At 41.0% G+C, this 72,089-nt stretch overlaps 1 protein-coding gene across 2 annotated transcripts; it reads right to left on the reverse strand.

The window, feature by feature from the left end:
* Positions 1-16,330: 16,330 nt before the first annotated feature.
* On the reverse strand, positions 16,331-41,753 carry tekt3 (tektin 3). 2 transcript variants are annotated; one of them, XM_062970688.1, is made up of 9 exons: positions 41,600-41,741; positions 41,031-41,130; positions 33,829-34,480; positions 32,695-32,778; positions 23,775-23,845; positions 21,792-21,935; positions 20,087-20,309; positions 18,008-18,162; positions 16,331-16,704 (listed from the first exon to the last, which is right to left on the reverse strand). In XM_062970688.1, exons 3-9 carry the CDS (start codon positions 34,405-34,407, stop codon positions 16,488-16,490), a joined length of 1,473 nt encoding a protein of 490 aa, XP_062826758.1. In that variant the 5' UTR covers positions 34,408-34,480; positions 41,031-41,130; positions 41,600-41,741; the 3' UTR covers positions 16,331-16,487. The 2 variants fall into 2 exon arrangements, with proteins under 2 accessions (XP_062826758.1, XP_016846786.2); XM_016991297.2 differs by lacking the exon at positions 41,031-41,130 and having other exon boundaries at positions 41,600-41,753.
* Between the last annotated feature and the right edge of the window lie 30,336 nt (positions 41,754-72,089).

The raw sequence follows: 72,089 nt of genomic DNA on the forward strand, positions 1-72,089 counted from the left end.
CCAACTGTTTCTTTGTTATTGCCACTTGGCACACAAAGTTGGCGAAGTGCATTAAAGCACTGAGCTGGAGACCAAAAGGTCCCAGGTTCAATCCCCGGGAGCGGTGTGAGCAGCCGCTGTTAGCTCCAGCTCCTGCCAACCTAGCAGTTTGAAAACATGCCAATGTGTGTAGATCAATAGGTACCGCTCCGGCGGGAAGGTAATGGCGCTCCATGCAGTCATGCTGGTCACATGACCTTGGAGGTGTCTACAGACAACGCCGGCTCTTCGGCTTAGAAATGGAGATGAGCACCAACCCCCAGAGTCAGACATGACTGGACTTAACGTCAGGGGAAAATCTTTACCTTTACCTTTTACACAAAGGTACTAATCACCCTGGCATGCAATTCACAAGTGATAGGATGACCATGCCCTGTTCTCCCCAAAGGACGTTTTTCCATTTTCCCATCCCAGCTTCATGAACAATAAAAGTCCAAAATAATAAACAATACTTTCTGCCGTGGACTACAAGGACTTCAGTGCCCTGGGCACAAGATTATATCAAGGGGACCGTCTGAGTCACAATAAAGGTTCCTGGGAAACATCAAGCCCTTTTGTTTTTTTCAAGACATGGATATTTAATCCCATCAGAACTGTAATTCAGCACTCTATGTTCAGCGGAAAACCACTGTTCAGTGATTGGACAGAGGCTCAAAAGCTTCTGAGGTGAGCAGCGCTCTCCCATTGGATAGAGCATGCCGGGCTCCCACCTCCACAGCAAGCCTAGTGTGACATCATTGGAGCCTGGCCAATTACAGCCATGCCAGGCCCAGCTGGGGGTGGTGGTAAGTTTGAATTGGTACTGTATAAAAATGTTTGTTTTTCTGTGCAATGTATTTCAGCTTACACGGGCGAATTACTGCAAGCTGTGGTCACTTTCAGTTGAAATCTAATAAACACCTCGGTGGCTTCTTCTTCAACTTGGTGAGCTTTCATTTCGTCAGATCGGGCCTTCCTCGCCCGCCAAGTGGGCAGACTTTCAAGCCGGCTGGGTTCTGGGATTTTCCTCCACCTAATGGGGCTGACTCCATGACCCTGGGTTCTGGCTGTCCATGGCTCGGATCTCACTATCCAACGCAGCCTCAAATTGCTCAGTTTTAATGTCACATCAGATGAATGCATATGAAGCTCAGTTGCAAACCAAATAAAGATGGAACTGTTTGTGCATATATTGTTGTTATAAAATAATGGCTTATGCTAACTAATGTAAGAGCTACAAGCTCAGAAAGAATGTGGAATGCTCTAAGGAATATGGGAATTTTATATGGCCTGCGACATCTGCTGTAGAAAAGAGACAGGAAATATTTGATGGAAAGTGTATGAGAGGAATACAAAAGGAGTGAGAGTGATTCTGAGAGCCATACAATACAGAAATGTTTAAACAGGTGTAGAAAAACAAGCACTACTATTTTGAAAACTTTGAACAGGCTGACAATTTAATCTCAGAACAGCTGGAACATTTCAGTCCTGGTAGAAGTGCCAAGAGATTTGAAGGATATGTTTCTCACTCACTCATCTCAGAGAAAATGGACAGATATCTATCAAATTTGTATCCTGACACATATTAAAAGGAGTACAAAACAATCAAAAGTACAATTTAATTATGTTAGTAAGCAAAATCATGCCTTGATATCTAGAGTAACCAGCAACTTCTGGTAGTGCAGTTTAAGGCTGTGTTTCACTAAATAGGCTCCTGGCATTGTGTAATGGCAGCTGAGCTGGTTTGGACCCCTGCACCTTAAAGTGCCAGTGAATATGCACCCTAAAACAGCATATGTCTCCAAAGAGGAAACTAGTTTAGCAAATCTTTGGCCTGGGAGCCACCACTGAGCAGTCCACCTCTTGCATCCACGTCATATATGCCTTTGATGGGACTATTTAAGAGGAGTGTCCCACAGAGATCCCCAAAGCTCAAAAAAATCCAATACAGGGGAAATACAGTGTGTAAAACAGATAACTACAATTCTTTATTTGAGTTTACAATGTAAAAAACTAGTTTATATTAGTAAACTGCCTGATACTGAGTCAGTTTATTGCACAGTTTAGTTTAGCATTGTCTCTAAAGAGATGGGTTCTGACTTTTTAGAGTTACTCAGAGAATTATTTTTAAGCTCACATGAACCACAGCTTATACTGACCACTTAGACATTCAAATAATTTGGCCTTACTGTGGATTAAACTAGCTGGGGTGGGTCTTGAAGCAGGATTTCTCCCTCAAGTTAGGCTCTGTCCAGAGCTGCAACCATTCCTAAGTGGAACCAGCTGCTGTTATTTTGACAGTCTTTATGAACTCTCTAGTCTCGAGATGCTCCGGGCCATGGGATGGCTGTCCCCTAGAATCATAGAGTCATAGAATCATAGAGTTGGAAGAGACCTCATGGGCCATCCAGTCCAACCCCCTTCCAAGAAGCAGGAAAATTGCATTCAAAGCACCCCTGACAGATGACCATCCAGTCTCTGCTTAAAAGCCTCCAAAGGAGGAGCCCTCCCACCCCTATCCCCATAGCCAGCAGGGAGACAACCATCTCCCTTATGCTTTGGGGTCTTCCTTCCTTCTATTGAATTGCATGACTCACAGAGGAGCCTGGGAGGGAGGAGAGTGAGGCTTACCCTCCTCCAGCCTTCTTTTCACATCACTGAACCCAGAAGATGGAAGGAGGGCTCCCAAGGGTAAGATAGGTGGCTGTCTTGCTGATGGGGGAAGGGGTAGAAGTTGACAAATCATATTCAGTGCAGTGGGGCAGTGTGAACTCCTTAGCAGTGTTGAGGTGACTCTGGATGTCCACTTTGGGTCACCAAGCAGACTCAAACCAGCATCTGAAACATCAGTTTGAGACTGCTTTAGTAAAATCACCCACAAATATACCAAGATTTTTGTCCAGGGGCTTTCTACAGGTAATGTCTGCCCATCACTGAAGTATGAGGCCCCTTCAGTAGGATACATTTATCAGGGACTAGCATCTCATCTTTCCTTTAGAATGGAAGGAAAGATAATATGTAAAATACAGTGTTTTATTCTTCCTTCATTGTATTGGTGAATTTTTAGAGTGAAGATCATTTGAAAATTTAGTACAGGCAGTCCCTAAATTATGAACAAGATAGGCTCTGGAGGTTTGTTCTTAAGTTGAATTTGTTTGTAAGATGAAACAGGTACATTTTAAAGTGTAACTCCAGTGAAAAGTATATCTTTGGATAGCACAGGGAAAGGTTAGCACCCTTGTGGTGTTTATTTTGCTGTCTGTCCCCCTGTTCAGAATATTTCACTTATTTATTTATTTATTTATTACATGCATTTATACCCCGCCCTTCTCCCCGAGGGGACTCAGAGCGGCTTACATTCTGCCACGAGGGCCAGCAACAAATATACTATAAAACAAAACAATTAAAACATGATAAAAACGTGATAAAAACTTAACTTTCTGTCCCTGGAATAATTGGATTTTGAAAATTTTGGCTTGTTGTGGAAACAAGGATTGGTGAGAAAGCTTTAGTTGACACACCTTTTCCCCAGGATAACTCTTCCAGGAGTGAATTTCCCTTCCGAGGAGTAGGTTTCTCTCACTTCCTGTTGTCTCGCTTCATTCTTAACTATGAGTAGTTTGTAACTTGGATGTTTGTAACTCGGGGACTCCCTGTATTTGGTTGAGTTATTGATTAAACTATGTAACATGATTTTTGTTCCTAGGTTATAAATGTCATTTGGTTCTATCATAAAAACATGGAAAAAAGTTTATTAAACTGCAAAAACCTTGTTTTTGCAAGACAGAATACAGTACATTTTGCTATAGTTTTTCAATGAATATCTCATCGAGTCTCAATCAATTCAACATAGTTTGTGGCAGCCACAAAAACAAAGTTTCTGGAGTATAACAAATAATTTCAAAATAAGTACTACACTATTAAACAGGAATAACACATTATTATTATTATTATTATTATTATTATTATTATTATTATTATTATTACTATTATTATTATTATTATTTTATTATGACACAGCAAACAGGATAGACATGCTGGATTTCATATCACAAAATCACAAGTCGAACACTTCCCAAGTGTCTAGGACTGTGTGATGTATTTTCGGATGATGTACGCAGATCCCAGAAGGGTGGTCTTTTGCAGTTGGCAGATCGTAATTTTGTCAATGTCTATTGTTTCCAAATGCCGGCTGAGATCTTTTGGCACGGCACCCAATGTGCCCATCACCACCGGGACCACCCGCACTGGTTTCTGCCAGAGTCTTTGAAGTTCGATCTTGAGGTCCTGATAGCGGCTGAGTTTTTCCTGTTGTTTTTCGTCAATGCGACTGTCACCTGGGATGGCGACATCAATGATCCAAACCTTTTTCTTTTCCATAACTGTGATGTCTGGTGTGTTGTGTTCCAGAACTTTGTCAGTCTGGATTCGGAAGTCCCACGGTATCTTTGCGTGCTCATTTTCCAATACTTTTGCAGGTTTGTGATCCCACCAGTTCTTTATTATTATTATTATTATTATTATTATTATTATTATTATTAATCTATATTCTGCTTTATCTCCCCTAAAGGGGACTCAAAACGGCTTAACATAACAGCACCAGCATAACCATTTAAAATATACAAATATACGAACATTAAAATAGGATTAAATATAAACAGTATTTAAACATTCCCAGTTAAAAACCATTAAGACAAATTCAAAGTTAAAAGCGACAGCTCTACCTGAATTGGATCTTAAGAACCTTCACTTTCATACCAGGAACAGAAGAATTTTCAAATTTTGTACATAATGTTATTGTTTACATTTTAAATAAGTATATGGTGCTGTTAGAAAAGGAAAATAGAAATCAACAGCATTTCTAAACCAATTTCCTCAAATAAACTCTATGAATCCTCTGAACTGAACACTAAGGTTGCAATTTGTACATGTTCCCAGCATTTCAGCCGGACTAGACCACTGTTTTCAGCATACACACACTTCCATAAGTTCTCCAACTTGTGACACTTAGAGATGTTCTCTACATTTCAGTTATTAAGCATTTCCCAAAGAAATGAAATAGTGCTTTCTTAACTCTGTCCACATTACATGCTTTCCCCTTTCTTTTAGAACAGAAAACTATAGTGATGATCCCACACGAAAAACATCCTAGCCTCAGAAGCAAGACCAAGATAACTTTTTTTCTCCCTGAGGTGGTGAAGCACAATCTTTAACCTGTGCAGTCAGCATGCAGAATAGTCAAATCCAGATATGTTATTGGCATATGCAGCAGAAAATCTTACATTTTCTCTCCTCCTTGGCAGTAAAAACAACATGTCCATGCATTAAATAATAACCACTTGTCATTCTTTCATGATACCCAAAATCTGTTACTTGTGTTGGTTGCCTCACTTGGCCCGCTAAATTTGGCAGCCTACATTCCAAAGCAGTAACAAACTCTGAAATTCCTGAGATATGGAAACTTCATTCAAAATAGCCTCTCCTAAAAGAAACAAACACCAGTCTTGGCACATAAAGCTAAGCTACCAAAGAAGTTAAAAGTTTACATGAGTTCAGCATATCTTTCTATTTATTTCTAGAAGGTAGGGTATTTTAGAAGGTAGTGGGTGTGGGGAACCACAAACAGAAACAGGACCTAAAGAAGCACCAGCGCTTTGGAACAGACAAGCTGCTGTTTTCTTGTTCCCAAAGTTTCGTACCTTCTTAAAGAGAATCTGCTTCAGAACACGCTATCTCCACAGCCACATATAAAATAGCAGTAGCCTATTTTTAGTCTCCAGGAGTCCCAACTGCTGGTGCAAAAGGTCGTTAAGAATAATGACTTCCTGTTTGGACTCGCCGTCCTGATGGGATCTTCTGCCAAGATGCAAAGTTTGTGGGACAGGAGGATCTTGCCAAGAATAATGCTCCACGTCTTGTCAGAGGAACAACAAGAAACAATAAACAACTGAAGCCTCCTTATAGGCTAGACAACTAAATAAACATTTGTGGCAGCTGCTACTCCCATTGAAAGAACACTACCTGAGATTTTAGCCAATGCAGAAGTGGGATAACAGAAGCTTCTGTATGGGAATATGTTTATTCAGTGGACATAAACTGGTGAAATCATGGGCTCAAGTGCATTCTGTGTATTTAGTCATGCAGGTGAGGTTCATAAATAGAGCCCAATACATGTAGGCTTGAAAATGTAGGCTTGTACAAGCCTTTCCGTGCACACAATTTGGCTGGATAAGGCTATCTTCTTCCCTTCACATGGATGTGTGCATTATCTAATGTATGTGACTATAAGATGAATCTCTCGTAGAGCTTTCCTTGTAATATTTGTTTACTGTGTGCATTTCCATGGTAAAAAAAAAGAATTCAGATTCTGGTCTTCCAGAGTCCTAGGTCAGCACCTACATATGTACACTGTGCTGGTCTGTATATGTAGGTGCTACATATATATTACATCTAGTATGCAGATATAGGAAGAGGTAAATTTTGCTATGTCAAGGTGGGACTAACGGTTGCATATAGACCAGGCATATGCAAACTTTGGCCCTCCAAGCATTTTGGACTTCAACCCCCACAATTTTTAATAGCAATAGGCTGTTAGGAATTGTGGGAGTTGAAGTCCAAAACACTTGGAGGGCCAAGGTTTCCCCATGCCCGATATAAACTATTTTTCTCTCACTCCATCACCCTCCCACTCCCATGGATAACAACTCCTCAAACCATACAGCCATGATGTAGTACTCCAAACTCCCATTTAAAAGGGGTCAAAGGAATTGGGAAGGGTCCAAATACCCTAAAGGATTCCATCTGATCATAGAAACCAAGAATGTTCACCCTTAGATAGTACTTGGATGGGAAACTACCATCAAATACAAATGGTGTACTTATATTTCAGAGGAAGGAGCTGGCAAACCCATTCGTTGTCTCAGAAATCACAACCAAATTTTTGACATTGCTTTAATTTGACAGTAATTGTGTCTGTAAGTTTTTGCAGTGATTGCAGTACAAATTCTTCAAATAGAAGTATGGGACCCCAGGTTCAGGACAAAGGAGAGTAACAAATCAATACATGTATTCTTTCTAATACAGATGAGCATCATATAGTCCTCCATATGTTTCTGAACTACAGTTCCCATCAGCACTAGAAAGCATAGGCAATAATGACAGATGATAGAAGTTGCAATGTAACAATATCTGGAGGGCCACAAGTTGCCTCTGCTTTAATAGGGATGTGCTGCTTTTGCCTTAACCTAACTGTACTGTCCTACACTTCTAGAAGTCCAAGTCAGGACACACAAACTGACCTACCCCGTTTCCCCGAAAAGACATCCCCAAAAAATAAGACCTAGTAGAAGTTTTGCTGAATTGCTAAATATAAGGCCTCCCCCGAAAGTAAGACCTAGCAAAGTTTTTGTTTGGAAGCATGCTCGGCGCCCACCAAACAAAACACCAGAGCATGCAGGATTGGTAAATGTACATACGAGTTGTACATGGAAATAATGGTAATAACAAGAAATTCTTGACAGGAGTCACAGTTTGTCTGGTTTGGTTATGTTGATTTGTGATGAAAACTACTGTACTGTATATAACAAATGTTCAATTTTTTTGTTCAACAATAAATGTGAATTCTTCTTCATGGAAAAATAAGACATCCCCTGAAAATAAGACCTAGCACATCTTTGGGAGCAAAAAATAATATAAGACACTGTCTTATTTTCGGGGAAATACAGTATGTAAAGATGGAGGGCCGATGTGGGAATACTGCAGAATACCAATACTTGGTTTCCAGATGGGTAAACTCGTGCCCTTTAGGTTGATTTTTTAAGGCAGCTGCTGGCATGTGTAGTTCTTATGCTGGGTGCAAATTCAGAGTGAGCAAATTAGCATAGCGGGAGGGGGAATCACACCGGATCTTTTTTTTTTTTTTTTACTACAGACTACTCACCTCAATTCCTTTCCCCACACACATTATCCTTTCAATTCCAACTGTTGCGGCTTCCCAGTGTGTAATCTTTAACCGCAGGAGGAGATGCAAGGAGAATATCTTGGCTTAATATAGATGGCTGGTAGAGATAATTTGGGCTGTTCCATATACAACACAGTTTCCAATTACCAATCTTGCAGTTTCCAAGTTCCTAGATTCTAATTTTTTCTTCTTCCACAACCTTCAATATAACAAGGCAATTTCCTTCTGATAATAGTGGTTTGGATAATAAATTGCAGTTTTCCTGCCAAATTGCAGTTGACGTACAGTAGTTTTAGGATTAAAAATCCACTTTGCTGGGGTATTCACAGATATCCAGTTTAGGACAGGGAGAATTGATGGATCTTACTATAGGATTTCTATGAATAACAATAATGGGAGCATGCCAGAGATAACTTTTCCAAGTTTGAAATAATTTAGAAGGGGAAGCGTCTTCATTTTGTTTTTGCTGGCAATTCTGTTGGGGCTGGAGTTTTGTGATGACAGAGAAAACAGTGGAGGCAGATGATCTGGCTCAGAAAAAGGAAGCAATGTTAATACACACAGCATGGGCATCAACATAAAGGGCAAACATGTGTAGCCTTAAAGCGTCTCCCTTTCTTCTTTTTAAAAAATAAACACCAAGCAGGCGCATGGTGCAGCAATTCAACCATGTTAACTGTCTTCTTTTCAACAGAATGTCTCTGGAACTTCTTCATAGCACTCTTGGAAAATAAAGACGGATAGAAGCCTTGCTAGGATGTGGTTTGTCATACATTGCCATCCATCTTAATGTTAAAAGATGGGAGGGGGCACTTTTTCCAGCTGCCATTGAGTAAGCAGTGAATTCAGATGTTTTGTTGTTTGAGCCCATTCACTTACCCAGATTCAGGTGTAATATCCAAAACTTGCCAAGTTGCCTGCCATAAATGTGGATGAAACGTCAGGAGAGAATGCTTCTGGAACATGGCCATACAGCTCGGAAAACTCACAGCAACCCACTTGCCAAGTTATTTTGACTCCTGTGGCTGACAACTGCACACACTTCTCTCACCATGCTTGACCATAACAATAACATATAAAACATGCTGAGAGTGATAGGAGAACATAAAGAGTAAACTGGGAATCGGAGGATAGGGAGAGAATAACAATTCCTGGGGAAGGGAGGAAGCTGCTGCAAAACAATCAGTGTGGAATGGGAGACCTTCGGGGTTGAGAAGTGTGGTTTATAAATACCGCAAATAAAACCCATTGGTGTGGGGTGCAGAGACCACAAAGAAGAAATTAAGGTTTTTTTTCTTGGAGGACAAAGAAACCAATCCTGTATCCACTCTTTAAAGACTGATGCTAATAATGGATAAACCAATATTATTTATTAGAGAAAGGTAGGGATAAAAGCAAGATACCATTATTATTGAAAAATGACTGGTAGTCTTATGCAGTCATATAAGCCTGTTAACTCAAATCATGAGCCTTCAGAAGAGGGAAATACTGTGTCATTTGGAGATAAGTTTGGATTTATGGGCAGGACAGTGTGTTTAGAAGATTATTAATTCCACGTGTGGGAAAATTAGGCAGAGTGAAATGGACTTTAGGAAAGATTGCCTTCCTCACTACCTCACCCCATGCACTTAGAGCTGCTACTACTTCTAATAGAATATGCTTGAGACTTGCTCGTAAAACCTCACTGTTGACTGTGATTTAGATTCTTTGTTAGGGACATTCTGTGGGGAATGGGCATACCTAATGTGTATTCAAACTATTCCCTATGATTTAAAAAAAGTGAAGCAAAGTGACCAAGGGAATGCAACCACAATAAATATATTGTAAGAGTTCAGTGTCTGAGTTACAGTATTTCCAATTTCTCACTTTCGAGAATACTAGAAATCTGAGGTCTGAAAGAAAATTTCATAGGCACATCATAACACTTCTGTGGAGTGGAATTTTTTCTGCAAAGACATTACTTTATTCTTTCAGACTCCCATTTACTGTTTTTTTTCCCCCCCTGGAGATAACCAAATGCTTTTTTTTTTCAGAATAATTTTGATTTTCAGTATTTTTTTCTTTGCCCTTCATTAGTTCTTCTTTGTTCACGATCCTGATACTGTTGCTCTGATCTTTTCTGACTTATTGATTTATCTGGGGGGGGGGGGGTTGGACATTGATTCTATTATTTTTGTCTGTTTGTATATGTGCCTTCAAGTTGCCAATTAGCTTGTGGTGATCCCATTAATTCTACAGGGAATTCTTAGGCAAGGAATATTCAGAAGTGGCTTTGCCAGTTCCTTCCTCTGAAATATAACCCACAGACCTGATACCGTATTTCCTCAAAAATAAGACATCCCCTGAAAATAAGACCTAGAAGAGGTTTTGCTGAATTTCTAAAAATAAGGCCTCACTCAAAAGTAAGACCTAGCAAAGTTTTTGTTTGGAAGCATGCCCACCAAACAGAACACCAAGCATGAGGATTGGTAAATGTACATACCATGGATTGTTGTACATGGAAATAATAGTAGTTACAAAAAGTTCTTGATAGGATTTGCATTTTGTTTGGTTATGCTGGTTTGTGATGACACCTCTGTACAGTATATGATAAAAGTTCTCTTTTTTTTGTTCAACAATAAATGTGAATTTTTCTTCATGGGAAAATAAGACATCCCCTGAAAATAAGACCTAGCCCATCTTTGGGAGCAAAAATTAATATAAGACACTGTCTTATTTTCAGGGAAACAGGGTATTTGTTAATGGTTTCTTATCCGGCTGTTAATGAGGTCTAGCTCTATTTAGCTTCCAAGATCAGATGGATCTGGTCCCTTTGACCACTATTAAATGTAAATTATAGCAGCCTTTTAAATATGCAAATACCTTTTAATAAACAAAAACAAACTAAAATATCCAGTGCAATGTCAAAAAGTCTATAAAGTTTTTGCATTAATTTATATGGCGCCAAGAAATGATCTCTTTAGATCTTAACTGTGCTCATGACACCACTTTTCAGATATGGAGAGCAATACGCCTAATAATTTATTTATTTATTTATTACAATATTTATATCCCGCCCTTCTCACCCAACAGGGGACTCAGGGCGGCTTACAATAAAACAGACATATAAAAACAGTACAATACACTATAAATCAGTTAAAAAATTAACTTACATATAACATTCATAAAATGCATTTATAAAATATAGGTAGGCGTGTACAAGTTTAAAAGACTGGGTCTGTCAATTGAGTTCCAGTATACATAATAGTAATTAATGCTGCTGATTCTTATTCGAAAGCCTGGCCCCACAACCAAGTTTTTACCTTCCTACGGAAGGATAGGAGGGAGGGAGCCTGCCTGACTTCAATGGGGAGGGCGTTCCATAGGCGGGGAGCCACTACTGAAAAGGCCCTGTCTCTCGTCCCCGCCAGCCGCACCTGTGAGGCTGACGGGACCGCGAGCAGGGCCTCATCCGACGATCTTAAGCTTCGAGGTGGGTCATAGCGGGAGACACGTTTGGATAGATAAGCTGGGCCGGAACCGTTTAGAGCTTTATAGGCTAAAGCCAGCACCTTGAATTGTGCTCGGTAGCTAATCAGCAGCCAGTGGAGCTGACGTAACAGAGGAGTAGTACGCTCCCTGAACGCCGCTCCAGTTATTAACCTGGCAGCTTCCCGTTGGACTAATTGAAGCTTCCGAACAGTCTTCAAAGGCAGCCCCACGTAGAGTGCGTTGCAGTAGTCTAAACGGGATGTAACAAGGGCGTGGACCACCGTGGCCAAGTCCGGCTTCCCAAGGTACGGTCGCAGCTGGCGCACAAGTTTTAATTGTGCGAAGGCTCCCCTAGCCACCGCTGAGACCTGGGGCTCCAGGCTCAACGATGAGTCCAGGATCACCCCCAGACTGCGCACCTGCGCCTTCAGGGGGAGTGTGACCCCATCCAGCACAGGCTGTAACCCTATACCCTGTTCGGCCTTCCGACTGACCAGGAGGACCTCTGTCTTGTCTGGATTCAATTTCAATTTGTTGGCCCTCATCCAGTCCGACACAGCGGCCAAGCACCGGTTCAGGACCTGAACAGCCTCCTTAGTGACAGGTGGGAAGGAGTGACAGAGCTGGACATCATCTGCGTACAGATGACACCGGACCCCGAAACTCCTGATGATCTCTCCCAGCGGCTTCATGTAGATGTTAAACAACATGGGAGACAGTACAGAACCCTGCGGGACCCCACAAGTCAACGGTTGTGGGGCCGAGCAGGCGTCCCCCAATGACACCATCTGGGACCGACCCTCCAGGAAGGACCGGAGCCACTGCAGGACAGTACCTCCAAGTCCCATTCCTGCGAGGCGTCCCAGAAGGATACCGTGATCGACGGTATCGAAGGCCGCTGAGAGATCCAGCAGAACCAGCAGGGACACACTCCCCCTGTCCAGTTCCCGGCGAAGATCATCGACTAAGGCGACCAAGGCTGTCTCGGTACCATGCCCCGGCCTGAAGCCAGACTGTGCCGGATCCAGAAAATCAGTGTCCACCAAGAATCCCTGGAGCTGCGAGGCAACCACATGTTCCAAGACCTTGCCCAAATAGGGGAGATTGGAAATAGGCCGAAAGTTTCCGAATTGAGTGGGATCCAATGATGGCTTTTTCAACAGCGGCTTGATCACAGCCATTTTTAGGCTCGCTGGAAACTTGCCCTCCCGAAGGGAGGCATTCACCACCACCTTCACCCACTCGGCCAAACCCCCTCTGGCTTCTCTCACCAGCCAGGATGGGCAGGGGTCTAGGATGCATGTGGTCGGTCTCGCCTCTCCAAGGATCTTGTCCACATCCTCGAGCTCAACCAATTGAAATGAATCCAACAAAACTGGACAAGCAGGTGCACTCCTTACATCCTCAGAGACTGCCGTTAATATGGTGTCAAAGTCGGAACGGATCAGAGCGACTTTGTCTGCAAAGAACCGAGCAAATGCTTCACAGCGGGCTGCCGAGTTATCAGGGCTCCCACCTTGATTGGTGGGAGTTAACAACCCTCTGATAACACGGAACAGCGCCGCCGGACGGTTCTGTGCGGACGCAATGTTGGCCGCAAGGTGGACTCTCCTTGCAGCTTTGATTGCCGCGGCATATCCCCTAAGATAGGAGCCGAGCCGTGTTCGGTCTGACTCGTTATACTCTGATCGCCACACGCACTCTAGTTCCCTCTTCTTTCGCTTCATCGCTGCCAGCTCCTCAGTAAACCAAGGTGCTGGTTTAGCTCGGTTACTCGAGAGGGGACGCTCCGGAGCGATCGTGTCTATTGCCCTAGTCATCTCTCCATTCCAGAGAGAGACCAGAGCATCAACAGGATCACCTGCCGAGGAGGCGGGAAATTCCCCAAGAGCCGTCAGGAATCCTTCTGGATCCATAAGTCTCCTGGGGCGGACCATTTTAGGTCCACCACCCCTGCAGAGGTTGGGGGGCGCAGTAAGTCTAAACCTGATCAGGTGATGGTCGGTCCATGGCAACGGAGCGATGGTGAGCTCCTCCACACCGCCACCTTCCTCCCATCCCTGACAGAAGACCAAGTCCAGTGTGTGTCCCGCACTGTGGGTGGGGCCTGCTACTAATTGGGACAGCCCCATGGTTGCCATGAAGTCCTGAGCTGCACCTGAGAGGTTGGTCTCGGCATGGACATTGAAGTCCCCCAGCACTATGAGCCGCCGGGACTCCAACGCCAGGCCCGAGACCACCTCAGCTAGCTCAGGCAGGGAGACTGTAGTGCAGCGGGGTGGTCGGTACACTAACAGAATCCCTAATCTGTCCCGGTCTCCCACCCTCAGGTGGACACATTCAAACATGGTCGACTGTGGGACGGGGCACCTGGTCAGGGGGATGGAATCCTTATAGACCACCGCGACCCCACCTCCCCTCCCTCCAGTTCTCGGCTGGTGCTGTACGGAATAACCTGGCGGGCAGAGCTGGGTGAGATTAACTCCTCCCATCTCGTCCAGCCAGGTCTCCGTAATACATGCCAGGTCTACATGCTCATCCAAGATGAGATCTTGGATGAAAGATGTTTTTCCGTTCACTGACCTGGTATTAAACAGCACCACCTTTAACCTGGAGGGACCGCCATCCTGGCTACCCAGATTAGCTATGTCAGGAGACCGTTTTGGAACTATTAATGTCCTACCAAAAACCCTAGGCCGAATTAAATGATTTGGTCTCCCTTTCCCGTATCTCCCCCTCCCAGACACCACCTCTATAGGGGCTCCCCACCCATCAGAACACCCTCCTCCCCTATCACACTGTCCTTTCCCTTTCTCTTCCCCTGGTCCAAACGATGTTATTTGGTTTACTAGTTTTCTGTTATAGATTGGCATCCTTTCACACCCATTCCCTTCCCCCACCCTGCAGTCCCCATAACCCTCCAGCCTCCCCCACCCCCCTCCAACAATACAAAGTGCAAATGCAGTTGTAAAGTGCAGAGGGTGCATGAGCAGCATAGGTATAGGGGTCTGAGCTGACTAAAGTGCAAGGCAGGCAGTGGGGATTATGATGGTGAACTAATTCAATATGGTGCAATATGGTATTATAAGGTGCCAATAATAGATGAATTCAGGAATCTTGGTGATTTGTTGGCAATTATAAGGCTTTCTAATTACAGAGGGTGGTTTTGTAAGTGGAAGCCTTTGAGTTTCAAATTTATCTGTCGAAACCTACCAGAATAACTTTGGCTGTGCTCTCACTGCAAGTTGTTCTTGTAGACCTTTAGAGGGAGGGCTTATTTAAAGTCTGACCAATTTGTTATATCTACAGCTCTCATCTGAGCTGCCTCATCGTTTATACACATAAAGAGAGGGAATGTTTCCATGATAAATCACATTGATATTTTGCTAAATTTACCTAAGTATCTCTGTTAGTAAGCCAGTAGGTATAATCAAAAGACTCTGACTATTGAAGTACACGCTGTTTCCCTACAGCGGTGTAGCACACCACCAAATATCCTATGAAAGCACATAATAAAAATGTAGAAATCTTTATATTTCTCAAAGTGAGGAAGGAAAGAAGATAGAAAGAAAATACTGACCTCTTAAAACATGATCTTTGGAAGAAGTGTTCAAAGAAATAGTCATGCTAGTCTCTTACAGCGTAAAAAGGAAAAAGGAAAGGGGAGGAGGGAAAAGAAATGTGGCAGCATCTTTGAAAATAACTAGTTCTTATTTTTGCTTTAATGAATATAAACTTACTTAGTTTTATAGGTGTTGCCACATTTATTGTCTCTCCTTTTTTCTTCCTCCTTTGGGGAAGTTTTTTTAATGGTGCATATTATATTTTAATGTGCCTAAGATATACAAGGAATTTCAGGACCTTATTACAATTTTGGCCAAATATTTTTACTCTTTTCTTACCACTACCCATTTTTAGAGTTAAAGAAGTGGTTCTCAACCTGTAGGTCTCCAGATGTTTTGGCCTTCAATTCCCAGAAATCCTAACAGCTGGTAAACTGGCTGGAATGTCTGGGAGTTGTAGGCTAAAACACCTGGGGACCCAGAGGTTGAGAACCAACGAGTTAAAGAAATTGAAGTCTCTCCAGTTGTGATCCTTAAAATTACAGTAGAGTCTCACTTATCCAACACTCGCTTATCCAACATTCTGGATTATCCAACGCATTTTTGTAGTCAATGTTTTCAATATATCGTGATATTTTGGTGCTAAATTCGTAAATACAGTAATTACTACATAGCATTACTGCGTATTGAACTACTTTTTCTGCCAAATTTGTTGTATAACATGATGTTTTGGTGCTTAATTTGTAAAAGCATAACCTAATTTGATGTTTAATAGGCTTTTCCTTAGTCTCTCCTTATTATCCAACATATTCGCTTATCCAACATTCTGCCGGCCTGTTTACGTTGGATAAGTGAGACTCTACTGTATACAGCTGGGAGAGTCCAGTCAAGGGATTGAGGTTATACATATCAGACCACCATGATGGAAAAGTGTTAGAAGGAGCCATCTATTTGGGTAGAAAGAAAACCAAGAACAAGTGATTCCTTCTATGGAGCCAGTGTGCCAGGTGCCATTATATCAATACTTTCTTTTGAGAAACAACTCAAGAATGAAAGAAGGTGCTGTCCTCCAGATGTTGATGGACTGCACCTCCCAGCATGCATCACCATTGGCTATCCTCACAAAAGGTGGTAAGAAATACAAATCAGCAACATTCAGATATTGTGCTTTGTCCACTGACTGAGATCAGTGAAATCTATTTCCAAGTAAGCATGCCACTCAGTCATCCAAAACAAACTTTGCTGTTTACCATAAAGGAAAACATTCAACTAGAAGAAAAGAGAAAACACTAAACACACCAAACAAAAGATCAGTGAATTCCTGTGCACAGCATTCTTTAATAAGCGAAAATACAGTCATATCATCAAAAATAAAAAGCTCACAAATGTGCAACAGAACAAACCTCCCCTCAACACATTTTTTATTATTGAGGGAGGACCTAAGCTCCCTCATATGCTGCGTGATTGGGCCCTTTCTATGTGTAACCCACCAGCCGCAGTGTATTGGGGAAGGTCTTCCGCATCCCCATGCATTTCTCTTGGTCAATGAAGAGTGAATTAGCTTTTATAGCAAGGTCATGTTCTAGGTTGGCTTTAGTGTGAACCAGAGCCTGGAGGGTGTCTTCTGCTTCTCTCAGCCTCTGCTGAAGTCCTTGGATTGTGTCGTCAATTTCATACACTTCATTAACAAGGCTGGGCAGAAGATATCAAGAAAGGATGTTAACATGCTCAAATCAACAAAGAGACTGCTCATGTTTCTAACTAATCTTCTCCACGTATCTTAGTGGCATCACACACAAAAACCCTACTTGGTGAATGATAATAGCTGTTATAACAGTCACTGTGATTTCATTTCCTACTAACCTCACTGTTTATCCCAACCCATTCATATATGTATACAGCTACAGCCCTATGCATCTGACTAGGCAACCCTAAGCCACAAAAGCTTATGATAAATTAATGTATTCATTGTTAAAATGCCTCAAGACTCTTGCTTTCATCAAACACAGAGCAAATGACTGTGAATTCTATGGATACCATTGACCTTGCTCTGATTGATGTTCACCAGTTAGCTTTCAGTAAGAAAACTAATATGATAGTTTACTTCTCCTAGTAGAGCAGAAAGAATACATTTTCCCCACAAAACTAATGAGAGAAAATTTGTAGACTGAACTATGGAAAAATGCCAGTGAGACAGGCAGCAGACATGGGGGAAGAGAGAATGGAAAGTTGTGGTTTCCTGTTCACATTTTAGTATTCTGGTTTTTAGTTTGGTTTTTTTATGGGCTTCATATTTCTCTGTCAACTACTGTGAGTAGGAAAAATCCATGAGAGTCCACATATGAAAGAGTGAGTGAAAGGTGAATGAAAGCAACCAAGTTGCCAAGAAGGCACACAGATGAATCCCGTTTGCTGCCTGTCAGTGAACTAAGTATAACGTGAAAAATGCCAAAACTAGATTAGACAAACAAATCTATTTGGTCCTATTTCCTGTCTCTAGTTGTAGCCAGCACTCAGAGCTTAATGGACATGTGAAAAAGCAATTCTTTGTGGGTGTGCCAGATGAAACCAATTGTCCTAGGGAGGTAAATCTTCCATACAAAAATTAAACATTTAAAAACCTTTCTCCCTTTTAGGTGATAAAGAAATCTTTTACATGTTTCTTTTCTTTTCCTTTCCTTTGCTTTTGCATTTTTGGAAGTTTTTGTGAACAATTCACATTTTGAGGATTTTTTTTCCAAAACAAAATATTAATGTATAAAAAAACAATTGTTTGTTATTGCTGATTGAGGGAAGGGGAAAACAGACTTGGTGATTCCACACAGAAGCAAAACATTTAAAATATCCCCCCCCCCCCACTGTGGTACTAACTCCTATTCTTATTGAGGACAAAATGTTTATGAAAATTCTTCACATTCCTAAATGTTCTGATTATTTAGCCCCCCCCCCCCCGACACACACACCTAACCCCAAGTACAGCAACAATGCACCTTACCGTAACTGGGCAGAGTCCCGACAGAGTTCTATATTGGGTCTCCTTGTGCGCTCATCTAGGCGAGTCTGGGCCACCTTCAAGGAAGAGCTTTTGCTCCTGACAGCTTTCCGAATTGCTTCTATGGACATCTCTGTCTCAAAGATTTCTTGCAGAGTCTGCATGTGGAAAGAAAGGTAATAAGAAAAAAACCAACAAGAACTCTTTTTTTTTTAAAGGGAGTTAAATAAAATAACTTAAGATTCACACTTTTTTCTTCTGCATTGCACATTTGTAATAGAACTTGAATTGATCCAGAGTTGTAGCCCATTCCTTTCTAGCCCTTTTCTGTGTGTCAAGTCACTTTGACTGAATCATTGCCCCTTTCAATTCCCCTTAGATGATGTTTTCTCCCATGGGGAGCAGAAGCCCAGGAATGATACAGAACACATCTATACTGACCCATTATTTTGAAGAAGAGGACATGAATCTTCTGGAAAGTGTGTGTGTGGGGGGGGGAGGGGGAATCAGCTCCGTGATAGGCGCACAACACACAAAGCTGATTTGGGTTAAATGCAGCCTTCAATCACATTAACAAAGGTTGTGTGTTCCTTCAAATTCTTCCCAGAAATCGAGAACAAACTGCAACTTTGGGCTTATATGAGCAGTTGGTTCAGTTCCAAGATGCAACCATTCACAAATGTTTACACAGCTATCCCCAATTCCCTGGGTTTGAGTGACCCAGGGACATGGGATGGTTCTCACTGCCTCCTCCCATTTTTGTCATAGTGGTGGCCAGCAGATGCAACATGGTTAGTATCTGTTGCTTATTGCCTAAAATGATGTTGGCGAGGGCTAATCTCACTCCAGGTGATGAGCAATAGACACTAGCCATATCCTGCCTGCTGGCTGTCACTATAATGAGAATAGAAGGGTGTGATTAGGGTGGATGTACAGCTGTTGCTGGGTGATTAAGACGTCTTTCCACCTCCACAATGGCTGGTGTGTAGGGGGCTGGCAATCAAAACCGTCCTGGGGACAATCTGGAATTTGACACTTCAGATCAGTCCTGGAATAAAGGGATACATGTACATGTGCCTGAGGACACTTAACTTTACAGTGGTCTAGTACTGCACTATTGTGGGTGCATTGATTTCTGTTAAAGTATCACTAAAATGGAAGGAATGGCTACATCTTTAGAGGGCCATTAAAGTAACATTTCCATCACATGCTTAACACAAATAGGAGAAGATGGAATATCAGGAGCTATTTTAGCAGCAGAGACAAACGTTGCAATGATGTAATCCCTACCCATGTATTGATGACACTGCTCATAAGAGTTCTGTTTTCTCCCCTATGTTTTTAAAATCACAGCTGAAAAGCCAGCATTAATTAACAACTGATTCATTGTACACTTCAAATTACTGGATTTGTATATACAGTATATGCACAATTAGATATTTTAGAGACGGGCCCAAGTCTAAATAATTAATATACACCTTATACACATATCCTAAAGGTAATTGTATACATAGTATTTTAAATAATTTTGTATATGAAACAAAGTTTGATTAGCTTAAGTAATCAGATATAGCAAGGGTATCACTAACCCAAGTAGAAAATTCAGGATTTTGGAATTTTCTGAATTTTCTACCCCAAGTAGAAAATTCAGGATTTTAGAGTATTTCAAATTTCAGAATTCTGGATAAGACATGTGCAAATGATATAGCCTACAGTACCTAGTATTTCCTAGCAGTTTACCATCCAAATGCTAATCAGGGTTAACCCTGCTTAACTTCCAAGATCAGACAGGCTCTGATGCTTTTAAGGTCTTTAGATCAATGTAGTTCTTCGTAGTATATATTCAGATTGCAGCCAAACTGCATCTATGTGTATTTAAGCTAATAAAAGGCCCAGTATCTAGACTAAAAATTGCAGACAGGATTACCCCATTGAACAACCCCTCTCCCAATCCACACCCTGCCACAACAAAGCCAGTGCAGCAAGCATACTGCAGAACTCTACCCAACTCCTGGAATAAAGCTACATCATGCAAGGAGAAAGCAGTTAGCCCCAGTCAGGGAGCAGAGCAATTGACTCCACCTTAGCCAGATAGGTCTGGATCTTGTTTTTGGCATCAGCTGTTTCTGAGATGCGGTTGGTAAAGGCAACGTTTGCTTTGTTAAATTGGTTCCACATCTCGTTGGCGGTCACAACGAGCATCGTCTCAATATCATCCCTGAGTTTGGCAGAGGCAGCTCGCTCACTCTGAGAGCGGAGAATGTTATCATCTGTAAACTTGGCCCAAGAATCTGGCACAGAAATCCTGGGAAAGGACAAAAAGAGACAAACAAGGAAGTCTGTACACAGTTTGTGTGGATCCTTTCGAAACAATGCAGAGGGAATACTAGTTGCATTTGCAGCACATTTCACAATTAACAGTTGCAAATGTTCTATTTTGAGATGTGTCAGACAATTTTAATGCATGTTTTTCTGAATGTTAATCTTGGAGTATTTTACTAGCATATATAGAAAAAGATAAGGGTGAGACAAAGAAAGGGAAGAGGTAGATAGGGATTTTCAATACAAGATAAGTAAATACAACAGCAGCCAGGAATTTTGAAATTATTCAGGACTCCTGTTAATCATTCATGTTCATGCACCCAGTCACAATGTGAAGAGAAAATCTATTACATTTCAATCATGCATCTCTTTTTTAAAAATAAGAAAAAGGTACAGCTGTAGCCATATGACAATACTCTAGTTTGTATGTGTAATTTGTTTACCTTTTAAATAAAAGTTTGATTGATGGAATATAAAACAGGAGTGACAGTATGGGCTAAGCAGAGCATAACTCAATATGCATGGATATATTATGCCTACTCAACAATTAACAGGAATGAGCTCTTCATAATGATAAGTTGTTCCACATCACAGCTCCAGCTTTCCATATACAGGCAAACTTTGTGCCTTTGTGAAATCTCAGGCAACAAACACCTGTTCATTTATGGCTCACACATATGCATGCATGATCATCATTCAATGAATGCAGCATCAAATGATGATTTTCATGTGTAAATGAACTATCAAAGATTAATTACCATTTTGTTTGATGTTAGTTGTAGTTATCCATAGATGCATTTCAGTCAAACTTTTTATTTTAAAGACATATCAGGCTTCCCCATTGTCCTCTGTGACAGTGGCAAATTCAGAGGCAGTAGCAGGAATCATAACATTAAGCCATTGGTGGTTTATCATGAAATAATATATCAATATGTAAAGTACTCGGTCAAAATAGAAAAGAATAACATTCTTATACTATGTACAAAATACATTTAGAAAACCTCAAAGCTGTTGCTAATTTCTCTAAATAAGGTAATCAAATGTTAAAAAATAAGATTTTTCAAGGTCCTATCTTCAGATTGTTTTGTCAATAGAAAGTAGAAGAGGTTCTAATGGAATAACCATTTTCTATTCAGAGAATAAAACCATATAATGGACTATTAGAACACTAAACTGATATGTTTGGATCATAAATTGTTTCCTGGTACTGCCTGTGTTTCAGAAAAAAATGATGGGTGTACAAATGAAGTATGTGGCATTTATGTGGCCTTTCCCTAAGATGCACAGAAGGATGTTGTCAGTTGATGCAGTGCAGAACCATATTTATCTGTTTACACAATAACTTCCCACAGCAAGCCTGAGGGAATGATTCTTCTGAGCTATTACTTCATTAGCATGACATCAGATAAGATCAGCAGCCCTTTCCTCCAAAGGAAGATTGTATACAAGCCTTTGGAAAACTCACGTAGCATCCACTCGCTCCACGCCCCGATAATAGCCAATGCCATCAGATGTGTTCCTTAGATGGTGACATTTGTCATCAATTCGGTGAGCAGTTTGCTTGTCACTCAGGTCTTTCTCCAGTTCATGCTGAGCTGCCCTATTCGATCTATTGGGGGAAATATTAAAAGGTTAGTTGTAATTATAACTTCTGTGAACATGCACACACACCAAGTGTATCCCAGATAACAGCTCCTTCGACCCATTGTCATTATTTCGACAATGAATGTTTAGCTTTTCAAAACTAGAATCCTTATTTTATCCCTGTGGCTTTTCATATAATGTATTTGCATTCTGACATTTCTTCATTTCATTCCATTTTATTTGAACTATACTCTCCCTCATAAGGCTCAAGAGCAGCTAATAATTGTATTATAAAAACCTAGTCAAGATCTCAAAGGCTTAAAATCAGAAAATCACTGCCTAGATTCAGGTTATAGCTTGAGCTAATTCCAGCTTCCAGAGCAGCCTGGAATCAATGAGAAATTCAAGTTCTTGTAATATATAATTTGTTTACATGCTAAATTGAAGTTAGATGGCTCAGATGCTGACAAACTACCTCCATCTTTTATGCTTATGTTAAAATATGATGCAGAAAATATTTGAAATTCAATATCATTCAAAATTTATATCTTTTTTCACCTGGAAAGTCACAACTTTGGATATGGTAATGCTGACTCTGGAGTGTTTTGTAAGACACAGATTATCCGAATTATCCATCTCAGTCTTTAAGGTTGGTTCTGGGACCTCGTGGATTGAAGACCCTGGTGGATTATCTCTTTTGAGAACTAGATAATATGCAGATGACTCTGTTGATTCTTCTTGGTCTCTCAGGAGCTTTTGATTTTATTCAGGCAGGCTTTAAAGGCAGAACATTTTAAAGAATGGGATAGGGGTTGATACTAACATGTTTTATTTCTTTTAATAATTGTAATATTTATTTATTTCTCACTTTTTCCACATAGGGACTCAAAGTAGTTAACAATAATATGACACAATATGTAATTCTATTTTAATATTAATATTTTTGTGTTTTAAAATAGCATGGTTTTTAAGATTATCAGCCACTGTGGGTCCCAATCCTGGAAGAAAGTCAGGAAATAACTATGTTGATGATAATAATTATAACACCATTAGCCACGGTCTATTGGGAGGCAGTTTTGCGCCTATCTGCAGGGTTATTATCAGGATTTGGGCTTGATTCCACAGCATGAATGTATGATGCTCCACAAAATTACATTTTAACTCCTATTCTGTTTAATAACTATAGGAAGCCACTATGTGAGAACCCCAGAGGTCTTGTAGGAAGCTGCCATCAATATGCTGATGACACCCAGAACTAGTTAGGAGATTACTTGCAAGTGTCAAACCAGTGTCTGGGCTCAGTAATGCTTGACAATTAGGAAACTAAGTCTGAATTCCATTAAAATGTCTGGTTGAAGTAAGCAATGCATCCCCACAGAGACCCTAAGTGGGAGAAGGCAGTCCTGTAGGTATCCTGGACCCAAAACATGTAGAGCTTTAAATGTCATAACCTGACCACAGTGATCTGCCACAATATTGGTATTTCATTTCTCCCCTGGTCTTATTCAGAAGTTAAACCATGTCTTAATTTCCTGTCAAGTTTTATAATCTTGTGATTTTAAATTGTTTCTGAGTTATGGAGAACATAAGGCAAACCTACCATGGGGTTTTCTTATAAAGATTACTAACTTTGGGGCTACTCTACCATTTACCTATGCCTTTCATCAAGTATGTTCAACATACAAGTTTGTACTTCTCAGTGACAGATGGTTTTTTCTGGTCTTGCCGAATAAGAAAACTAAGGAGGATTTTGGAAACATTTCCCCTTCTTATGCTGCACTATTGGAAAAACTGATGAGGTGCTCACATCAGAATGTATTTTTAAAAACGTTTTGAAGAAAGTAGAGATGAGATATTTCCTTACGCAAGCTGGGCTATTGCCTTGTCCAAATGTCTTCTCATTCTCTCTTGACATGAGTGGATGACATCAACCTCCTGGTCAAGTCATTAAAGCAAAAAGCAAAACAACAAAAACCTGGTTAACATTTTCTTAAACTAATGAAGGTAACATGGGTTCAATTATCTGAAATAAACAAACAACGTTTTCTCTCTGTGACTTTTTTAAACACATGGTCTCCAACTACACATGTTTAGCATGGGATGGCATGTCTTAGAGAATCCTCTGTTGTCTCAGCAGAAAAATGTTGCCTTCTTCCATCTTTTGCTTTGTCTTAGATCCCATCTCTAAGATATGTCATTATTTATGCATATAAAAATACAGAAATTCCTAATTCCAAAATTCAAAACACTTATATTTAAAGCATTTTGGATAAGGGATACTCAACTTATACTCAGGCTTGCCAGAGACATTAAAAACAACAAAAAAGGCTTTTTTGCTTATGTTGGTAGAAAAAGGAAGAACAAGGAGGCGATAGGGCCTCTGTGAGGAGAAGATGGGGCGATGGTGATAAGGGATAAGGTAAAGGCAGAAATACTTAATGCCTTCTTTGCCTCTGTCTTCTCACAAAAAGAAAGTCGTCCACCTCAGCAACATGGAGTGGACGAAGGATTAGGGGAAATCCAACCCCAAATAGGGAAAGAAGTCGTCCAGGAACGCCTGGTCACTTTAAAGGAATTCACGTCCCCAAGGCCAGATCAACTACATCCACGAGTATTGAAGGAACTAGCGGAAGTTATTTCGTAACCAGTGGCAATTATCTTTGAGAGCTCCTGGAGAATGGAAGAAGTCTCAGCAGATTGGAGGAGGGCGAATGTGGCCACTATCTTCAAGAAGGGAAAAAAGGACAACCCAAACAATTACTGTCTGGTCAGCCTCATGTTGATATCAGGCAAGATTCTAGAAAAGATCGTTAAGGAAGTGGTCTGCAAACACTTAGAAACAAATGCAGTCATTGCTAATTGCCAACATGGATTTATCAAAAACAAGTCATGCCAGACTAATCTGATCTCTTTTTCTGATAGAGTTACAAGCTGGGTAGATGTAGGGAATGCCGTGGATGTCGCCTATCTGGATTTCAGTAAGGCCTTTGACAAGGTCCCCCATGACCTTCTGGCAAACAAGCTAATCAAATGTGGGCTAAGCAAAACTACGGTTAGGTGGATCTGTAATTGGCTAAGTGAACAAACCCAAAGAGTGCTCACCAATGCGTCTTTTTCATCTTGGAAAGAAGTGACGAGTGGAGTGCCGCAGGGTTCTGTCCTGGGACCGGTTCTGTTCAATATCTTTATTAACGAATTAGATGAAGGGTTTAGAAGGCATGATCATCAAGTTTGCAGATGACACCAAACTGGGAGGGATAGCTAACGCTCCGGAAGACAGGAGCAGAATTCAAAACGATCTTAACAGACTAGGGAGATGGGCCAAAACTAACAAAATGAAGTTCAACAGGGACAAATGCAAGATACTTCACTTAGGCAGAAAAAATGAAATGCAAAGATACAGAATGGGGGACGCCTGGCTCGAGAGTAGTACGTGTGAAAGAGACCTCGGAGTCCTCGTGGACAGCAAGTTAAACATGAGCCAACAATGTGATGCAGCAGCTAAAAAAAGGCAATGGGATATTGGCCTGCATCAATAGGAGTCTAGTGTCTAGATCCAGGGAAGTCATGCTCCCCCTCTATTCTGCCTTGGTCAGACCACACCTCGAATACTGTATCCAATTTTGGGCACCGCAATTGAAGAGAGATGTTGACAAGCTGGAAAATGTCCAAAGGAGAGTGACTAAAATTATCAAGGGTCTGGAGAACAAGCCCTATGAGGAGTGGCTTAAAGAGCTGGGCATGTTTAGCCTGCAGAAGAGAAGGCTGAGAGGAGACATGATAGCATGTATAAATATGTAAGGGGAAGTCATGGGGAGGAGGGAGCAAGCTTGTTTTCTGCTGCCCTGGAGACTAGGACGCAGAACAATGGCTTCAAACTTCAGGAAAGGAGATTCCACCTGAACATTAGGAAGAACTTCCTCACTGTGAGGGCTGTTCGGCAGTGGAACTCTCTGCCCCGGAGTGTGGTGGAGGCTCCTTCTTTGGAGGCTTTTAAGTGGAGTACGGAAGTAGAAGCGGTCAAAGCTACTATGATTAGATGGGCACAGGACTTAGGACACTCTATACTGTTTGAAGAGTGGGAGAAACTGTGGAAGGTTAAACTAAAGTATTCTTGTTCACTTAAATTAAGGGAGAATTGGTATAAAATGTTTTTTCAGTGGTACTTAACTCCCCATAAACTATCTAAGTACTATAAAAATCAAAAGAAAGAATGTTGGAAGTGTAATACGAAAATTGGGACTTTCTTACATGTATGGTGGGAATGCAAAGAGATTAAGGGTTTTTGGAAATTGATCCACCAGTATTCAAAAAAAATCTTTAAAAAGAACTTTGATTTCAAACCTGATTATTATTTGTTAAACATTACGGATTTTCATTTAGAAAGAAATGAAGATATATTAATTTTTTATATAACAGCAGCAGCAAGAGCCTCAATAGCTCAAAAATGGTGTACGAAGGAAATTCCGTCTGAAGACTCTTGGATCATCAAATTAAGGGATTACATGGACATGGACACTATGACTTTTTTATTACAAGACAGTACAAAAAAACAAAGGACAGATTGGACACCAGTCAAAAAGTTCCTACAAGAAAAACGCCACATTACCTTTGAGTAGATGGCTTTAATGACATTAGTCATGCTAGGAAACAGAGCAGTGTGGAAAGCAAGGAAGAGGGCCTAGGAAATATGTGCTATAATTTCAAGGAACTCTAAACCCTGTGGAATCGAATGGAAGTCACTTCCCATTGCCTGGTTATTCCCAATTTTTTTTCTCTTTTTTTTTCTTCTTAATTTTTTTTATTTTTTACTTTATTTTTTATCTTTTTTTCCCCTGCCTTACTTTTCCTTTTTCATCACTAACTCATCTTTCTTAGTATCTATATCTTTTCTTGCCATACCCTCTTTATTCTATTTCCCCTTCCCCTCACAATTGCAATTAGCAATTATGTTTTTGTTTTTGTTTATGTTTTCGTAAATCCTGTTGAAAATGAATAAAAATTATTTTTTTTTTTAAAAAAAAAAGCAGAGGCTGGATGGCCATCTGTCAGGGGTGCTTTAAATGTCATTTTCCTGCTTCTTGGCAGGGGGTTGGACTGGATGGCCTGTGAGGTCTCTTCCAACTCTATGATTCTATGATTATACTACTATTAGGCAGAATAAATGAAATGTGCTGATATAGGAAGGTTGACACTTGGCTTGACAACAGTACCTATTAAAGACATCCAGGAGTTCTCAACAGCCATAAGCTGAACAGCCATTGATAGTATGAGGTAACCACTAAAAAGACTTATGTAATTCTAAGCTGCATCGATAGTAGTACAGTGTCTAGATCAAGAAAACGAATGCTACCACTGTATTCTACGTTGACCAATACTGTGTCCAATACTGGGTATTACAATTAAAGAAGGATATTGACAAATGCAATGTGTCCAGAAAAAAAGGGTTGGGCTGGATTGTCCATGGGTTATCTTCCAGCTCTTTGATTCACTGATTCCTGCTTCAAGGATGATATGCCAGCTTCACCCTCTGTTGATGAGAGAGAACATGTATTCTCTCTACATACTCTAGTGGGCTTCCAGATCATGCTACCTTACTGATGCTCAACAACACGTACAATGAGGAAAGTATCACCCAGCAGGCTGACCATCTCATGACTGAATGCTTCTTGCATACTGTGCCAAACTCTGTAATGTGTAAGCACCAAAAGCTGTGACCAGTTCATCCTGTCACTGACAGTGTATTCTTACAGTGCTTTCTCACCCCTCTGCCAACTTCTTTGCCCTTTATACCCCTTTTTAAAATTGATATATATTATCCCCTCCTCCCTTTATCACATGGAGGGGATGGGAGAGGGTACTTTGGCAACCTTTTCCTCCCCTCATCAGATGGGTGTGAGGGCAGCAACATGGGGCAACATGCATTGCCATGACATGGCAAAAAGGGGAGGAAAGTGCGGACAGCTCCATCGGAACTACTCAAACTACACTTTCCTCCCCATAGTTTAGGGGAAAGCACCTTTTGGCACTTACCCTCCACTTTGGGAGGAATGTGGGCAGGGCCTGCCATGCTTCATGTGATGGCACATGGCAAGCCCCATCCTTCCTGTGATTCAAAACAGAAAAACAGGGCAAAAATGCCCCATGTGAAGAGGTCCCTGGTTCTAAAAACAGGAGTCAGCAAAGTCGCACTCTGCAGCTACATGGCTGAGCTGTGCTAATTTGGGGTAGGTAATATTTCCCATGAGCTCCTTCGTCTCTCACCATTTGGTCAATCAGGCAATTCTTTTAGCTTTTTCCTCCACAAAACTTTATTAATGTCTGAAATTATTTGGATGCCCACAAGCTTTTTGTATCGTCAAAATTACATGGATCTCTAGGACTGAATATTTCCACATGGCACTCCTTGTTGGAAAACACCTTGTTTGCTTTGGATGAAAGTAGGACCCAGATAGGTTCTGGTGTCCAGCTTAACTGTGTGTCACTTGCCTGCGTTAGCTAGTAAGCATACTGGAAGAAATGACAACACATTGTGGTAGCACAAAAAACAGGATTTGTAGTCTGGAATCTGAATAACATGGCAAAAGCAAGAAATGTCTTTAAAATATGTTTTGATCAGTAGACTTCTTATTGTGTTGTCGAAGGCTTTCATGGCCAGAATCCATGAAAATGAACAAAATCTGTCTACCAGTATTTTAAAAACTCTAAAATAAGAACAGTAAATAAAGAACAACACCCTGAAAACAGAGGAATTCCAGATATGAATCAATCAGGGGAAGCTAACACATCCAAACAAAGGATTCCCCCAGGCAGGAAGAAGTCAGGACATGAAGCTGGCAAGGCCATTAACACTAATCAAGGTGATTAATTATAACATTCACACTGGCCTCCCTCCAACAGACAAGAGGTGTTAGCTGGCCCTGATTATTTCCTGTCTGGAATTTCTCTGTTTTCTGAGTGGTGTTCTTTATTTACTTTCCTGATTTTAGAGTTTTTAAAATACTGAAATTTTGCCCACATCTACTAACTTTGTCCCCACTTCAGGTAAGTCACCCCAGCCTTACCATCAGAGTTGTCAGAGGTTAAGAAGAAGGTCTGCTCATCATTCTCATGCTCAGCAGAGGACAAGGACCATAGTTATCATGCTAGGCATATTCTCCAACATGCCAAAGCCTAGTTACTGTAGCCCTATTCAAGTTTCTATCTGAGTAAGAAGGCTAAAACTACCATATTTACATCAATCTCAGCCACGCCTTTTTTTTTTGCCTAAATGACTATGCCAAAATTGAGGTGTGCATTACATTTGTGTAATATGGTAAAGACAAGTGGGTTGCTGTGAGCTTTCTGGGCTGTATGGCCATGTTCCAGAAGCATTCTCTCCTGATGTTTCGCCTGCATCTATGGCAGGCATCCTCAGATGTTGTGAGGTCTGTTGGAAACTGGGCAGGTGGGGTTTATATATCTGTGGAATGATGTCCAGGGTGGGAGAAAGAAAGAACTCTTGTCTGTTGGAGGTAGGTGTGAATGTTTCAATTGCCCAGCTTGATTAGCATTGAATAGCCTGTCAGCTTCAAAGCTTGGCTGCTTCCTGTCTGGGGGAATCCTTTGTTGGGATGATTTATTATTATTATTTTCAATTTCCAATAAGCCTTTATTGGCATATATGTATTTCAAGACAGTGTAAAATGCAAAGTATATTATATAATAGAAAAACAATAGAAAAGCTTCACATTTGTCAAACATTCTATCATCATCATCATCATCATCATCATCAGGTCTTGCTCCCGGGAAGGTTCCTCTGCCGTTGTTCCCTACCTATCTATCTACCTTGCCACATATTCTCCAAATTCTGTGTATGTGTATGTATACATAAGATATACAGTAGAGTCTCACTTATCCAACTTTCACTTATCCAACATTCTGTATTATCCAACACAATTTGCCTTTTAGTAGCCAGTGCTTTTGTAGTCAATTTCAATACATTGTAAAGTTTTGGTGCTAAATTCGTAAATACAGCTATTACTACATAACGTTGCCGTGTATTGATCTGCTTTTTCTGTCGATTTGTTGTAAAACATGATGTTTTGGTGCTTAATTTGTAAAATCATAATGTAATTTGATTTTTAACAGGATTTTCCTGAATCCCTCCTTATTATCCAACATTTTTGCTTATCTAACGTTCTGCCAGCCCGTTTATGTTGGATAAGTGAGACTCTACACACACACACACACAAACACATATGCAGGGACCATATGTACCTCTCTCTCATATATATATATATATATATATATATATATATATATATATATATATATATCTGTGTGTGTGTGTGTGTGTGTGTGTTACACACACACGTACAGTAGAGTCTCACTTATCCAACATTTGCTTATCCAATGTTCTGGATTATCCAACACAGTCTACCTTTTAGTAGTCAATGTTTTTGTAGTCAATGTTTTCAATACATTATGATGTTTTGGTACTAAATTCGTAAATACAGTAATTACTACGTAGCATTACTGCATATTGAACTACTTTTTCTGTCAAATGTGTTGTTAAACATGATGTTTTGGTGCTTAATTTGTAAAATCCTAACCTAATTTGATGATTAATAGGCTTTTCCTTAATTCCTCATTATTATCCAATATATTCGCTTATCCAACGTTCTGTCGGCTCATTTATGTTGGATAAGTGAGACTCTACTGTATATATATTCTATTCACCTCTACTTTCTACCTTTTTAATTTTCAGTGATTGGTTTGGGGGGAGGCACCAAAAATACTATTTGCTTACACTTTAAAATTATCTAGGGCTGGCCCTGCCTCAAGGGGATTGGAGGGGAAAGTCAAGTGTCCTAGAAATGGTGTCTAAGAGTGGTGCTTTGGGTCTCCTTTAAACAGATGGTTGAGGTGGGAGGAGATGGTTGAGGTGTGATGGGGTAAATAAATTATTCGTCTTCTTTAAAGACGGAATCCCATACAAAGAAGACAATTCTACAAGCAAGAAGACAATTTCCCCTGCTTTCCCCAGTTCCATCTGATGAAGTCCTAACTGCCCTGAACTGGATTATATGAATCTACACTGCCATATAAACCAGTTTAATGCAGTTTTTTGTGGGGCATCATGCATTATTTGGCAGCTTAGATCCAGCCATTGTGCAATGATCCCACATTCACCAACAGCCATTTTGACCAATAGAAGTTATCATGACTGAACATAATGCAGAACATTTGGATCATCACTTAATTCAACAGAGATAAGCTTGCCCTGAACTAAATTAAGACCTCTTTGATTCAAACTCTGGCCTGAAGTACTATTCGGCAAGAGCCATCCAGTGTATATTTTAGGGACATAAACATAAAGGCTAAAATAACCCTGAAACCTGTTTTAAAGGTCAGTCAGCTGCCCAGTGTGATGGAGATCTGTGTTGCTATGCCCCACTCAGCAATAGCACAGATTTCCATTGCTCTATGACTGACTGAATTTTAAAGTGGATGTCAGGGGTTCGGCGGGGAGTTTATGTTTGATGCAGAATCTCAACAAAAATTAAAATGTATTGGTTCAGACCAGAGCTTTAAAACTTTTGAGGGAAGGAGAACCATGATTCCAAAATCCTCCAGACAACAAAACCAGTGGTTACTCTGGCTGTGGGATTCTGGGGGCTATAATCTCAAAAAGTTATTTTTCCTAAACTAGATGGGGAATGTTTTACTGCTGAAGAAGTAAACACTTAAGAGGAAAAAGCACAAACAAGGCAGGACTAAGAAGCAGGATGTACAAAGGAAAACAAGGCCCGGAAGATGCTTCCAAGATAGCAACATGATACTTAAAATTATTGTTGGGATACTTCCTGCCTTCTGTGACACCAGTGAGGTTCCCAAATAATATCCAGGAATTGCAGGAAGAACAGGAAAAAGTCAGAAGCAGAAGATGAGGGAGTACTGGACATGTACTAAATAGTAAATGCCCTAAACACAGTTATCTCTTGAGGGATTTTTGTATTCTATTTTCAAACCAAACCGTTTCCTCCTATTCTCTCAAGTTAGCAACAATCAGTAAAAGAAGAATACATGTTCATTATTCATATATTACAGGTTTATTTAATTATAATCCATCCACCCACCCGCTGCTTCTTCATGGATGAAATCATCAGTGTGCATCAGTGTATATCTATTTAAAGCTAACTTTGTAACCAGTAAAAAGATGCCATGAATATACTTTAATTAGTTTTTTACAAACTGTGTTTCCGTTGTGTCGGCTATCCACGTTTATGTCAGGGCTGTAGAGTATGATGTTATTGGACTGGAACAGCCGCTCAGAGTTGTTGGATGTTACCAGTTGTGTGATCTCAGATGGCAGGCCCCGTACTGAAGAGGCCCATAGCCACACAGATATTTGTAGTGAATGATGGGTGTTGCAAGCCAAGATCAGTGAGGCTTTTAGTATTCATACCTGATATATGTGATACTTACTAAAATGCTTTCCCATCCCCATCATCATCACCAGAAAATATATGCTGCAACTGTCATGCAGAGTACTTTCATTTTAGCGTTTCTGGGAATACTTCTTGGCAGAAAGGCAGGATAGAACCAAATACCCAAGCCAGATTTTAAAATGGATTCAAAGCCCCTGTAGCATTATACCAATAGCCAGGCCAGGAATTAAACAACATTCTTTATGTTACACCATCCCACAAAAACACATTTTGTTTTATTTTTCTACACAATCAACACAGCTACTCCTACATATATAATTTCCCCCTATTCATGTTATTGTGTGAACTCACCGTCATTAGTTGTTTTTCTACATCATCATGAACAAGATCAATGCCCATCCTCTTCTCTCTGTGAAGTAAGCATTCCTGGGCTACCTGTAGACATTAGAAAAAACTCTGCTGAAAGTTATATTTTCTGTAAATGAGCTGTCGGAAACTATCTAAAAACCTATCTCTTCCAGCAGGCCTACCCGGACTGTTTTAATCATGAATTTTAAACTTGTGTTCTGTGTTTTAATCTTTGTTCTGTGCATTTTAATATGTCTTTTCTAGAAATATGTTTTAATATGTATCTTTTATAAAATACATTTTAATATGTGGATTTATAAAATCTTTACAATGATTGTGTGTTTAACTATGCTGAAGCCTGCCTCAAGCCATGAGGAGAGGTGGATAAAAATAAAATTATTGTTATTATTGTTATTATCATTATTATCACTGCTATTTAAATTTGCCATTATGTAACAGTGGAATATGTTCCATGGTGTTGGCATGCCTTCCACACTGAAATTGATCCTTTTGTGAATACATTTTATACTGTGTAATACCATGTGTTAGTCTATCTATCTATGTGCCATTTACCAGTGCTGTTCATTTGGAACTTAACTATTCAGAAGCTGTTCACCTGCTTTGATACAGGTGGATGATATTTATTTCCAAGATTTGGAAATATTTGTTCCTGTTGCTTGCTGCAGGATAACATGAGATGCTGTTTACAGTTTAAATGCTGCTTTATGGCATGATGTTTTAGGTTTTCTCTACCTTCATGCTATTGATTTTTTGGAAAAGAGAGAAGACGTAATAAACTGGAATTGATTTTCTTCTGAGCATGGAGGCAAATAGTGTATAGTGAGATATAATATTCATTTGATGCTTGTTGAAATGACAGTGTTTTACAGAGCTAAGATGAAGTGATTTATCGCTGAAGTTAACAATGAGAGCAAAGGACAATACTGGGGTTTGAAAAGATAGTCCTTTTGAAGCCAGATGCAGCCCTGGTGTGTTTGGCACCTATTTGCAGGATGGTTTTCATATATTGAAGGTTTGGATTATTTCCCATTAACCATCAATTAACACAGAAAAAGTCCAAAAAGTGCATGGAATAGCTGAATCACAGTGCGTGTCAATGGAATTGACCACATTTACCTGTAGTTGTCCTTCTGTTTCTACGAGGGCTCTTTCTACTCTCTTCTTCATATCTGTAAGAGCATTTGTTTCTCCAATCATCCCATCTATCTCATGGTTGATCTCTGATTTCCAAAACACTATATCATTGACGCGTTCTCCCAGGTTTTTGGTGGATTCATTTTGAGTTTTCCTGATCTGTTGGTCCTTTTCTTGAATCAGCCGGGAAGTATCCACCCTCAGCCTCTCAGCATTGTGTCGGGATGCCTCTGACTCCTTGTAGTTAGTCAGAGTAGCCCGATACCAGTCATCTGGAGTGTATCTTGTAAAGAGGGCTGTTCTGTTGGAGACGAAAGGGAGTGCGTGGCTTGGGGTGAGTCCCTGAGAGCTTTTCGAGAAAGGAGCCAAAGTTGGGGTGATGGCTGCAACTTTATAGTAGGTACTTGGTCTCCAAGGAAGGCTCAGGCTATGAGTCAGTGCATAGTGAGGGAATCGGTTCTTGTAACTTGAAGCCATGGTGCTGATGGCTGGCAGGAAATTTGAGGGTGTTGGTCTGGGATGGGCAAAAGTTGCTGTCAAGGTCGAACCCACAAGCTCCATGATTGCAGAAGTCTATCCAGTCAAGGTTCAAAGGAAAGCAAGAAGGAAAACACACTGGAAGAAGTTGGGAAGCCTGAGGAGAAATGGCAAGAGGAAAAGCAGCTTATTTCCAACAACAAATATTTGGATGCTGTTCTAAAAGAAAAACAATTAGCTATTTACAGTGCAATATTTTACACAAGTCTATTGAGATGTCCCATTGATTTAACAAAGCTGACTAAAAGGTACATGGATACAACTCCAATATAGTAGTAACAGTAACAACAATAACAGTGCATTGGAGTGGGATTTATTTATGCTAGAGAGAGGTCACAAGGGAATTCTAAGTCTTGCCCCGAATTATAAATTTCAGGATTCCATGAGATACAATCATGCTATCTAAACTACGATTAAACGGATTATAATTACATAGTGTGGATTTATCTTTTCTTTCTCTCATTGCTAAGTATATGTGGCTGTCATACAAACAAGATGCTACAATACACATACATTTTTCAGATCTACAGGGCAGGTTTCACTGTTTTGAAGCCAAGCAGTGCATGGCCATCCAATGTGCTTACTTATACTCAATAGAAATTCTTATGGGGCAAAAAATCAGCGGTGGACTTACAGAACATCCCATTGACCATGAGCTCCCTATATTCTAGAATTATACTGAAGCACATGTGAAAATATTTGGAAAATGTGAGCTTTCTTACACAAGCAGAATCCAGGAAACTTTTCCGAGTACCTGGCCTGCACATCTAGAAGGAAAACCCACTATAGGCACATAGAAACAATGTGCTTACCAGACATATATAAATCACATTTTCCCTGTGATGATACAGAAAAGGAAAATCAATACCAAAGAATCTGGCCAACTGTCATGTAAATGGGAAAAGGTGCATTTCATTTCAGCTTGTCAGAAGAAATTATGTAAATGTCACCATCATTCAGCAAAGATGACTTAGAAGGAAAACTCACCTTAGGTCAACTCTTTGACTGTGTTTTTTCTTAAACACAATAATATTCTTGAAGTAATCTTAGAAGCTCACCTTGGAAATGTCAGCCACATGGAGAGATTATTGGTTCAAGTAACCACAAGCTAACTTGCAATCCATTGTCCCTTTCATTTTGCTAATTGTAGGCTAGAACTCTAATGTAAATATCAATGTGTACATAATATGCAGTTCAGTAACAAACATAGCGCATTGTGCTTAGATAAAAACTTTACTCTGGTTACTAGAGTGGATCACTGGTAAAACAGACCAACTTCGCTGTATTAAACAGATATAAAAGACAGACTTAGCACTTCAGTTGTTCTCCAGAACCATGGAGGACAGAACTAGTCTCCCAAAATTATAGGTAGATGGTGGGCTTCCATTTGAGTAGATTAATTGAATCTACTCTACCTATTACTCCAAACTTTATAGGAATTATCTCAAGTGCTGAGCCCCACCCCCAAAACTGGTATAGCTTCTTCAACATATCTTTTATTGTTCAGATTAAAACCCAGAGTGGACTCATCACACATACCATCCAATATGAGAGCCTCTACCACTGGCCTACAATTCCATATAATATTTTCCTTGTTAGTGTTCTAACTGACATTAGCCTTTGTTGTAATAGTACTATGCTGTGTTAATTGCTGTTTTAATGCTAATGCCTTGGGCTGCTATATGCCTTTTAGAACGGATCACTTCTCCATTCAGACTACAATCCAAAACACAGTTTCAGTCCATGGAACTAAATTAATTTAATCCCGTTTAATTCTTACATAAGAGTGCAGCTGCTGCCCTAATGCGTTTTGTTGTCCCTTGCAAAGGTCATGCTCTATACTTTATTATGAAGAAAAAGAAGAACAGAGTGCCCAGAACGTCTATATTTTGTTCCTCCCATCCTATCGTGTTGCAAACACAAAGAAGGAGTTCAGCAACTTCTGTTTCTGGCTTCAAATTATCACAGTTTTTCATGTCATCCAAACCTTAAAATGGACAAATGTTAGCGATGGCCTGTTCAAACAAATGGTTTGAAGTTGGCAGTTCTTTTTTTAAAAAAGTTATGTTATAGCCAAATTTCCCCAGATTATAGAAAAGACTAGCTGTGCCCGGCCACACGTTGCTGTGGCTGATGGGAATCATTTGTTGACCAGTTGGAATAGCAGTGAATAGCCTAGCAGTCTTAAAGTCTGGGTGTTTTCTCCTTACGTGAATCCTTGTTTGGTGAGCTGGAATACAATGGAATAGGTTTGCTGCTTGGAAGGCTGGGTACTTGCGTTGTAGGGAAATGGTTTTTTAGCCAATTTGAATGGCACTGAATAGCCTCGCTGTTTCAAAGACTGACTGCTTTCTACATAGGGGCATCCTTTCTTGGGCAGGCTGAATGAGACGAAGTAGCCTCATGGCTTGAAACCCTGAGGGTGTACTATGAAGGGGAAATCTTGCTTAGTTAGGGTGAACAGCACTGAATAGCCTTGCTGTTTGGAAGCCTGGTTGTTTCCTGCCTGGGGGAATCCTTTGTTGGGAGGTGTTAGCTGGCCCTGTTGGTTTCCTTTCTGGAATTCCCATTTTCAGAGTGTTTTCTTTATGTAATGTCCTGATTTTAGAGATTATATTGTTGCTTCCTGCCTGGGGGAATCCTTTGTTGGGAGGTGTTAGTTGGCCCTGTTGGTTTCCTTTCTGGAATTTAGAGGCCTCCATCTAAAAAAAAACTAAACCCAAACATTGTGGCCTGGGGGCCTCCCTCCTTGTGGCCTGGGCGCTTCCCGGCCTTGAGGCATTTATCTCCCAAAGAAAATAGTTAAAAGAAAGGAAACCTTAGTCCTTGCGGCCTCCCTCCAGCCTGGTGGGAGGCGGAGGTGGATCTTGGGGGGAAGGTTCGGGCTCCGGCTCTCTCGTGTCCGGGGCCGCCCTGAGGCCTGCGGGGCACGGAGGAGGCTGTGGTGCTCTTCATGGGGGGGGCCTTTCTGGAAGCCCCCCTCCCCCCGCCTTCGGCTCTGCAGGCCTCCACATCCCCCCCCCCAAAAGAAAGAAAGAAAAGAAACCTTGGAGTCTCGTGGCCTCGGGAGGCTGAGGTGGGTTGGGGGGGGGCTCCCTCCGGCCTGTGGCGCATGGAGGAGGTGGTGCTTGGGGGCGTTGTTCCACGTCTGCTGGGGCCCCGCCACGGCCTGAGAAGGTTTACTCCGCGGCCCAACCGCGTGGAGGCCCCTCCTCCTCCGACCACCATGGGGCCTTCCAGCCAGGCTGACGGCTGGGGTTTTAAGGTCCCATGGAGGTTTTTGATGGGATTTTTTATTGTATCAACCTAGAGGCGTGGATGATGGGTTGTGTTGTCCAATTTCAAGGTTGGGGGGCCCGTAGTTTAGTTGTTTTGCTCGGTGCCGCGATTCCATCACTCTTTTATATATATAGATACAGTTGACCTAAAACAGAAGTGAATGCTCCCAAACTCCTTCCTGTGGTTGTGGTCTTGGTGGAGAGAGAAAAGTAAAAGAGCATGAGGCTCACTGTAGCCCAGTGGTTCCCAACCTGTGGGCTGCAGCCCACTGGTGGGCTGCAAGATATAAAATAAGGGATGTGAGACATGCTGGGAAAATCAGCTCTAGATTATTAAATATGGTTTTCTGTGTGCAAGCAGATGGCGACTACTGGATGGCATATGTTCTGTATCCGAAACTAGAGCTGATGTGGTCTATCCAATGCAATTTTCTGAATCAGCATCCCAAATAACCAAACCGGATCTAAAGTTGACCAAAAACTGATTTGTAACCCTTTTGGTACTAATGTTGGAGAGTGGTCCCTGGTCAAAGTGGTCCCCAGTCAAAGTGGTCCCTGGTCAAAGAAAGAGGAGAATATGTGAAAAATGGGAACAAAATGGTAAAATTTCTCTCATGAATTCAGATATTCTAACTCCCTGCTACAAGTTGTAATCTTTCTCCTTCTACAGAGATAATGGGATATTTGATTGTTGATGCATGTTTTTGAAAAAAAGTGTTAAATTCTAATTTGTGCATAGATTAGCATACCTTCCTTATGTTCATGGGGCCCCTAGACAACTGTCCAGAGTACCCATGTGTTAAAATAGTCCTGCTCTGTCAAATCCACCCCTATCTCTGTCAAAACCAACTCTTATTTCCTGTCCAGGAGGCAGCCTCTGTGCTTTTGTCACATTCTTTTCACCTGCAGCTCCTCTTCATAACACTGAGCTGCAATTGGTTGCCTTCCAACAGGCTTGCCTAGAAATGTCCTTCACGTGTCTCATTTTAAAAACTGGACTTTCTCCTCCAACTCCCACCATGGTTCAAAACTGTTGGAAAATGCAGTGGCTTAGTCCTTCACTCTTAATCACCCAGGCCCAGATCCACCCCATTAGGTGGGAGTCTTGGGGGCAAAAATTGGCCCTGACCCCATTGTTCACCCCTGATGTCAGTAAATATAGGCAATGATCAAGATCTTTTTGGTCAGTGTAATAAAGCTGTTCTGTGGACATTATCTCATCACAGAGATTCCTTTCACTGCCCTATTCCTGATGTTGTTATGCCTTAATCAAAACAGTGATTTAGATGGGTATAAATGATATTGTGCCAGCATAAATCCCCAAGAAGATTCCAGGAATATCTTACCAGAGATTTTCAAGCACAGGGACTTCTGTCTAGAACAGTGGTTCTCAATCTGTGGGTCCCCAGATGTTTTTGGTCTTCAACTCTCAGAAATCCTAACAACTGGTAAACTGACTGGGATTTCTGGGAATTGTAGGCTAAAACATCTGGGGACCCCAGGTTGAGAACCACTGATCTAGAAATATATCTTTTTTCCAAATGACATCTTTTCCCATCTTCTTCTTAATTCATTATTTTATCCATAAAGGGAAAATAATCCAAACTTCCTCAGAGCCTGCCCTACACTTAGGCAGAGCAAGGGAGCTGTTTGAGGCAGCAGTTTTTGGATTCTGTAAAAGAGCTGATCCTGCTAGCCTCTGGGAGCAGTGACTCCGTGATTTGAAGACCAAAACAGGCTTGGATAAATTTAATTGAGGGTGGGGAGAAGAGTCCATGGGCTTTGGAGGCTAAAGCCTCTTTGGGCCACATAATTTTTATTGCTGCTTTACATTCTGAAGGTCCCTGAAGGTTTCCACTTATCTTTTAGGTCAGGGCACTCCAAAGTGAGCAAAGCAAGCAAAGAATTAGTTATTTAGACATGGCCGGTAACTGGTTGCAGTAAGTCATTTTCACACTGTGCATGTGTGCTGTATTTGTATCTTTAATGTTCCATTTTTAAATGGTTGTGAACTGTTAAAAATTAATTGCATTTTAATACAATGTATCTTGTTTAATTGTGTTTTGATAATCAGGCTTTTAGCATTAGCTTGTTTCAGCTTTGAGACAAGAGTTACATATCAGGAGAAAGGACCAGGGGGGAAGGAGGAACCATTCAAGGTACTGAATCCTGTTTTAAAATAGGTTCAGTACTTGAGACAGCAACTTCAAAGTTTGTACAAATACTCAGGACAGATTCATTAATACACTGTCTTGGAAGCTACCAGCAGCCCCTGAATTACACAGCAGCTGGATGTAGAATATTTTTTCCATTTATTTTTTAAACATTTATCCGGTAACTTGTCTGACAAGCCTCCAACTGTAAATGATGGCAAACCAAAGGGGAAAAATGTTAAAATAGTGAACATTATTCACCACAAAGCTTTCTCCTTGACATTCCAAGTACGTATCTGTTTGAAATACTTATCCCTATGATGTCCATTACTGAAGGTTTCATTCCAGAAATCCAGACAAGAGATCCAATAATGGAAGCTTCACCTGGAGCCTAAATCTACAAATATCCACCCTTGACTCACACAGGATTGATCGTCATGTTTCCGTTGTACATTTATTGAAAATTGATTTTTAGAGAAGTCTGCTGCTCCCTTCTCACCCTCCATCCCCAACCGTTTCAGACAACTTACTACAATATTCCATATTTATATTCAGGGCATATTAAGGACTTGAAAATGAAAGGTTTGAAGGAAAGACTGTAGGGGCGATAACACCGCATCATACTCATTCTGTTCTTTTTCTTTCCTTTCCTTTTTTAATGCAGAAAATTTGGTATCTCTCTCTCTGTCGTATAGTCATTTCCGACTCTTCATGTTTGGTATACATTTAATTAATAAATATCCACACAGAAAATGATACTGCCCCCTCAGCAATTACAGTTCTCAGAAAATTATAGTTTCTGAGAACTATATTATTTGGCAACAAAATCTTTCCACATGCTCTAGTGGGATGTAAATATTTATTTCATCCTTCCAAGTGAGGGGAAATAATTTCTGCAGTCTTCTCCTTGTGGCAGAAAAAACTAATATTTTTGCACAGTTCTTTTCCAATATACACAGATCCTGAAGTGTTTCGGGAAATTATTTTGCACATTAAGTCACGTGGGGTTTTTGCCCAATAACTAGGTTTTTTGTGTGCAGGATTACTGGTTTTTATATAGACGACTCAACAATCTTGTGCATTTTTTTTGCACAAAAATGCATTTGTACAGACCCTTGGAAATTCATGCAAACAATCCACGTGTATTTCTGTGCAGAATAATCTGACACATTTTAAGAAATACAAATACCAGCAGAAAACTGCACACAATTCTCACCACTGTGTTTTCTTCCTGACTGGGTGTCAGCAAGCCTATTTTTCAGCTAGGAAATTAATAACAGGAAATATTCTTCCCGATTCCAGTCTTTAGTCTTCCCCTGTTAAAAAGTAACAAGTCTTATTTCCATGATCTTTCCCATAAATATCTTCTCTCTTCCCCACCCTCCATTCCTAGGTATTTCACATTTACAGTTTATTATTAAGCGATTCCTTTTGAATCTGAACAGTGGATTATTTGAAGGGGGTGAGGGACTCATGAATATAGTCTTCTGCTCATTTGTCCTCCTTAGCCTAGTACATCAAACCCCTTCTACAGGCCGCAGAGGCAAAGATCTCATTCTTCTGTGGAAGTCACCATTTGGGAGAAGGCAATTTGTCCATCGCTTGCAGTCTAGATGTTGCCTGACCTCTTCTTTGCTCAAGGTGAAACATATGCCCGGGGATAGTGAGGCAAAGTGCCTGTCCAGACATTTTGTGTGTTCTGTTAGGCTAGTAGGTCCTTGGCTGATTTCTGTTCCACTCCTGCCAGGAAAGGCCTCCTCAGTAGCCCCTGTGGCTGTAACTTACCTGTCTGCAGGCTGGTGCTGAGGAAGAGAAGGAAAGCAATGGAAAGAGGCTCTTATCCCCATAGGCTGCTGAGCACCCAATGCCCAGGGGCAACATCTTCCTCCTATTCTTCCCTCCCACACAAGGCTTCTATCCCACCCTTGCCCTTTGTGACATACATCCTTCCAATACTTGCCATTGGTTGAAAGAATTGTGGAAGGGAAACAAGGGAGGGGGAAGGAGGAGGAGGGAGTGTTGTTAAGGACTCATAGGCTGCTTAGTAACTGTATTCCTTGACTAGTGAAAAGCAGGAGAGGGAAGGGAGGGAGAGAAAGAGTAAAGAGACAGGGGTTCTTCAGTGAACCTGCTGCTGTGGGCACATCGAAAGGAAATGTTGGCAGCTGAGAAAAAAATGAATGACCTCTCTGTACAATGCATGAAATCTGTTAGTCTTAAAGGTGACATGGGATTCTTTGTAGTTTTAGCTGTGACAATAAAACAGCTATCTGCTTGGAGACAGAATGCCTAACAATAGGATGTGCTCTGTGTCATCTGTGACAATCATATGGTAGAAAATGATACAGATAACAAGAGTCAACATGTGCCCCCACATAGAGGTCTACCAATCAAAGGCAATATGCAACTACTCTTTGTTTCTTCCTGAATCGACTTTGGTGAGAAGGAGAACAAAAAGAAATGTGAACAAATGTCATAACATTTACTGTGTGCCCTCAAGTCAACTGTCAATTTATGAAAAATCAATTGATTTCGTGGGATTTTTTAGGCCAGGCCTCCAGTAAAATTCCAGGCTTGGGACTGGGTACCTCACTGGAAAAGTGTTTTAAAACCACCAAGTTTTGAGTGATAGGAAGATATTGTTGTTTCCAAATGTACATTTTATTTCAAGGTCACAGGAAAAATCAACAGTAGTTCAAAATATGTGCAAGTAAAGTCCAACCAAAATGTAGAGCTGACATTTTAATGTCATTGGTTTCCATATGTGGCTTTGGTTGTTCATAGAACTGCTCTGATTTTATTCTGTTCTGAATTAAGAAAGGGGGGCAGATGCAAGACACCCTCAAATAATATTTTGTCCCATTTCCTCCATTTTTACAATGACATGGTATCTCAATAACATCCCATCATTTAAAAGGAAAAGAAAAGGGAAACTACAATGTTCATTTCTTGTCCCCACCCTCACTTGTTAAGTAGTGCTAGATAGGGGATAAACAACTCTTACATTTTTGTTGTGAATAAAATTAAGAAATTGGCCCTTGTTGAATCATTTTCTGTGGGAATACAGTAGTTCTCTTTGGATAATACCCAGCTGAAACACAGCAGACTTTCTATGCTGGGCTCAATGCAACATGTCAGCGCTGTAACCACCAGAGCTGCACCCATCACCAGTTAGCAGCTGTGAGAGAGGCACTAGCCACAATCAGCCACAATTGGACTGTTACAAATAAAAGACATCTGTCATCTTCACCATCACCAGCATAATGCATGTAACTTAAAGCTGCAAGCCTGGGAATGTGATGGCATTTCCTTTTTATCAGATGTCCAACTATTGTTGTTTAGTGCCCGGGCACCTCTACATATCCACTCAGTTAGTAATTGGCTGTGGGTGTGCACCCGGAAGACACCAAATTTTGGTTTTGCTGGGGAGAGAGGGGCATTGCACAAGGAGATACTAAATACCTCCTCCTACAACGTCTTTGAAAGTACATACATAAAAGTCAATGAGTGTTATGCCGAGGCACCTATTCATTTCATTTTCATGATACCAGCAGGATTCTAACCTTTGCCCTGAGATTCTGTGTTTGGTTTTTATAGCAAGATATACATTTTTCTGTCACTTCCTTTCTTTCCAGCTGCTGTTGCCTTTGGCTTCTTTCCCTTCCTAAAACTCTTTCTAAACAAACCCATTAATATATATCCAAGGTATTTCCCTTACCATTTACATTTCTCCATATGGATTATAAAGTTAGAATATTTTTGTAAGCTATTTAAGTGACAGTGGACAAACAGGGCACCCCAAAGGCAGAGTAAATAACACTGACAATGCTGAAAGGTAAGATAGATATCCTTTAAGGCACTGAATTACTGAATCATAAATTCACTTTTTAACAATCCAATCCTATTCATGTAAATCTTGTCTTCAGTGGAGCTTGTGTGAGTGCATATGTGCCTTCAAGTTGGGGTTTTCTAAGGCAAGGAATACTCAGAGGTGGTACTGCTAGTTTCTTTCTCTGAAATAGAGCCTGCAGTACTTGATATTCATTGGCTGACCCTGCTTAGCTCCCAAGATCAAAGGGGATCTGGTGTCTTTAGAGTATTCAGGGCAATTTACTCCATACTAATTACACTATATAACATGATTTTTGTTCCTGGATTATAAATGTCATTTTCCAATAGGTTCTATAGTGAAAACATGGGAAAAGTTCGTTAAACTGCAAATACTTTGTTTTTGCAGGATATCCTGTGACACATTTTGCTACAGTTTTGTAATGAATATCTCATTGAGTCTTAACTAGTTCAACATAGTTTGTGGCTGTTGCAAAAATGAAGTTTCTGGAGTATCATACAATTAAACAGCAATAACACTTTCAAACTAGGAACAGTTTTTTTTCTCCAAATTTTGTTACATAGTCTTATCACCAGATTGCAGCCTAACTATTCATATGCTACCCCAGAAACAAACATGTTACATGTATTTTGGAGCTGTTCCTAGGAAGTGAAATTATTACTTCCCAAAGCATAAAGATAAAGCAAAAAATCAACAAATCAAAACAAAAATATCACCTCGGAAGTGTCAAATTTTGCCAAAATTTTGCAGGAAAGACCACCTCTTGCTGCTATCTTGCTTGCTGTTTGTACCTGCAAACAGACTGATACCAATTGTATTTTGATCTTCTTTGGCTGCTAATGTGCAGGAATCTTTAGAGAGATTGTTCACAGCTCCCTGTTTCAGCACTACTCTATTATTAATAATGAGCTTCAGGGTTTTTATTTATTTATGTTAATGAGGGATGAAATCAAAGCTAAATTTCAGGGACAAGTCAGACGTGCAACCTCAGTGCAGAGAGAATGTCCTATACTAGTTTTTTAAAACTAAACTGTAGAACTTTCTAAAGGTTAACTAGGTTTATTTAGCTTGAGTTAGGATTTATTGGGAGGCTAAAAAAATCTTGGTCTTTAAAACATTTGTTCTTGAGTCATGTTTGTTCTTGAGCAGGAGAAAAATCCAGTTTATATTCATAGAATGGGATGCTGGGAGGCTTTAAAAAGTGGACTAATGACTCCTAAGTTTCCCATTCAGAGTGGAGGTGAATAAGAGAAACTCCAAATGCACACACACTTCCTTATTGGTATGTCTTCTTCATGTATTATAATGTGTGCATTTTTTGCATTTGTAGGACCTTTCTTCGATTAACTACTTTTCTTGCTCCCCCCCCCCCACCCCTTGCTTTGACTTTTGTCTTTTTGTGGGGAAGGGGGGTAAATATGGTTAGTACATGTACCACAGGTATATATACTCCACTTGTATGACTACCACTAGATCCTCTGAAAATACTAGCCACAGATGCAGGCGAAACGTCAGGAAAAAATGCAGCTAGAACACGCCCATACAGCCTGGAAACTATACAGCACACCAGTGATTGTGGCTGTGAAAGTCTTCAGCAATACTGTACATTCAGTGGTTTTCATTCCCCCAGATAGGTTTCACTATCCTTGTTTCATCCTCAGTCAAGAGAAATGATTTGGCGATCACCTGCACAGACCCTGTGATATATGCAGATTTTGTGAGTTACAGTTGAATGGCCTGTTAAACATTTGCTGTGTCTCATGATAGGATTTCTCCCCAGCAGTATTCACTTAATCTACGTGCATGGAAGCAGCCAGACTCATCCCAAGATATCCTGCTCCCCAAATAAGAAAACGATTGCACACGCATGCACACACACACACCCTATGGAGGTAAACTGATTATACTGGAAGTTAAATCTTTTTTTAACACTAACAATAGGAGGGCTTTCCCTAACATACATAGCAGCAGCACTGCTAGGTACTCAGAAAAAGCTGTATTTGTATTCTGCTATCCCCCAGCATCTTCCACTTGAATTGACCAATTCAGACTGCCAAACACAAGGTAAAGGTTTTCCCCTGACGTTAAGTCCAGTCATGTCTGACTCTGGGGGTTGGTGCTCATCTCCATTTCTAAACTGAAGAGCCACACCTCCAAGGTCATGTGGCCGACATGACTGCATGGAGCTCCATTACCTTCCCGCTGGAGCAGTACCTATTGATCTACTCACATTGGCATGTTTTCGAACTGCTAAGTTGGCAGAAGCTGGAGCTAACAGCAGGTGCTCACGCCGCTCCCGGGGTTTGAACCTGGGACCTTTCGGTCTGCAAGTTCAGCAGCTCAGTGCTTTAACACACTTCACCACCGGGGCTCACCAAACACAAGATGCAGCACTAAAACCAAGTAATATACCTTGGATAGTTTTTTTGGTACAGATCAATCTTGTTACTGTGTGCCTTTAAGTAATTTCCAAATGATGATGCCCTAAGGCAAACTATCATGGACTTTTCTAAGGGTAAGAATTAATTACTCTTCCAAAGTCACCCAGTGGGCTTTTATGGCTGAATGTGGGCTTGAACTCTGTTTTCCAGAGTCATAGTCCAATACTCAAACCACTACTCCATGTTCCCTCTTTTGGATCAATCTACCGGTGTCTAATTGCTTATCTGAGCTTCTAATCCTGTAGCTTCATCCATTTGATATGTAAGATAAGTATGAGTAGAGTATAACTCCCTTTTATTTATAGCTTTTCAGTTGAACTTCCCCTTTCCAGACTACTCTGCCTTTGTCTGGGATGGCAGTACTAAGCATTTGTGCTGCTGCACTGTGTATGAGTGCTGTAACTATAATTTCCAAACATTAATTTGCAGCTGGACTGTGATCAGGAAACAGTTCCATTTCTTCCTGAGAGTGGAAACCACCCAGGCAGCAGAAACAGCAGGAGTAGTAGAGGAAGCAAATACCTTTGCTTGCTTGTTGAACTCAAGTTGAAACTTAAAAAAATCTACTATAAATTTGGCCACATGATCCATCAAATTTACACTCAGTCAGAGTTATAACCACACCATAAGTTGTGGAATGGCTCTTAAAAACAAGCTCTTGTTCTTGGCATGTTTATTTCTTGTGCTGCTGATATCATCAGTCCTATTTTTTCTCAGGCTTTTCTCAGGATTCTATGGAAGAGACAATATCTTTGCCTTGCTCCAAGGAAAAGGAGGTAAGCATTGCTTCCTGTCCCTTTTGACTAGTTGTCTGGTTAGCACTAGAACTATCTTTTCTATTTCAATGCATTTAGGATTGTTCCCAAATATGTGTGCATAGGACTCTAGCAGGTTTAGAGCAAGACTGGATCAAAGCTAAAACTCCCGTTGGCATGTTCATACTCAATTGCTGTTCTTTCCTCTTTCACATTTAACCATAACCATAGGAACAGGTAGCAGTGTGCATTCATGGTGTCATGTAGGTAAGTAAGTTTGCTTGAGTATCATAATGGTTAAAGAACCTACCTGTTTACCTAGAGAGCAGATATATTGAGAATGGTTTCCTAAGTAAGAAAAGGAATATATATTAAAACAAATACATCAAAGTAGTTGTTACAAGTAGACATCTGGCCAAAATAGACAGGAAGCAATCCTCATGCACTTAGACCAAAGCCAAGATGTCTCCTCCTCCTTCATAGCTTGACAAGTCCTTCAAAGTCCAAGAATCCCAATAGTATCAATCTAGGAAATAAAATCAGCTTTGGTTGATCATACAAAAGACCTCTCACCAGAAGAAGGCTGACTCTATGTTTGTTCTTTACTCATGGAAAGCATGCACATCACGTGTGTAGGCTGATTTGCTGCTTGCTTTCTTTCTTTCTTTCTTTCTTTCTTTCTTTCTTTCTTTCTTTCTTTCTTTCTTTCTTTCTTTCTTTCTTTCTTTCTTTCCAAAAGAGAGCCCACTTGAGCAACAAGATCCTGCAAATAATTACTATTACTAGTATCATCACACACCCTGCCACCTCCATAATTTCTACGCTTAGAGTGCTTTATCCAAAAAGCCTCAAATCTATTTCCTTTTTAGAAAAAGTCTTCTCTTGAACCTAAATCTAAAACAGCTAAAAGGAGCTCACAAAATGACATTTTTCTCCTCACCTTTTGGGGCATATGACGACCATTTTAAGGGTTTTTTTAATGTTCCCAAATGTGGTTGCTATAAGGACTTCAAGATAATATTGGAGCCCTCATGTGCTCCACAAGCCACCCCTACATTATAGAACAAACACAACCCACCTGAGAACTGAGGAGCAAAGGCCTCTTGATTATACAGGACAGGATTTTCTGATCAGCTGAAATTCCATAAGCACCTCCCTTTTGACAGCATGAGCAGTGTTACAAAGTAGGGCTCACAAAGCTGAGCAGGAAACATAGCCAATGTGTATATCAAAACCAGATGGCCAAACTAGCAACCATGTTTTACTGTGGGGGACTTGGGGATATGCTGGGGATACTATAAATCAATGCAAATCAACCAAAATGAAAAATCTTATGTTAACAGATGCAAAGGGTAATAATTTCTATTAAAATAAAATTATGCTAAGAAGTATGCACTTCCTTGGAGCTTCTCGGTTGCCCAGTAGCTTTTACTTACTAGCCAGAACACTAGAAGCCAAGACTCTGTTTATTTCTTGTTAATCTACTGAATGGTGTTTAATTTGGCCTGTACATTTCCCCTTCAGTATGGCTGAATGTGATCAATTGAGAGCTGTTTCCTTTCCAAAAACCAGAGTCTGGCAATTTGACAGCCTTCACTGCAATTGATATGTTCCAGTGGCTCTTCATTTATTTTTATATTTTGAGTATTGGTATCTCACGCTCCAGCAAAAAAAAAAAAAATCTACCAGGGTAGTTTACACATTGTTGGTTTGATAGTTCCCTGTCCTCTGATTTATTATTAGTGGAAAGAATCTCTTTTACAGTATAAGTCCCATACCTGCTGGGGATATATTTCAAGTGCCTTGACCTCATGGATAATTGAAACTATGGATAGTCTTCTCTTCTTCATTCACGCAGTCATTTCCGACTCTTCGTGACCGCATGGACCAGTCCACGCCAGAGCTTCCTGTCGGCCTTCACCGCCCCCAGTTCCTTCAAGGTCAACCCAGTCACTTCAAGGATACCATCCATCCATCTCGCCCTTGGTCGGCCTCTCTTCTTTTTTCCTTCCATTTTACCCAGCATCATGATCTTTTCCAAGCTTTCCTGTCTCCTCATGATGTGGCCAAAATACTTCATCTTTGCCGCTAATATCCTACCCTCCAGTGAGCAGCTGGGCATTATTTCCTGGAGGATGGACTGGTTGGATCTTCTTGTGGTCCAAGGAACACTCAGGATTTTCCTCCAGCACCACAGTTCAAAAACATCTATCTTCCTTTGCTCAGCCTTCCTTATGGTCCAGCTCTGGTATCCATAGGTTACGATGGGGAATACCATTGCTTTAACTATGCGGACCTTCATTGCCAGTGTGATGTTTCTGCTCTTCACTATTTTATCGAGGTTGGCCATTGCTCTCCTCCCAAGAAGTAAACATCTTCTGATTTCCTGGCTGCAGTCTGCATCTGCAGTTATCTTCGCGCCTAAAAATATAAAGTCTGTCACTGCCTCCACCTTTTCTCCCTCTATTTGCCAGTTATCAATCGGTCTGGTTGCCATAATCTTGGTTTTCTTGATGTTTAACTGCAGCCCAGCTTTTGCACTTTCTTCTTTCACCTTGGTGATAAGGCTCCTTAGCTCCTCCTCACTTTTAGCCATCAGAGTGGTATCATCTGCAGACCTAAGGTTGTTAATGTTTCTTCCAGCAATTTTAACCCCAGCCTTGGATCCGTCAAGCCCCGCACATCGGATGATGTGTTCTGTGTACAAGTTGAATAGGGTAGTAGTGAACCCTATATCTTGACTATACTTGGGCTGAAAGCATACCAGAGAATTTCACTGGAGGACTTGGGATACATCTACACTGTCGAATGTAATGTAGTTTGACACCACTTCAACTAATGGAAGATGTAGTTTTATAAGGTGTTTGGCCTTCTCTGCCAAAGAATGCTGGTGTCTCACCAAACTACAACTCTCAGGATTCCATAGCATTGATGTATGGCAGTAAAGTGACATCAAACTGCATTAATTCTGCAGCTTACATACAGTCCTAGGAAGGCTCACAAACACTTTTGGGGGAATATTGTTTGGAACATGGAGAAGTCAAAACATTGACATCAAGTTTATGCGTAAGAGGGCTGTATTGTATTTTATTTCATTCCATTTAAAAATGTATAACCCATCATTTTTCTACTAGTGTAATGCACAAAAAGTGTTGGGTGGAACAACTTTTATTTCAGAAGTAGTATGCAACCCATGCTTGTAATAACAGTTGGGAAAATACATTTTAAAACAAGTAAAAATAGCTAATCAAACATAACTACACATATTTTGTTCCATTTTGTATTAATAGCATATCAACTGGCAAAAGACTGGCATCTGAAGACTTTTCTACACTGACCATATAATGCCATTTGAAGCTGACTTGAAGATGCAATGGCCACAAAATACACAGCACCAATGTACACTGCAGCGGGCATCTAAGGCTATATTGTACATTTTTAAAAGTCCAAGGAAAGCCCTAGTTCTGTCAAAAATGCACTGCAGCAGATGCCAACGTCCCCAGATCCAGGGCTCTGCAAATGAGCTCTGCAAAATGCACACTGCATTGTAAGCACGTCCCTCCACTGAAGCATAGCAAAGAAGGGGCTGCCAAAACATGCCTCAAGGGCATGAATGGGCAGCTGGGGCCTATTCAACCTCCTAGGAGGGGTAATTGATTACTTCAAAGGTGCTGTCACTTTCCTATCTGTATACCTCTGGTGCATTGATGTGTATCTCTGGGGGAAATGAGAGAAGGGGGGGGGGGGGCAGGAAAGTAGTTTGAAGCAAGGTTCTGTGTTCAAAGTAATCACCTTCCTGACCTAAAACTGATTCTAGGCATGGCAATCTGATCACCTGTGAGGCGAAGCCAATTTTTCCTAAACTGGTTCCAAGATGGATTATAGTGTCATTGTAGAAGCACCCTGAACCTCCAAGTAACTTCATAATCATAGTGTGCTGATTTTAAAAGCTTGTGAAAAGTTACATTTTAGGACTACAATGTTCAGAATCATCACTACCACCAAACTAGCACTAGCAAGTAATATAAATCTTTCTAAAATAAATTATAAAATGCCTTTGTGCCTCATGTTTATTTCCAAATGGTTATGTAAAGTTATTTCCCTATTAGGAGTCCTCTTGATTAGAACAAGTTCACGTCTATCAAACAGTGATCCTCCTGAAGAACTAAGCCTGTTAAGAAGCTAAAAAGGGCAGACTCAAGATGGGCTGATTTGTAGAAATGGACAGCGGATTTTATAAAAGACCCGTTGCTTTGAATAAACATTCCCATTTCTCCAACTTCAGCCATTTGGGTTCCTGCATCTGTTTTCACTAAAAGCACTTCAGGCTCAAAAGTTTGACTGAAGTTCCCCAGCCGAACATCTGCACATGCCTCAACCAGCCCTCCCATGGGATGATGATGAGTGGATTCAAAGGATATTTTCTGCCCCCGGGCCTCTTCCTTTCGACAGTCTCCTCCTCCAACAGTTCAGGCAGGTATTTGTGTGGTGGGTAGGCCAAACCAGACCAGCCGGCCCCCCTCAAAACCTGAGATCGACGTCTCTCGCTCTGTTTCCTGCCACCTTGAATAAGAAGGAGTCAGTAGACACACTGGGCCCTAATTAGAAAAATACAGCTGTGTTGCATTTCCAAACATGTACGCTAATAACACACGCTACGGAAGGCTGAGCCAACACTCGGTTAAAAGCTTTGGCTTCCACGGGATTGAATGCTATATGCATGCTTTTATTTTTGTCTTAATTGGCCTAAACCCCTTCTTTAAAGAAAAATGATGATTGAAAAAATAGCACAGGACCTACAGCAGCCCTCTCTGGAAATGCATTCCATGTTATCTTTTATGTTGCAAAAGGCAATAAAACCTGCCTAAGGAAATGGGTCACAAAACCCAGCATCCTTCATGTATTCACACACTACAGCATTTCACAAATAAAATCTGGCATGCATTTGGCCAAACACCATCAGAGCGTGATCAATCAAGATGGCAAAAGTTATAATAACACACAAGTATAGAGAGGCTGAAGAAGCTTGCTTTGGCCCAAGTTCATTGGGAAGGGCAAAACTGAAACTGAATCCAGACTGAATCCAGACATCAAGGGTCCTAATCTACGGATAGAGGTGTGTCAACTAGTCCTGGATGGTCTTACCCCCCCCCCCCCTCCCCTGAAAGACTGTGTTTACAGCTTGGGAGTGCTCCTGGATCCATCTCTCCAAATGTCAGTCCAGGTAGATGTGACAGTCAGGAGTGGTTACTATCAGTTTTCCTGATATGCCAGATGTACCCTTCCTAGATTTGGAGGACCTGAAAATGATAGTGCACACACTGGTAACCTCTGGACTTCTGCAATGTGATTTACATTGGGCTACCTCCATACCAAGTTTGGGAACTCCAGTTGATTCAAAATACAACAGCCAGATTGGTTACAGGAACATCTAGGAGTGAGCATATTACACCTATCCTAAAGTCACTCCACTGGCTGCCAATTAGTTACCAGGCAAAGTACAAGAAGTTGGTATTAACCTTTAAAGCGCTAAATGGCTTGGGTCCAGGTTACCTACAGGATTGCTTTCTCCCATACAATCCGCCCTACACACTTTGGCCTTCTGGGGGGGGGGGGGGGCATCTGCTCCAGCCTGCCAGAACACGACTTGCAACTGTCACCCAGAGGACCTTTGCATCAGCCGCCCCAAGACTGGAACGACCTGCCGGTAGAGCTCCAACAACTAGATCAGCTATCGGAATTCAAGTCACAAGTGAAGATCTATTTCTTCCAGCAGGTTTACCTAGGCAATTTTAATGATGAATTTTAAACTTCCACTCTATGTCTAACTTTTAATATATATTTTATGGATATATGTTTTAATATGTGTATTTTATGTAGTGTTTTAAATGATTATGTGTTTTGATTATGCATTTTAGCCATGCTGTAACCTGCCTTGAGCCATGAGGAGGGATGAGTAAGAAATAAAATAATAATTATTAGTAGTAGTAGTACAGTAGAGTCTCACTTATCCAACATAAACGGGCCGGCAGAATGTTGGATAAACGAATATGTTGGATAATAAGGAGAGATTAAGGAAAAGCCTATTAAACATCAAATGAGGTTATGGTTTTACAAATTAAGCACCAAAACATCATGTTATACAAAAAAATTGACAGAAAAAGTAGTTCAATACGCAGTAATGCTATGTAGCAATTACTGTATTTACAAATTTAGCACCAAAATATCATGATGTATTGAAAACATTGACTACAAAAATGTGTTGGATAATCCAGAACGTTGGATAAGTGAGTGTTGGATAAGTGAGACTCTACTGTATTAAGATGCCATTCTTTCTTTCCACTTGCTGAACTAATTAAGTGAAAACTAGTTTACCATTTTGAATTCAGTTTGCATCTATTGATATTAGGAAATTTCTCCTCCTCCCCTTTCGTACCCACCACCACCATCTTAACATTCAAAACTGCTGGTAGGGTCTCCTTCTCTGGAGGTTATTAAGCAGAAGCTGGGTGACCATTTGTCAGGGATGTTTGATTGTGTATTTCTACATGGCACGTTGTTGGACTGGATGGCCCTTGTGGTCTCATCCAACTCTAGGGTTCTATGATTCTATGAACAGGAACTTCTGGATAGAATGGAATTTTTTAGAAAGTGTGAGGAGAGAAGGCTAAGGCACCCTCCCCTACCTTCCTTTCCTTCACTGCTTCTGCTAATTTAAATAAAGTGTTAAGCAACCCAATCTTGCATTACATCCAGTTGAACAATAGACAGATTGAAAAGACTAGCCAGCGAGGATGGAAAGAATATTCATAAATATTAGAATACTAGAAGAAAAAGAGGTTTCTCAAATGTCAGGACATCCTGGCAAGGAGAATTGTATGCAGGCACACATCTTCACAGTTGTTAACTCATTCTGCCTGAAAAATCCATCTTGTCTTTTGTGCAGCACACAGTATTTTTCTGCATAGAAATGTTATTCTCTTCTCAGAAAGCAAGTTTCCGACACAGACGTGTTTAGTAGCTACTTACACACATGCAATTAAGTGTAACTAAGTAGTCATAGCCAGTTAAGTTGTTCTAAGTAGTTATATACATGTGACGAAGCTATGACGCTGGAATTCAGTCAGCTTTGAGAGAGAATAGAAAAAAATGGGAGAAAGACCGTTGTAGAAAACCAGCTTTCTCTAGGGGGAGTGACCCTAAAGCCCATTGATATGTTTCCAATTTTTGATAATAAATTTTAACTAAGATTCATTTATTTCAAAACAATCTATCCACACACCTCCATCCCCAAAGCCAGCAGCAGGATTGGGTGATGGGGTATCATTACAAAAAAGTTCACAACACACTTAATCACACCACTAGATAAACATTGAGCACTCTTGCCAAATGAAATTCAATAATGTGGTTTGGCAATTTCTGCTATGAGAGGTCAAGATGGATAAAGAACTATTCGGGGCTCTCAGAGCCAATTATTTGTACAGTTTGGTGATGAGGCTTGCAGGACTTCATAAGACTTTATTCTGGTATTACATTTGCTTTTTGTTTCTCATAGAGACACACACTGTACTCAAATCACTGTATTTTTCCCAGAACCTGGAAAAGTTATATTTTGTGTGATAACTACTAGAGTTCCCGAATTAACATAGCTAGCTGCTCTAATGGCTAGAGTTTCAGAGGGATATAGTACAAAAAGGTAACTTTTAGAAGCTCTTTTCCTGTCCAAAGCATAAACTTAAAACTTAACACTTTGAGATTATTTTCTTTTTGGCAGTTATCATCAATTCTCCATACAGAGGATATTCAAGAGGTGAATGCTGGCAGAGTTTTAAACAAAACTGAACCATGAAGAAATAGGAAGTAAGGGCCAACTAAATCTAGAGAAGTTAAGATTACCTGAAGAAGAAACTCAGAAATTCTCACTTGTGAATAGGCTGATGCATATTACAATGGAGATCTGTAATCTGATGCCAGTGTTCTCACATTGTACCCATCAACCTGAGTTTTCTACGATTTTACCTATGACTCATGGTCAGCACTGACCTACCAAGGCAGACTCATGCCTTCTCAATTCATTCTGAGTCAGGGAAAACCTAGAAATCCAAGGTGTTTAGAACCATGAGCCAAACTAGCATCTAATGGTCTGGAGTCTAAACACAAAACTAGAAGCAGTAGTGTTCGTGCATGAGGGTGAGGAGTTGTTTGTTTCTACAGTATGATAGTGTACATACAATGATCTAATTCTATTGTGGTGGTAAAGAAGGCACTTCCTTGTGTCAAGACTTAATAAAACCAGGGCATCCTCCTGAATGAAATTAGACCTGAGAAGGATCAAACAGTGAAATAAAATTGAAAGGGTGACCTCAACACTTTGCCTCTTCTCCGCCCCCCCATTTCCCCCAGAACAGTTCTCTGATGCAGCCAGCATGGAGCTCCACCAAATCCCATCACCTGAAACACAGCTACTCCCAGCAGGGCTTCCATGCTGGCTGCATCAGTGAACTGTTCTAGGATGGGGAACTCTGAACACATGAGACTATTTGTGTTGAAACTGAAAATGCTTTTAACAAGATATCTACAGACGAAAGACCCTTCAATATTCAAGAAAGGCTGGGAACCCTTCAAAAATTTCCTAGAAGAAGAGAAAATTCTAATATGGGGATTTCATGTTTAGAATATTAATCTATTATATTATATTTTATGCAATGAACTAGACAATATAGATACAACAAACATTCTTATGTATATGAAAGAAGGATGTGTAAAACTGTGAGGATATATTTCAAATTTTTAAAAAGAATTAAAAATAATATGTCTACTTGAAGGTCTTGTTCAGCTTTGCATTAATCACACAATAAATAAATAAATACATTTGTGTGAATTATGTGAACTTGGCTTGGATGTTTAAATGGACTATGATACTAATATAAATAATAATAATAATCATCATCATCATCATCATTATAATAGCAGATGGGTAAATGCTCTGGTGAGATATAAAGGTTGAAGCAGACTCCCCCAGAATGAAAACTAACATTTTGAACATACATATCTTTTACTCCCAAATTTGTAATTTTCTTTCTCTTCTCAAGGTAGATTTTGCCCTTCTTAAATGGAAATTATACAGGGACTCTAACCCAGATCCATAATATCAGGAGTATGCCTCAGGTTTTGCAATGTGATCACCTCTGCTTTCAATAATTGGAATGTTCATCATAGTTAATACCTTCTAGTTGTTTTTTTCTTATGTGGGCAGTAAAGACAATATATATTCTGCCAGGTCTTCAGTTGGTTTCATTTGTATGTTAATTGTGATATCTTTTGTTTGTTTCTATGATCTCATTTTTCTTTCTTATATTTTGTCTTATTGTTATAAACCATCTTGAGAGCACTTTTGTAGAAGCTGCTCAAAGGCAATATGTAAATATCTTTATAAATAACTACTTTAAAAATGCAGGGGACAGCGTGGGAGCAAGCCCGAAAGGTACGCTTTCCGACATGTGATGAGTAATGCAGGTGATGTGGGGAACTGGGTGTTAGATTCACCCCGCTGCCCTATGATTTGCCCTGCTGCCCTACGGATTCCCCCACTGTCCCCTACATCAAGGAACTCCATGTGATGTGGTTCTTAGCCAAAGAAACAATGTAAATTCTATATGGCAAAGAAGAAGTGCCCAGTTATTGTACACCTGTGGCAATCGGTGTTGGTCAAAGGACATATGCCAGTATAACTAATGATTATGCTAGTGAATATTGCTTATGAGATTTTGGCTGTGTTAGTTGCCACTGTTGATGCTAAGTATTAATTGGTAAACTAATCAGTTTCCTTAAAAAAAAGTCCCTTTTACAGTTCTTTCTCATTTGCAACATAATGACTAGTGTCCTGCTGCTGACAAATATCAGATAAATGTTTGTTGGATTGGGCTGGGCCTTGAAGGATGAGACACACATCACCTTTGAAAATGATCTAGAAATTACCCTATATCCCCAAGTATAAAACTAGAAATTTTAGTCAAAAAATCAACCCCCAAACATCTCAGTTGACTTATCCATGGGTCAATGTGATTACAGTACCTTAACTCTTATTTTAAAAGGAACTACCCACTGCCCTGAGTAGAGTGGCAAAAAGCAAGAGCTTAGCCCATCCTGGGAGAACTTAAAAGAAGCACCAACACCCTCTATTCAATCCCACATAGTGCCACTTTTGGTGTTTTTGAATGCCTGGATGGGGAAATAGCAGTGGCAGACAGGGGTGGCTGGCTCCCTGAAGCAGCATTGGATTTTTCCCCCCTCTGTGGAATGACCCTTGAATTATTCATAAGTAATATAAAAATACAGAATTTTGGTTCCCATACTTGCCCTTGACTTATATATGAGGTCACTTTATACCTGAGTATGCATGGCATATTACAATTGTATAGTTTATTTATATATTCTACAATATATATTCTATGGATTCTGTTTGTCACTAGCGGCTAAAAGACCCTACACCGACTTCCGGGTGAGCCATGATGGCGGCAGGACGGGTCCACTGTGAGTTCCAGCGGACCACCGCTTTTTTCTAGCGATCGGGTTAGAGCTTTTAGCTCCCCTCTTCTCGTGGATTGAGGCGAGAAGGGACGCAAGGCCCCCCAGCATCCCGTTGATCCGAACCTCAAGGGATCTGAGGTGTACGGGTCCGGGAGGAGCTCGGGGGATCGCGGATCGCAAAAGCGGCGGCGGGCTGTTAAGCCCGCAATCACTGCCGACCAGGCTCACACTTTTAAAGCGCAAAGAAGAAAGAGAGAAAGAAAGCCAGTGGCTCACGATCAAATAAGGAGTGAGTTCTTCCCTTAACCGGCGCAACAACCGGGTTCAGTAAGTTTAAGCTAAAGAAAACAGCACAAAGATCCTATATATAATGACTGATGTGATACTGGATAAAATAATAGAATGTGATTAACTCTGATATACTCAAATAATATTGCAGACTTGGACTGACTAAAAATAACTGGGAGAATTGCAAATACTGTTTAAAATATACGTGTGGGATTATTGAATACTGAAGAAAGTGAAACCCACCCGGGCTCCGTGCAGAACGACCTTCAAGCTCACTAAGTTGAGTCTACGGCAGCCCTTGGTGAAAACAAACTCAACAGCTGCCCATATTTGGAGATCTGGAGGAGTGGACAGCCGGCATCTCCAACGCAGGCTGTCCCCTTGGGAGGAAATCCGCCAAAGAAGGGCGGAAGTAGCCGCTCGCGTTGTAACGGTGGGCAGAAATATACCCCAAAACCGGTGCAGCAAGGAAAAGAACCCGCCAAGAAACATATCCTAAAATTGGTGCAGCAAGGAAAAGAATCCGCAAAGAACACAAACAGAAGAGAATTAAAAGTATCAACAGAACAAACTAAAGCTGTTAAGCTAAAGAGAAGCGGCACAGCGGCACATTGTAAGAGCTATTGGGCAACTCCCACAAGGAAGCTTTTGCAGGAGAAGCCGATAAGAGAAAGGAGAGGCGGCAGCTGAGAAAAAAGGTGAGGAGTGACAGAGGAGAGGGAAACCGGTGAGAACGAAGTGGAAGAAGAGAGACGGGAGACGCGATCGGTGAGGAGACGACGAGGAGACGTCGGGGGACGACGAGGGACATAAGGCGGGATAGGAAGATTCAAAAAATTTAGTCCACACCATATACCTGATTGGCTGTTTGACCAATAAGACGACCATCTGTGTTTTTTTTTCTTTTCTTTTTTTCTTTTTTTTTCTTTTTTTTTCTTTTATTTCGAGAACCCCAAAGATGGCAGGGGTAAAACCAAAACTGGACAATAGTAAAATTACAGGAAGAAGACCTTCGCAATCAGAGGAAGTCAACTTGAGAGATATTTTGAAAGAAATTCAGAAACTGGCAATTAAACAGGATGAATACCAAAAAGAATCTCAGATAAAACTGGATAAACAAAGTATTCAGCAAAGGGAAATATGTGAGGAACTCTTAGTAATGAAAAAAGAGATTAGAGAAGAGATGGGAGTACTGAAAAAAGAAATGATGAAGACAAATAAGGAAATTAATAATTTAAAAATGGAAAATACGAAAATAGTCAAACAGCAAAACATTTTACAAAAAAAGATGGAAGATTTTGAACACAAAAACGAAAAAAATTGAGAAAATAGAAAAATTGCAGGAGAAACTTGAACAAAATGAGAGAGAGTTTCAGCTACAATTTCGGAACGTGCAGGAGGAAGCAAAAGAAGATATTTGGCAGCTGGTAACCAAAATGCTAGCTAACCTTCTAAAACGGCCAGAAGAAAGTATGGATAACGAAATTGACAAAATCTACCGAACTCAAACAATTTTTTCAAGAAGGAATAAAGTAGCTAGAGACATTATCGTTCACTTTGTAAAAAAAAGGATAAGGGACGAGACCCTAATCCAAAATAGTCGAAATCCAATGTATTATAAAGGCAAAAAAGTAATTGTATTAAAAGAATTCCCACAAGCAACATTGAACAGGAGAAGGAAGTACTTCTTTCTTACTGGTGAACTGAAACGGCTGAAAATAAGATTCCGATGGGAGAAAAAAGAAGGCATTATGGTAACATATAAAGAGGAAAAACATTGGCTAACCTCAGAAGAGAAGGCCAATGATTTTTACAAGAAGCACATTAAAGGAAAAAGGGAAACACCCCCAGAATCCACCCCCCCCTTCAGTTAAAAGAAAGAAAGCTAAAAGAGCCAGACACCATTCGGAGGAAAAACAGAAATCCAGAACGGATGCATTTTATAAACTAGTAAATGTGACGGATGAAGGAGAAGAAGAGGGATCTGAGGAAGAAGAAGACACAGAGGAGAAGGAAGTAGAAGAAGAAGAAGAGGGAATAACTACGGGAAAAGAACAGGAATCTGACGACGACAAAGCACGGATGACACCTGATGACCCCCATGAAACTGATGATGAGTAAGAATGTAATTTTAAACCACTTAAAAAAATTATTCTAATAATATAAATGGATTAAATTCCCCAATTAAAAGAAGAAGCTTAATGTCCCAATTGGGGAAAAACAATTATGATATTACGGCATTACAAGAGACTCACATTGCAGCAAAACACAGTGTACACCTGGTAAATAAGAAAATTGGAAAAGAATTTATTTCATGTGACCCAACCAAAAAGAGGGGAGTGGTATTATACATTAAAGAAAAATTCCCAGCCACACTTCAATTTAAAGTCATAGAGGGCAGATACATAGCAGCAAAAATTGAAATTGATCAACAGTCTATTCTTATCTGTAATATATATGCCCCGAATGGACCAAAAACAAAATTTGTAAGTGAATTAAGGAAGCAAATTTCAGAGGCTAATTTCGACCACTTGATTCTTTTAGGGGACTTTAATGGAGTTTTAAATACCGGATTAGACACTAGTAAGAAAATCAAGAGTAGGAACTATGAAAAAACGAGATTACTCCCAAACAATTTTATAAGATTAAAAGAGGATTTTGACTTACAGGACGCCTGGCGTTATCACAACCCAAGCGTACGCGATTACACATTTTTTTCGGACAGACATAAATCTTGGGCAAGAATCGACATGATTTGGCTCTCAAATTCGCTATGCACTAAGATAAAGGAGATTAAAATACATCCTCGAGACAAATTGGACCACTGTCCTCTTGTAATGAGTATTAACAAAACAAAACGTAGCTTTAAATGGAAAATGGACGAAAATTTACTAAAACTGGAGTGTCAGGACCCAGGCTGCAGAACACCAATAACCATGCGCAGAGACCAGAATCTATCTAATATCTTTATTAAGGAAATATATAAAGTCAATAAAAACAAGTGTAGAATATAGTTCAGAAGTAGACCTTTCAGGAAAGGTCAAATATAGTCCAGGAAAATAATGTCCAATACGTGATATTAGAGTCCAAAGTTATAATCCAATAACCGAAACACACACTTTGCCAAGCAAAGTGTGGGGAGAAGACAAGGTCCTTTAGTCCTTTGAAACTTGGCAACTAGGCTGGAAAGCAAACTTGATACTTGGCTAGAACAAGACTTGAAACAAGGCAACAAGAGCAAAAACAAGGTCCGTGGCAAACGCGAAACAAGGCAGACTTGAACTTGATCCAGGAAACAAGGAACTGGAGTCCACACATGATCTCACTCCTCGAGCTGATGAATTGACTCTGCAAGGTTCCCCTTGCGGGCAAAAACCTATATAGGATCTTGTTTTCCCGCCAAGGAACACTTTCCCTGGAGAACAAGAAATGAAACCCAAACTGTGTCCAGATGCATGACTCCTTAGAATTTCCCAAGGGAAGCAGACCTAATTGTTTGGCTGCGATTCTGGCGCTTCGGCGATTCGCCTCCCTAGCGCCTCTATCTTTATTATAATTGTCCTTTCGAGAAAACGGGGGAGAATTCTGCCCAAGGCTTGTTTGGCTAACTTCTTGAGGGCAAACATCCTGCAGGTGCAGGGGCTCCGTTTCTGGCTGAAGCGGTGTAAATCCCATGTTTTCCTCTTCGTCTGCCACAATAGTACTAGGAACGGGACTACAAGGCCCATGAGACATCACACTATCCCCCTCCTCAAGGCCCCTCTCCAAAATGGGCCCTCTTCCCGAGGTGCGGGGCCGCGGCTTGGCAGGGTAGGCCTGATGGAAGCGGCGGACTAAATCGGGGGCATGGACTGTGGAAGCGTCTTCCCAAGAGCGTTCTTCGGGGCCAAAACCCACCCAGTCAATGAGATACTGAAGGCGGCGGCAATGAAAGCGAGAATCCAAAATGTCCTGAACCTCGAATTCCTCCTCCCCATCCACCAAAACAGGGGCGGGGGCCGGCTGGTCCACATCGGGGCGTACCCCATCCGCCGGAAGGAGCAGGGAACGATGAAACACCGGATGAATGCGCATGGAGCGCGGAAGTTGGAGTTTGAAAGTCACGGGGTTAAGTTGCGCCACCACTGGGTAGGGACCAATGAAACGGGCATCTAACTTCCGGCAGGGACGGTGGGAGGGCAAAAAGCGAGTGGACAATAGGACCCGGTCTCCTACCTTGATCTCGGGGCCCGGCTGGCGATGGCCGTCAGCGTGGCGTTTATAGTCCTCCTTGGCTTGATCCAGTTGTTGGTGCAAGAGTTGTTGCACCGCTGTAAGTTCTTGTAACCAGTTCTCCACTGCAGGGACTTCTGAGGATTCAATGACAGAAGGGAAGAAACGTGGGTGGAAGCCGTAGTTTGCAAAGAACGGGGTTTCTTTAGTTGAAGCCTGGACACCATTGTTGTAAGCAAACTCCGATAGAGGTAACAGGGAAGCCCAATTGTCCTGCTGGTAGTTTACATAACAGCGAAGGTATTGTTCCAAAGTGGCATTGGTGCGCTCAGTTTGCCCATCCGTTTGGGGATGGTGAGCTGAAGATAAACGAGAGTCTATGCCCAATAGTTTTTGTAGTGCCTTCCAGAAACGAGAGGTGAATTGAGATCCACGGTCCGTGACTAAACTCTTGGGCAATCCATGTAGTCTGAAAACATGCTGAAGGAATAAATCTGCAGTCTCTTTGGCCGTGGGGAGGCCATCGCAGGGAATGAAATGGGCCAACTTGGTAAAAAGGTCCACCACCACTAGGATCGTGGTGAATCCAAGGGAAGGTGGTAGGTCAGTGATAAAATCCGCGGAAATTATTTCCCATGGGCGAGAAGGAGTGGGGAGAGGGTATAGTAGCCCCGAGGGCTTCTCCCTTCGTGTCTTGGAGCGCTGACATACAGGACAGGTATTGACATATTTCTCCACATCCTTGCGGATCTTGGGCCACCAGAAATCTCGTAGAATCAAGTGCATGGTTTTAAAGAGTCCAAAATGCCCTGCTGGCTTGCTGTCATGACACAGACGAAGTGCCTTTTCTCTGCCGGGACCTGGAGGGATGTAAACATGATTCCTGTAGCACAGTAGCCCATCCTTAAGTGAGAAAGGGAAACGTAGTCCTTGGCGAATCTGTTCTTGAGCCCAGGCATCTGCCTGCTGGCTGGCTCTAATTTCTTGAGCGCAAAGGGGTTCTGGGTTGGAAGGAGTTGGTTCAATAGGAGTGGATTTGGTGTTTCCCACTGTGAGCGTGGCAAAGTTCTCGGGCTGCAGCAATCGAGATTCGAAGGTCTCTCTGCGTCCTGCAGCATACTCGGGTTTCCGTGATAAAGCATCTGCCTGCTTGGTCTGAGCCGGGGTCACATAATGGATCTGGAAGTCAAAACGTTCAAAGAATAAAGCCCAGCGCTGTTGCCTTTGATTTAGCTTTCTTGCGGTCCTTAGGTGTTCCAAATTTCGATGATCAGTGTGAACCTCAATGGGAAATTTGGCACCTTCTAACCAATGTCTCCAATTTTCAAAGGCTGCCTTTATGGCCAAAAGTTCTTTCTCCCAAATAGTGTAATTTCTCTCTGGGGCTGTTAGTTGACGGGAGTAATAGGCACAAGGATGAAGATGCTCTCCCACTGGTTGCATGAGTATAGCCCCAATTGCCACATCAGAGGCGTCAGCCTGCACAACAAAAGGGGTTTTAGGATCAGGGTGCTGTAGAATTGGCTGGGTCGTGAATAATTTCTTTAGTTGTTGGAACCCTTTCTCTGCTTGCTCCGTCCAGCGGAAAGGCTGCTTCCCACGGATGCAGCTGGTGATTGGGTCAGACCAGCGGGCAAAGTCTGGGATGAATTTGCGGTAGTAATTCGCGAACCCCAAGAAACGTTGCACTTCCTTCTTGTTGGTTGGCGCCCGCCATTCCAATACTGCTGAAACCTTTGCCGGGTCCATGGAGAGCCCTTGTGGCGAGACGCGGTGCCCCAGGAAGTCTACTTCTTGCAGATCAAAGGCGCATTTTTCTAACTTGGCATATAGTCCATGATCCCGCAATCGTTGTAGCACCATTCTGACGTGTTTCTCGTGCTCCGATTGTGATCTAGAAAACACCAAAAAATCGTCCAAGTATATGATCAAGAACCGATCTAGATAATCCTGGAAGATATCGTTGACAAAATGCTGGAATGTTGCGGGAGCTCCGGATAATCCGTAATTCATGACCAGGGACTCAAATAATCCGAATTTGGTCTGGAAGGCGGTTTTCCATTCGTCCCCCTCCCTGATGCGAACTAGATTGTAAGCCCCCCGGAGATCCAACTTGGTGTAAACCTTGGCCCCCCGAAGCCGGTCTAATAGGTCCGAGATCAAAGGCAGGGGGTAGCGGTTCCGCTTCGTGATATTATTCAATGCTCTATAGTCCACAACCAAGCGTAGGTCCCCTGACTTCTTTTTCACAAACATCACCGGGGAAGCAGCTGGGGATTGAGAGGGTCTGATGAATCCCTTGCGAAGATTTGACTCTATGAACTCCCTGAGAGTTTCTTGCTCTGGTTCAGTCAGGGAGTAGAGGTGTCCTCGCGGGATCGGGGCCCCCTCCACCAAGTCAATGGCACAGTCGTAGGGTCTATGTGGGGGTAGTTTCTCGGCTTCCTTTTCATTGAAAACGTCCCAGAAGTCTGAATATTTCTTGGGCAAGGTAATGATGGGCTCAGCGTCTGTGGCATGGCAGACCTTGGCTACTAGACAATGGTTTTGGCAATACTTTGAAGCAAACTGTAGTTCTCTGTTGGTCCAGGAGATGTTTGGGTCGTGGAGTGTCAGCCATGGAATTCCCAAAATCACAGGGAAGTGGGGCACCTCGGTAACGAAGAAGGAAATCTCTTCCATGTGTTCCCTTATCCACATTCTGGTGGGTTCAGTCCATTGGCTTACTGGACCCGTCTTTAGGGGACGACCATCTATAGCCTGCACCACCTGGGCATTCTTGAAATCATGATATTGTAATCCCAGAGTCAGCATACTCTCTATCGATGAAATTGTTTGTTGCTCCTGAGTCTATCATGGCATGGATCATGACGGGTCCCTTTTTCGCTGACCACAACATGACCACTAGGAGAAATAGGACCCCGGTCTGCGGCTCTTGAGTGGGGTTTTTGACCGGGTTGGCGAGCCTCTCTATGCCCGGTCGCTGGCTTCCCCCACCGGCTTGGCTCCAGCCGCCTCGGCCGGCTCCGGCTCCACGGAGGACGCCGCTGCCACGCGGGCGGCGGGCTTCCTTTTGGCTGGACATTCTCTGGCGAGGTGGCCCCCATTCCCGCAGTACCAACACAAATTCAAACGTTGGCGGCGGGCCTTTTCGGCAACATCCAGTCTGGGGCGCACATTGCCCAACTGCATCGGTTCTTCCTCGCTTCCCATGGGGTTTGGGGCCGGCGGTGGGGATTTCCATACTGGTCGTGGCTGAATACTGGTAGAAGCGGGGGGTCTCACCCCGGCTCTTCCACTCTGACCTCGGAGCCACTGTTTTTTGTTGGCAAGCAGGACTTCGGCTCGTAGACAATGATTAATGAGTCTCTCAAGAGTCTCTGGAGGATCCACCTTAGAGATTTCTTCCTGCATCTCGAAGTTAAGGCCCTCACGAAACTGTCCTCTGAGGGCGATATCATTCCAACCGGTGTTCTGAGCCAGCACCTGGAACTCGGCTATGTACCGGGACAACGGCCTGTCCCCTTGAAGGTGTCGCCAGAGTTTATGGCCGGCAGCCTCCTCGTTGTCCTCGATCCCCCAGGTCTTCCTAAGGTGGTTCAAGAAACTTTGCGCGGAGCTTAGGTGCGTGGAACCCGCATCAAACAGCGCCGTCGCCCAATTGGCCGCGGGCCCATCTAGGAGACTGTAAATCCACGCCACTTTGACATCCTCGTGGGGAAATTCGGCTTGGCGGGCTTCTATGTACGCCTGGCACTGGCGACGGAAAACATGAACCTTGGAGGCTTCTCCAGTAAACTTGGTTGGAAGCGCTAGGGCAGGGAGGCGCGCTCCGCGTTCCTTCAAGCCCAGAATTTCACCCTCCTGTGTTCGGAGAGTATCTCGGATCCTGTCGAATTCTTCCTTGGAAATGGTGTAGCTGAGTGGTTGGGCTTCCGCCCCGGTTCCTGTAGACATTCTGGCCTTAGGTTAATTGGTGCTTAGGGTGGCGGAGTCAAACTGTCAGGACCCAGGCTGCAGAACACCAATAACCATGCGCAGAGACCAGAATCTATCTAATATCTTTATTAAGGAAATATATAAAGTCAATAAAAACAAGTGTAGAATATAGTTCAGAAGTAGACCTTTCAGGAAAGGTCAAATATAGTCCAGGAAAATAATGTCCAATATGTGATATTAGAGTCCAAAGTTATAATCCAATAACCGAAACACACACTTTGCCAAGCAAAGTGTGGGGAGAAGACAAGGTCCTTTAGTCCTTTGAAACTTGGCAACTAGGCTGGAAAGCAAACTTGATACTTGGCTAGAACAAGACTTGAAACAAGGCAACAAGAGCAAAAACAAGGTCCGTGGCAAACGCGAAACAAGGCAGACTTGAACTTGATCCGGGAAACAAGGAACTGGAGTCCACACACGATCTCACTCCTCGAGCTGACGAATTGACTCCGCAAGGTTCCCCTTGCGGGCAAAAACCTATATAGGATCTTGTTTTCCCGCCAAGGAACACTTTCCCTGGAGAACAAGAAATGAAACCCAAACTGTGTCCAGATGCATGACTCCTTAGAATTTCCCAAGGGAAGCAGACCTAATCAGCTAATTGTTTGGCTGCAATTCTGGCGCTTCGGCGATTCACCTCCCTAGCGCCTCTATCTTTATTATAATTGTCCTTTCGAGAAAACGGGGGAGAATTCTGCCCAAGGCTTGTTTGGCTAACTTCTTGAGGGCAAACATCCTGCAGGTGCAGGGGCTCTGTTTCTGGCTGAAACGGTGTAAATCCCATGTTTTCCTCTTCGTCTGCCACAATAGTACTAGGAACGGGACTACAAGGCCCATGAGACATCACATGGAGGCAGATATAAATAAGAATAAAAAATTAGTGAAAGAGTTCTTCGAAACGAATAACACACCAGATATAAAAAAACAAACAATGTGGGATGCTTTTAAAGCCGTACTAAGAGGATACTTGATTCAACAAAAAGCGGAGAAAAATAGAAAGAAGAACAAAGCATTAGAAGAGATTATGAAAGAAATGGGGGGCTTGGAAGATCTACTAAAAAAGAATCCGTCAAATATAGAAATAAGAAAAGAACTAAAATTATGGAAAAATAAGAAAATAACGAAGGAATTAGAGGCAACGGCAAAACAGTTAAAATATATAAAACAATATAATTTTGAAAACACGAACAAGCCAGTTACTTGGTTAGCAAGAAAACTGAGAAAGAATAAACAACAGCAACAAATAACTAAGATAATTAGAGATGGGAAACTACATGTATCTGACGACGAAATTTTAGGGGCATTCAGGGAATTTTACGCTGAGCTATATAAGGAAGAGGAGATAAACCCAGACAGAATATCCCAATATCTGGGCGAACTTCAACTATCCAAAATAACTGAACAACAGAGAGAAAGTTTAAATAAAGAGATAACAATAGAAGAAATTAAGAAAGCGTTAAAAGCGATGAAACCAAACAAGGCACCCGGGCCAGATGGTTTCCCAGTGTGCTTTTATAAGGCACTGCAAGAGGAGTCTTTACCGTTCCTACAAGAAATTATGAATAAGGTATTGGCAAAGGGAGAGATCCCGGATTCCTGGTCTCAAGCAGAAATAATCGCCATCCCAAAAGAAAACGGGGATTTAACTGATATGTGAAATTATAGACCAATTTCCTTACTAAATTCAGATTATAAAATATTTACAACAGTACTTGCGAATAGATTTAAGGAATTTTTACAAAGCTGGATTGGCCCTGAACAAAAAGGTTTTTTACCCAGCAGAAGTATAAATGATAATTTAAGATGCATAGTTGACATTATTGAATACTATGAATGGCACCATGAGAAAGAATTAGTTTTATTAGCCATAGACGCGGAGAAAGCGTTCGGCAATTTAAATTGGACCTTTTTTAAATTAGCTCTGAAAGAAGTAGATATAGGATATCAATTTTCAAACGCCATTGAAGCAATTTATAACAAACAAGTGGCGAGTTTACTGATAAATGGGCAACAAACAAAGTCCTTTGAGATAGAGAAGGGGACAAGACAGGGATGTCCCCTGTCACCACTCATCTTCATTTTCGCATTGGAAACCCTAATTATTAGTATTCGTAAGGATCAAGGATTAAAAGGAACAAAAATAAGAGGTCAGGAGTACAAAATGCGAGCCTTTGCTGACGATATAATTTGTAGAATTGAAGAACCAAAACAGCAAATAAATAATTGGATTACTAAAATAGAAGAATTTGGAAAACTAGCAGGATTTAAAATAAACAAAATAAAATCAAAAATGTTGACAAAAAATATCACCAGGGAAAATCAAGGAAAACTCCAAGAGGTCTCAGGCATAAATGTAACATCGAAACTCAAGTACCTGGGGATCACACTAACGGCGAAAAATGCACAGTTATTAAAGAATAATTATCAAGAAAAATGGAGAGAAATTCAAAAAGACTTAAACCGGTGGAAATTTATGAACATCTCTTTATTAGGAAGAATAGCAATAATTAAAATGAACGTATTGCCCAAATTACTTTATCTATTTCAAAATATACCAATTATTAGGAATATAAAAATTTTTAATGAATGGAACAGAGAAATATCAAAATTTATATGGAAAAATAAAAAACCGAGGATTAAATATACAGTGTTGACGGATGCGAATAACAGAGGGGGATTTGGTATGCCGAACTTAAAATTATACTATGAAGCGTGCGCCCTAAAATGGATTAAAGTATCGATAAACTTGACAGACGAGAACATCTTAACTCTGGAAGGGTTTGACCTTCGTAGGGGCTGGCACGCCTATTTATGGCAAGAGAAGAGATTGATAGAAAAAAATTTCGGCAACCATTTTATAAGGGCTTCATTGATAAAAATTTGGGAAAGATACAAAAACTTTTGTTACACAAAAACACCCCTGTGGGTATCACCATTGGAAGCGAATCAAAGACACATATTAGGCTGGAAAATATGGCCAAGATACAAGGATATACTAAAAAAATCCGAAGGTACATATATAATGAAAAATATGGAAGAATTGAGAGTGAAATTTAGGAACTTAACATGGTTTCAGTATATACAATTAAAAGAGCAATTTAAAAAAGATAAATCCAGGGGTTTCTGTGAAGAGGAAGTAATATGGGACAGAATATTACAAATTAAAAGGAGGGAAATATCGAAGATCTATAATGTCTTACTAGGTTGGTCTACTGAAACTGAATCTGTAAAGCAATGCATGACTAATTGGGCAAGGAATATTGGTCGTCCAATAAAATTTGAAGAATGGGAACTAATTTGGAACAAAAAATTAAAATATACGTATGCCTGGGATCTAAAGGAGAATTGGTTAAAAAATTTTCACAGGTGGTACATGACTCCAAAGAAATTAGCATTTATGTATAAAAATTATGGTAATAGGTGTTGGAAATGTAAAATACATGAAGGATCTTTCTACCATCTATGGTGGACCTGTGAAAAAGTTCAAAAATTTTGGAAAACAATTCACGAAGAGACTCAAAAAATATTGGACAAAAAATTCCTCATGAAGCCTGAATTATATTTATTAGGAATTGTGGACACTTCATTAGAATGGAGCACAAACGATGATAAACTTTTTATATATATCTCAACAGCGGCCAGAATAACATTAGCAAAACAATGGAAAACTGAACTGATCCCAGAGACTGAGCAGTGGCTGGAGAAACTAGACGAAATAAAGAATATGGATAAACTTACTTGGTATTTGAAAGAAATCAGAGGTAAACCGATAAAGAAGACAAACTGGGAAAAAATGGACATGTACTTTCAACAAAGGGACAAGAAGAAACGAACCGGGACAATGTTAGAAAGTTAATTGAAAAAATTACAGTACCGAGTTAAGGGAAAGAACGGAAGTTTTGTTTTTTGTAATAACCCCCTTCCCTCCTTTCCTAACTGTGTTTTCCTTACGTTCCTATTTGTGCATCCCTCCCTTTTTGTACTTATTTCTCTCCCCTTCCCTTTTCCTCCCCCCCCCCCCCCCACTGTTTTTCCTCACAGGTATTCCTCGTTTTTAAATTGTTTTGTATGTCACACTGTTTGTTTTTCACTTATCCTTTCAATAAAAATAAATTTTAAAAAAAAAAGACCCTACACCATGGCCCAAATTCAGGACTGGATGGCCGCTTCAGTCATTGAATTATGTGTCAGAGTATTTTGCAGTGTAGCAGTAGTTGGACGGAAGCAGTGGAACGCAGAACAAAGAGACACCCAGAGACTTTGGTAAAACTATATACAAGTTTTACTGTAAGCATCAAGTCAAACAGGCTTGCAGACAATAGACAAACACAGGACTTGACTCAACACCTAGGCAGACAGCACTCGACTCTACTCAGAACTGAATGCAATCAGCAATGCACAAACACTTGTGTCTGGATACTCCCTAGCTCCAGCCACACATCAAGGACATAACAGCTTTTTAGTAATTAACTCTTTCCAGACTATAGTACATTCTGGATGATGCAATCAGTATGCAAGACAGGCAAGACACAAATTTCATTTAAACACCATCAATACACAAATCCCACATTAACATTATGAACATCATGAATGGGAAGCAAATGCTCAGGTTTTATTTGTTATCATTGCATTGGTGCTTTTATTCCTTTGTTTTGTTTCATTACCAGAATGGGATGCAACACCATGCCTGTGGGATTTTCCATCTCTTGTACTGAAATGACTTGACAGGTTTTGGGTGCATCCTGAAATGGATGACTGATCAGTCATTTGCTGCTCAACAAAATATCTTGGGTCAGCCTTGGCCCAATGTTTACCCAAGCTGGAATTATCTTCATGTTATTTAGAAGTACACATACATACAACCTGCCATCCTATACCCTCCATCATTTTACAGATGAAAATTGGGACATGTGTGGCCAAGTATCAAGAGAGATGGATCAAAATGGCAAAAGATGGAGGAAAGAGAATATGAGGCATTTTAAAACCATCTTAAAGCAGTGGGATGACAAATTCATTAGGATTGTGCCTGTTAAATTAGGATAGTTAAAAGGTATGCCATTCATGTATTCATAACCCATGGCATATGTTGAAAAAGGCAGGAGTGGTCAACCCCCCTGTTCAAACAGCTCCACTTTCCAGTCTCAATTCAAGGTGCAGGTTATCACCTATAAAGCCCTAAATGGTTTGGGACCTGCCTATCTTCGTGATCACATCTCCCCCTACCTCTCTAAGATCTTCTAGGGAGGCTCTCCTCTCACTTCCACCCCCATCACAAACGTGGTTGGTGAGGACGAGAGAGAGGACCTTCTTGGTGGTGGCCTTCCCAGCTCTGGAACTCTCTCTTCAGGGAAATCAGGCTGGCACCCACCTTGTCCATCTTTCGCAAAGAGCTAAAAACGTGGATGTTCCACTGTGCTTTTGATTAGACTGTTCCCCAGATAACCTTGCCCCCCCCCATGAACTATGACCTAAAATCTTGTTCTTACATTTTACTATTGTTTGCCACCCAGAGTTATAGTCCTCTACTTTGTATGTCCTCTATCCCTAAATTTTCCCATCTGACATCTGCACTTTATCCATCAGCCCTGTCTTCACAACTGAATTGCACTAGCCCACCTGCCCGAACCCAGAAGCTGTTTACTATTTCAGGTTCACTGATTGTTGCTAATGACTGTTCTATACTGTGTAATGTTGTTGTTTTTTTGTTTTATATTGCCTTATGATGTTATTATGAATTTTAATGTGTCACATTTTAACTATGTTGTGGGGATTCTCCCCATGTAAGCCGCCCCGAGTCCCTTTGGGGAGATGGAGGCAGGATACAAAAATAAAATTATTATTATTATTATTATTATTATTATTATTATTATTATTATAAGATATTATGTTGGTCAGACTGACATTGACTTTCAAAGGATCATGTATCACTTTAGTTCAAGGTTGAAGGGAAGATGCAGATGTAAGCTCATCTACTTTGCCAATAATTTTACTTCTCACTTTGGTATCTCAAGGAACTTGGTTTTTATTGTTGTTATTTATTTATTATAATTATTAGATTTATTTCTGTCTCATCTTTTTCCCAGTTTGAAACTCAAAGCATCTTGGAAGAAATTGAAAAAAACACATAGTTAACAATTCACAAAAAACAAAAGTAAAAAGATATTAAACAATAGAAAATATTAAAAACAGATTAAATGATGCAT

The sequence above is a fragment of the Anolis carolinensis genome, chromosome 2 (genome assembly GCF_035594765.1).
Source record: "Anolis carolinensis isolate JA03-04 chromosome 2, rAnoCar3.1.pri, whole genome shotgun sequence".
Taxonomy (NCBI): Eukaryota; Metazoa; Chordata; class Lepidosauria; order Squamata; family Dactyloidae; genus Anolis; species Anolis carolinensis.

What these genes read in the sequence shown, in the direction of transcription:
- tekt3 (XM_016991297.2), bottom strand. Translation starts at nt 34,407, where the DNA reads ATGGAGCTTGTGGGTTCGACCTTGACAGCAACTTTTGCCCATCCCAGA. An exon ending in AAACAGAAGGACAACTACAG is followed by an intron (nt 32,779 to 33,828) that starts GTAAATGTGGTC and finishes TAATGTCTACAG; the next exon opens with GTAGCCCAGGAATGCTTACT. An exon ending in GTGGAGCGAGTGGATGCTAC is followed by an intron (nt 20,310 to 21,791) that starts GTGAGTTTTCCA and finishes GTCCTTTCCCAG; the next exon opens with GATTTCTGTGCCAGATTCTT.